Raw genomic sequence first — 72,089 nt, 5'->3', positions numbered from 1 at the left:
GTTATTGGAGAAAGCAGCATTTTGTTTGGAACAGTAAATAGTAAAGCTCTTTGAGGCCTCTCAGGAAGTGGTGCCACTTAGGGCCAGGAATTATGATTATTAATTTGCATCTTAATATTCCAGGTCTTCCCAGAAGCCCACGCTGCAGACACAGCCTTCCAACTCTGCAGAGGGCCCGCACTGTATATAAATGGGGCTCCGTGGAGGCCAGAGCGCAAGGAGCTTCCACGAAGGGCAAGGCCTTTCCTTCTCTCTTTGCAACAATGCTCTCCTCTGAGGCTGCCCACTTCCCTCTGTTTCAATCACCTCAGCTGAACTAGACCACCCTTGTCTTAGAGCCTCCGCTTCCCATCACTTAAGACACAAGACCGCTGATTCCCAGGGTCCCCGGCCCTTGTTCTCCATTTGGCTTAAGACGCTCACAATTCCACTCTCCTGACCCTATTACGGAGCACCTGTGTTCACAACCACATACGGTGTGTGCACCTGAAACTCCCATAATCTTATTTAACCAATGTCACCCCAATACATTAAATTTTAAACTAGAGGGAAACAATCTTTGCTTTCATTTTCACCCAAGAAGATGTCAGGAAGTTTAATGAATGTCTTAGACTCCAAAGGTGATTCTGAAAAAATTGGGGCACATTGTTAGAATATTGAGAGGCAAAAATATAAACCTCAACGTGTTCATGCGTCTTCTACCAAGTTAATGGGACCAGTGCTGAATCATTTCTCCCTTTGCTGAGGGAGAAGCCGGAAGCTTCTTGTGAGATGATGGAAAACCTAGTTAACCCAACCCGACCCCATACAAGGGTTTCTCTGAACTTGCCCCAGGCCTGGTGGTCCCAACTCACCCTCTTGGTCACCCTCTATTAACATATGTAAAGACTTTCAAAGTGACTTCTAAAGCTGTCCTGTTTTGTTTCAAGGCTGCTGACAGCCTCTGACTCCCTTCTCCAGACTGAATTTGTGAATTTACTACACTGCCTCCTGGGAGGACTGAGCCGAATCTAGGCCATTTCAGGCTATTCGTGCAAATGATTTTAGTGACCCGTAATTTCAGTTCTTCCCAGTACACACCCCACGCTCACACCTCACACTCACACCTACCCCAGGCCTTCACCACCACTCCGTGGCTCATTCATGTTTCTAAGGGGAACACCGATGGGCAGCTGACAAGGGTACTGTTTAATATGTATGAGCAAGAGATTAAGGAGGAGAGTAGACTGAGGTCAGCTGCCTCCATAGGAAGTCATGACAAGCGCTAATTCAACTCAGAGCACTTGCATTCTGTATGATTCCATGTACATAAAACTCTAGAATATGCAGAGTAATATAAAGTGACAGCAGATCAGCAGTTACTTGGGATGGAAGAAAAAGAGGAGTGAGAAGGGGGAATCTCAAAGGAAACTTTTGGGTCATGGATATATTCGCTATCTTGATTGTGGTGATGGTTTCATAGATATATACATATATCAACACTTATCCAATTGTAGAGTCTAAATACATACAGTTTACTGTATATCAATTATACCCTCATAAAACTGTGTCAAGATTACCAGGGAAAAGAAAGGCTCTTTGGGTTGAACTTGGAGTGGTGAGTGTGTCAACCTGAGGCTCCTGGCAGCCGTCCTGACATTGTGAGGAGAAACATGCTTGAGAATGAAGCCAACACAGAGGAAACAGAACCAAAAGCAAACCCACTGAGCACCTGGACCCAGCTGTGCCTGAAACTGTCCCGTGATTTTTTTGCTCCTTGAGACAACACGTGTGTGTGTGCGTGTGTGTGTGTGTGTGTGAGTGAGAGAGAGAGAGAGAGAGAGAGAGAGAGAGAGAGAGAGAGAGAGATTAACTCAGTCTGAATCGACTTTTCTCTGTTGCAACTGAAGAGTTCCATGGATACTGTTCATAGTCAGCCAGACAGACTGAGAGGCCCTTCTTGGCCGGCACATACCTTTTAAGGAGGGATTCCTCTGGGGGTGATGGCAGTGAGCAGCGCTGCCTGTCCCAAGGCAGGAACCAGCCCTGCTCCCCTGGGGTCCCCCAGCCAGAGGCCCACGGGAAGGCTTTAGTGCTTCATCCTTGTGTGCTGGGCTGTTGCCGGAGTGTCACGGTCAGTTGCACATCTGCTTTGGAGTATTTTTAGAGGCAAATAGAGTGGTTTGTGAAAAACAAATGCCTGGAACAAATCTTTGAAAAGGAGAGCGCCCGTGTGCGGCCCACTGCCAAACTAGGTCAGCCTCAGGCACAACTGCTTGCGACAGTTTGCTCCCGAAGGTGACCGCAGGTGCGGCTCCTGTCCCCACCAATCAGCCATCTGTGGTTTGAGACTCGCAGGCCTGGAAGAGACCTGGGATGCCCGGGCTCATGCCCCCACTTCCGTGTGGGTGTACCCCCACCCAACTCAGAACCCAGAGGGGGGAAAATACCCTGAATTCCACCAGGGAACCCTCACGGCTTCTCTGTCAGCAATCCCAGGAGGTGTCACCTTGTCCAGCAGCTACTACTGAAGGGGATAAAACAAGGTGATATGAATCCAGATGAAATACATGTGGTGTGAAGGAAGCTACACAGGACTGTAATCTAGCTCAGGCCCCAGCCCTCCTACCGCCGCCCCTGCACCCCCATCCCCAGCCCCAAAGGATAGAAAATAGCTTACCCTCCCCCTAAGGTAGTGCCAGGATGGGGATGATAGTACCAAGGGGTCTGCCTCCTGGGAATGTTGACCAAATGATAACAAGCACATGAAAGCATTTTGAAACTTACACAGCAACACGTTATGTTCTACACCTGTGCTGCCCAACGCACTAGCCATCAGCCACAGATAGCTACTTAATTCTTGAGACATGGCTAATCTACATTGAAATGTGCTCCATGGAAATGCACACTGGCTTTGGAAGGCTTTTGGTATTTTTTTAAAAATAATGCAAATACCACCTTAGTAATTTTTGTATTGATTACCCATTGAAAGGATGCTGTTTGTAATCATTGGGTTAAGTAAAATATATTACTAAAATTAATTTCACCTGTTTCTTTCCCCTGTTTGATGTGACTACTAGCACATTTTAAATTGCCTATGTGACTTGCATTTAAAGCTCGCGTTGTATTTCTATTGCACACCGCCGGTCTAAATTTGAGGGGCGGTGTGTTGGTGTGGAAGGTCCGTGAGTCTGGAGCAAACCTCCGGTCAGGCCATGGGGGTGAGGTGGGACAGCATCGGAAACCAATCTGCTTTGGTTGTTTGGTTGTTGTGTCTCTAATTCCCTGTGGACTGTTTTCCCTTTTCTCATCCTGCCTCCCACCATTCACCTCCCACCGTCCTCTGCAGAATGAAATGGACTCAGCATCCTATGTGCTGGTCACAGTGAAACCGCCAGCAATCTGGATGCAAAGTCTAATCTACTTACGTTCACTGGTTTCCTTCCCTCAGTGGAGCTCTCCTGGCTTCTCTCAGTGGAGTAATCTCCAGGACTTCTCAGGAGGGTGACATCTGTGGTCTGCTGTCCAAAGTCCATGTGCCCCTTTCTGGAAGCAACATGTTTTGTCTTTAGCCTGGTTACCACAAAAAGATCCTGAGGAAGGGATTTGGGTATAAGTGATTTTGAGGGGAAGGAACCCCCAAAAGCACTGTGAGGTAGTAGGGACTTGACACAGGGAAAGGATGAAAACCAATAAAGGGTGGATGGATAAGACCACTGTGGGAGTGAACACTCAGTTCCTTTGGGGACTTTGAGACCTGGAATGAACTGCAGGAAGCTACAGCTTGCCGATACTGTCACAAGAGTGCACCAAGGAAGGCGGAAGGCCGATGGACTTTGGGCATTAGAAGGGCTGACGCTAACCACCGATTGTTAGTGTTGAGATAAGTGGTGGCTCAAGGCAATTCCCTAACCTGATAATCCTTTTACCATTTACCAAACTTTACCTTTGATATGCCTGTATGCATTGCTAAAGGGCAAATGTGTATTCAAGTAAATAAAAGGCGGACCGCCCTAACCGGTTTGGCTCAGTGGATAGAGCGTCAGCCTGTGGACTCAAGGATCCCAGGTTCAATTCCAGTTAAGGGCATGTACCTTGTTTGCAGGCACATCCCCAATAGGGAGTGTGAAGGAGGCAGTTTCTAACTATCCCTCTCCCTTCCTCTCTGTAAAAAAATCAATAAAATATATTAAAAAAATAAAAATAAAATAAAAGGCAGACCAGGCCAGAAGTCATTGTGCTTCTTCAAGAAAGAGGTCTCCACCCGGCCCCCCAATGTATTCTAAATTCATATTTCTTGAATTTAGAGTCAGTTTGGAGGTGTTAACTCTCTGGTGTTTCCAGATTATTGAGTATACTCATAGGGACAGAGAATTCCCTCAGTAAGAAAGATGTAGGGACTCTTTATATGGAAAATGTCTACTTGTGGGCTTCAAGAAAGGCTGAGGAGGAATGGGAAAAGGACAGGCAGTGCCTGCTACACCTTAGAAGACAGAGAGGAGAGATAGGGAGAAATGGGATCCTGGGTGATGGTTCTGATCTGCTGGATCAAGCCTTACCTGAAGCCTGTACAGACTTCTTATTTATCTGTGTCTAGAAATTCCATATATTGTTTAAGCTGGTTTGAGTTGAATTTTCTGTTAATTACAACATAATAATTCCTAATTCATTTCTTTCCTAACCTTGTTCCCACTATCTAGGAGACTCTGCGGGGTTTCAAAATCAGGAAACAGGGCTTATGGGTAAATCATAATGTCCTTCCTTAAACCAGAGAGCAATGATAAGAAAATGAGGAGCTGCATAAAACGGGGGCCAAGTTCTCCTTGTGAGCCGCCAGCCACTCCAGGGAAGGGGACCTCACTGGGCCCTCACTCTACTCTCTCTGAACACTGGCAGCTCCATGTTCCAAAGCAAACTCCACGTCCAGTGCATTGATGTTAATTCCAGAATCACATCAAAAATCTTCCTATAGAAACACAAAGTTTAAAAGGTTTCTGTGATGCTCTAAGAATTCTCACAGACCAATAAATGGAAAATACCATGTTCAATACAATATAAACACATTTTTTATACAATAGAAAATAATTATTTCTACCAATAACTTATGAAACATACCTAGGGAAGAATTTAAACAGGAGAAGAAAGGAAGAAATTTCTCCTGCCATTCACATCATTTCACAAAATTTCATGGATTCAGGAGGATATCCAGGCTCCAGGAAGATTAAACAGAACACATGAGACTCCCCAAAAACCTGCCTCTCTAGTATCCAATCCCAGACCCAACAGGTTGGATCAATTGGTTTTCTCATTTTTGCTTATGGGGGTGAGTGGGGAGGTGGGAATTGATACAGTCCCATTCCTGATATGGCCACAAGAGGGAGTGCCCAATGGTTGGCTGTGCCTGGAAGGAAATTACAGTCCAGTCCATGGAAAGTGACAAAGAACACTTGATTTAAAAGGTGTCTTCTGATGGACCTCAGCATATTCTTGCTAACATGCCAAGAGCATGTCACTGAACACTTCTAGTCTGTTTAATGCATCCTCTCAAGATCTAAATAAGAAGCATTGTCCTATTAAATCGAAGCCATTCGATTTGGGGCATCGGGTTTTCTTGGGAGCTGCTCCTACATTTCACAAGAGTGAATTTTTGAGCAACAAGATTAAAGCTTCAGAAAGTGGGTAAAGTTAACACTGAGCCTGGGGCCTGCTAAATTGCCAATTGAGCCAGAATAACTATTTACAGAGGATGCTCTGATCTGCATTTCACAATTGTTTCTGAAGAATGCCACCATCACCTCCTTTCCCAGTACTTGTCTTGAATCTTTTCAGCTCATATTTGAATTGATTCTCTCTCCTCTCTCTTTCTCTATCTATTTTATTATTATTATCATTTTTGCCAGGGACTTTGGATCATTACAAGATTGCGGGTAATGACAGACTATAATTAAGCCTAAAACAGATTTTTCTTTCGGGGGAGAGAAGAAGCTGCTCTAGCTGAGATTCCAGATTGTCTGGGCTGTAATTTGCGCTGCTGTCACAAAGGGGTCCTTCTTCCACGTGGTGCACCACGATGATGAGCGAGGAGCTGGAGTTGAGGGGTGTGGGCCTCTCCCCGCACTGTCTCGGAGCCAGCAGAATGGACGCCTAAATAGCTGAGTATAGCTTGAGGCTGATTACAGGCCAGATCCTGCTATTGTGCCTCATCAGTTGTCATTGTTGAGGCTGCAATTGCATGGTATGCTTCTCTTTATCGTCTGCTCCAAGCTCGCTTCTAGGACAGGAGGGAAACTGTGTGGTGAGCCTGAGGTCCGGGGTGGGGAGAATTGTTCTTCTGGTGTGTTGCCCACGGAAGGGCTTGGCAGCTCTTTGGAAATGGAAGGTGGCCTGGCCTCCGCCATGATGCCAGTAGCCTTGGTATCGATTTGGCTCCCAGACTTAAGGATAATCTCTAACAAAGAGGATGAAGTCATGGCTCTGCCTTCAGTAGCTGTGGGAACTTATGCAAGCAGTTCAACTTCTCTGGGCTTGGTTTTCTCAACTGTACAATAGGCCTAATAATACTTACCTATTCCAATGGCAGATTTGAGCATTCAATGAAATGAAATATAAAGAGCTAAGACAAAAAAAATAAATAAAAAGCCCAGAACACACACATACAAACTATATATATATATATCCTATATAATAAAAGGCTTATATGCAAATCAATCGAACAGTGAAATGACTGGTAGCTATGATGCACACTGACCACCATGGGAAAGACGCTCAATGCAGGAGCTGTCCCTGGTGGTCAGTGAGCTACCCCAGGGGGAGCACCACTCAACCAGAAGCCGGGCTCATGGCTGGTGAGCACAGTGGCTGTGGCAGGAGCCTCTCCCACCACGGCGTCAGTCAGACATCCCCCAAGGGCTTCCAGACTGTGAGAGGATGCAGGCTGGGCTGAGGGACGACCACCCCCTCCCCCCACCCGAGTGCATGAATTTCATGCATCAGGCCTCTAGTATATATATATATTAGATAGTAGATATAGCAACTACTGATATATACAAAGTGTCTCCCAAAAATGTATACACACTTACCAGCTGATAGCCCAATTTGAAAATGAAATCTATTTTAATAAACACTGCCTTTATAATGATTCAAAGTGTGTGTATACATTTTTGGGACACCCTATATTATTATGGGCATTGTGTACACACACAATGTGTAGTTTCTTAGTAATAGGGGTCAGACTATAGAGGGTTTTACCTGCCAGGAGATGAAGTCTGGACTTGACTGCCTAGCAGTAGTAATAATGATAAGCTTGCATGAGTGTTTCCTATGAGCCAGGCACTGCTCTGAGCACTCTACATGTGCGAAGGAAGTGATTCTCAATAGCAGCACTATTGGTATTTGGGCAGGGCGTTCTTCCCCCTCTGTGGGACTGTCCTGATCTTTGTATAGTTGTCGAGGGTCTTGCAGGATGCTCAGCATCTCTACCCACTGAGCACAGCTAGCGCACCCTCAGTCATTCGACAGCCCTATTCCCCCGCACTTTTTAAAATACCCACTGAGGACCAGCTTCCTAAACCATGGGCCGTGCTGTCCAGGACCGAGGCTATGGGCACACGTGGCAACGGAGTGCTGGAAATGAGCTAGTCTGCACTGAGATGCACCGGAAATACTGCACATGAAAAAAAAGTTTCCTGTGAATATTTTTTATATTGATTACATGATGCAATGATAACACCTTGGATATATTGTGTTAAATGTCACCTGTTTCTTGATACTTTTTAAATGGGGCTACCAGGAAATGGTGAAATCCAGCCGTAGGGGGCATTGTGGTTTCTGTTACATTTCTATTGGACAGTGCTGGTATAGACAGTCGCACGTTTTAGAGAGGTTCCGAGCCAGGCCTTTTCCTTCAGAAAATAGGAATAATATTTACCTAAAAATTTACAGTGAGAATTTAATGAGAAACGTGCTTAGCCTGGGGCCTGGAAATAGTATGTTCTCAGCAAATGATAACTGCTAATTCTCTTGCAGCCTCTTCCCCAGCAGGCTAAGTTCCCAGCTCCCTTGTTAACCTCCATATATTCAGGGCCCTTGTGGGGACATACCTGCCACCCACTGCAGCATCAGGGAAGTGGGAAGCCTGAGCAGCCAAGAATTCCCACAGGTGAGACTTTGGTTCAGTTCTTTCCAAATAGAAAGCACACCAAACTTCTCCTATGACTTTGATGTTGCAGAGGGAGTCTCCTGAACAACTCTGCAATGAGAAATCTAGGCCACGTGATCAGCCAGAAATGCACAGGCTGCTGGCAGAGGCTCTGAGCTGCCTCCCTCTTCTGAACTGAGGATTGGGAATCAGACAGACTCCTCCTGACGGCTCCTTAGAGTCCTCTGGGCCTCACCTCTGAGGCCAGCTGCTTCTGCAGCGACCAGCTCTAGGCAGACCCTGACCAGCTTTACACCGGGGCTTTATGCTGTGTGAGACACGCACCTCTGTCCTGCCTTGGGAGAACATACATCCTGATGCCATCCTACAGGGCACCCCCTGAGGCTGCCCAATCAAGGGGTGGGCAACAGCGAATGTCTGTGAGGCCGACGGTGGCCAGTGGAGACGAGAGCTGAGGGAGCAATGCTTCCCTTGCATCGCCTCTACACGTAGCTCTGAAACCCATTCCCACGGCCATGCAGATGGTCCAAGTGGGATCAGGAGGCAGCCCCATGGCACCAGCCCCCTTGCTTCTTCTTCCTGCTCCTCACTCCTGCTCCAGGAACACACTCCCCAATAGCAATCCCTTACAGCAAAGCCTGTGTCCCAGGCCCAGCCTGCTGGGGACCCAGCCAAGACAATCCCCACGACTCTCCTGAAATGAAATTCATCCATAATAACCTTCATGCGCACATTTTTAAAAATCAATATCATGCCCTAACTGTATTTTAATGGAGAAATAATAGAAGTAGTCTATAAAAAAAAATACAACATCTCGCAATGTGCACAAGTTCAGGCAAAACTCTTGCAGAAGACTGTGGGAGCAGCGTGGATGTGGCACCTTTGTGTGGACGTGACCAAGTGGTCAGAACCCTTGGAAGCTCAGGGACCTGGCTCCGGGCGTCAGCTCTGCCATTAACCTCCTGTGTCATCTGAGTCCTTTACTCTGGGCCCCGTTTCCTCAAGGATAAAATGTGGCTTTGAACTGTATGCTCGCCAAGGTCTGGTTCTGCTCTATTTCTGTTTGGTTTTCTGACCTTCTCTGAACACTTTTTTAAAAAAAAATTCCGGTCTCCCTCCAGCTGTCAGAGCAGCCGTGGACAGTTAAAATAATAGCGTGCACATTGAGGACCCTCCCACTGCAGACACCGACAGAAGATTCCAATGCCTGCCGTGGTGGAATCTACATTTAGGGAGGCGGCGGGGGGTGGAGAACGGGCAACATGCAAACAGATAGATGTGAAGTGTGCCTGATAGAAAGAGTAACAGAGAAAAGTGAAATAGGTAAGGGGCCAGGAAACATGGGGCTGGGAGGCGAGGGAGGGTTGCTGGATAAATACATCCCTTATGATGTTCATCTCAGAGAGTATACGTGAACCCTCTCCTGCTGGGAATGCCTGCTATTCCAGTTACTATTGCTGCATAAACAATGGCCCCAACATGTAGCTGCTTAAAGCAATGATTGTTTCATCCGCTCGCGTTGTTTCTGTTGGGAAGTGCTCGGCCAGGTGGTTTTGGCTCGGGGGTCTCTCCTGCAGTGCAGGGGGACTGGAGCTGCCAGAGGGAGGCTGCAGCAGCTTGGGTGCGAACCTCTGTCTCTCTTCATGTCTGCTCAGGATTTCTCAGGATTCTTCCTGCATGGGGTGTTTTGAGCTTCCTCACAGCATGGAGGCCTTTACGCAGTCAGACCGCTCATTGGATGGCACAGAGCCCTAGGTAGTGTCCCAGCAAACCAGATGGAAGTTGTAACATCTGCTGTTGTGGATGGTGCCTAGAAAGACCCCATGATTCTTGCCCCCTAATGTCTGCCCCCTGTGGAATCCTCTCCCCTTGAGGTTGGCAGGAAGTGTGACCTAATTTGAACCAATAGACTATGCAGGGAATGGGCTGTCACTCTCATGATTACATTATGTAAATGGAAAAAATGTGAAGATTTTTTTCACATGCAATTAATGTTCCTAATCATTGAACTTTGAGTTCATGGTCCTGAATGGGCCCAAGCTAATCATATGAACCCTCTGAAAGAAGGTCTAGAGTAGACCTTTCCTGAAGTAAGAGGCTCCTAGAAGCAGAGACTTCTCTGTCCATTGCTTGCTGTCGTGGGCTGAACTGTGTCCCCTCTAAATTTCTGGGTTGAAGCCCTAATCCCTGGTACCTTACAATGTGACTGGAGATAGTGCCTTTAAAGAGATGATTAAGTTAAAATGAAACCACTACAGTGGCCCCTCAGCCAATCCAACCTTATAAGAATAGGAAATTAGGACTCATAGACACCAAGCATGCATGTACATAGAGAAAGGACATGTGAGGACAAGGACAGGAAGAAGGCCGCCATCTGCAAGCCAAACCTCATAAGAAACCAAACTTGAGGACACCTTGATCTCAGGCTTCCAGTTTCTAGAACGGTGAGAAAATAAATGTTAGTTGTTTAAGCCATCTGATCTGTGGTGTTTTGTTATAGCAGCTCTAGCAAACTGATACACATGTCTTGAAGAAATCAGCTGTCACGAAGTCTACAGTCATAAGGAAATAAATTCTGCCCCAAACCTGAGGAAGCTCAGAAGTGCATCCTTCCCTATTTGAGCTTCTTGCAAAGAACCCAGCTCAGTCACCACCTTCATTTCATCCTTGAGAGACCCAGCTAAGCCACACCGAACATATGACCCAAAGAAAGTGTGAGATGATAATTAATGTCATGGTTAGCCACGACGTGTGTGGTCATTTGTTATGCAATAGAGAAACCTAACCCATCTTTTATGATTCAGTCTTAGAAGTAACAGCACCACCTCTGCTGTGTTTTATTGGGTGCAAGTGAGCCATAAGCTCACCCTGATTCTAACCTTGGATGGGAGGTATTGCTGTGGCCAAATTTGGAAAATACAGCCTGTGTCACCTCAGTAACTGAATTTTCATTTGTGGCTTATATTCAAAACTACAGCATGCTTTCTGCATTTACATCATCTTCATTTATACCACATGCCCACTCCTTGGTCTTCTACTGAGGCCTGTTTGAGCCCCGGGCCTTGGCACATGTCTTTCTGTCCCTTTGAAGAGTCTCCAGCCTACACAATACCATTAGAAAACGGGCTTTTCCAAGCATGCTCTCTGTTTTTTATGACTCTTCAGTCAGGCATTTTCTCATTTAATAGGTAGAAACATTTATTTCCTTTTATAGATATGCCGTCACCCCACCTTTGCTGCTCCTGGTGGCTGGCTCAACTGGCCGAGCCTGGGGAAGTGTGAGTGTAGTGAGCCAACTGGAGGTGTGAGTCCCAGCACCTTGTGACGTGGCCCCTAAATTAGGTTCACTCCACCAGTTTTCGGGGGTGTACCTGCTCTGAGAAGCCCCCAGTCTGGACTTGCACTGCTCACGAGGGCATCCCAAAAAAGCCAGAGTCCAGAGCCCTGGCCCTAAACTGCAATCCCAGAGGTGCCCTCAGGGCTCCATTAGCCAGGCCACCCCCTCAGGTGTCCCCAGCCAGGAAGGACCTTGGGACATTCAGGCATCTGAGGCTCAGTTCCCTTCTACAACAGCCCCACCTAGTGGACCTGCCAGAGTGCTTCTCCTGGGGATAATAATAACTCCCAGCTGCCCCAGGGAAGGCAAGGGCAGGTTCTACCCAGAAGAAAGAGGCCACTCATCAGCTGGAGTCTCTAAGCTGCCTAACTTGACCTCTTTAGCAAGACAATAGTCTTGACAGCCAGGCACTGTCAAAACAAAAGAATTTTCTAAATTCCTCTAGTTTCATTGGCCAACTGGATCGTAGTTTTACCAGGAGACAGAGGAGAAAGAAACTGAGCTGAGGCAGAGGAAATTGGGAGGCCATGCCTTCTACTTTGGGGATTGTGAAAGGAAGGAGAGAGAAGCAGGGGCAAGGCCCTGGATGTGTATGTGGGTGGGGGGCGGGGGGGGGGGAGGGGGAGATGCTGCAGAGGTCAAGAAGAGGGCCAAGAATTCTACAGAGCCAGTGCCACTTGCCATGCATTTCAAGCAGAGGCTGCCAGGGTCTAGGACAGTGATGGCGAACCTTTTGAGCTCGGCGTGTCAGCATTTTGAAAAACCCTAACTTAACTCCGGTACCGTGTCACATATAGAAATTTTTTGATATTTGCAACCATCGTAAAACAAAGACTCATATTTTTGATATTTATTTTATATATTTAAATGCCATTTAACAAAGAAAAATCAACAAAAAAAATGAGTTCGCGTGTCACCTCTGACACGCGTGTCATAGGTTCACCATCACTGGTCTCGGAGAAGCCCACCAAGTGGCTCTTCCTACGTGGCACAAGGTGAGGGACAACGGCCCTGGTGGAGCAGCACTTCTGGCCCCAGGGGATCTCAACATTTCTATGCTCTGGTGAGGTGACCTGGGTCCTGAGGGCACTGGCAGAGTGGCCTGCAAGGGGCACAAAAAGGCCACTGCTAAATGCCTAGTGCTGGGGCAAATGGCCAAGATCCAGTGATGGTCCTGCCCAACAACAGCTAAACAAACATGTGACGTGTATTGAGCATTTGCCAAATGTGAGGCATTGCTCAAAGTGCTTTCCACTTACTATCTCATGTAATCTTTGAGTTCAGCCTGTGAGGTAGGTACCATTACAACCACAACTTGGCAGATGGGGAGACCTGCCCGAGGTCACTCAGTAAATTATATAGGATCAGCCAGACCCTAGGTCAGATATCAAACCAGGGCAGGGTAAAGGTCAGGGAGTATCTAGAAAATTCAACATGCATGTGAGGAACCTTCCCTACCCCTCTCCCTCTGCCACAAGGTCCCTGAAAGTTCCCCTGAAGGAGAAACCCAGAGAGTGGAAATCTGAAAAATGTGTTTGACTCACCACAGCCTGGATGATCTAAGGAGACTATTTAAATTGTTCATTAGACTGAGTTTACTGGATCGACTTACATTTCGTTTACTCATTACCCAGTGGGGTGGAGTCCATAAAATATATTAGGTTGATCAGAGGACAAATACAGAAGCTTAATTTTTTGCAGGCTTGAGTGGTGTGTGAGGCAATGCATGATTTGACTTCATTTCTTAGCCTGGCCTGTCTAAAGCATTATTTGGTCTCAACTTGAGAGTCAGACAGCTCTGGTTTGAATTCCTGCTGAGCTACTCACTTGCTACTTGACTTTGAACAGCTGGCTTAGCTCTCAAGGGCTTCCTTTTTTTCACATGTACAAAGTGTGGGTTCTGGATTAGGGTTGCCAGATTTAGCAAGTAAAAATACAGGATGTCCCAGCCGGTGTTGCTCAATGGTTGAACATTGACCCATGAACCAGAAGGTCATGGTTCCATTCCTGGTCAGGGCACATGCCTGGGTTGAGGGCTCAATTCCCAGCGTGGGGTGTGCAGGAGGCAGGCAATCAATGATTCTCTCTCATCATGGATGTTTCTATCTCTCTCTCCCTTCACCTTCCTCTCTGAAATGCATACAAATATATTTTAAAAATACAGGATACTTTATCTGTTAACACTTGAACTTTAGAAACACAAAGAATAATTTTTTGCATAAGTATATATCATGCAATATTTGGGACATTCTTATGCTTTAAATTTTTGGTTTTTATCTGAAATGCAAAGTTAACAGGCATCCTGCATACTTCCCACCCTCTTCTGGAGGTGAACTAGGTGTGTTTCTATCCCAGGTCTTATTACTCTACAAACTTGAGCAAGTGACCTAACTGCTCTGGGCCGGGGCTTCCTGGCTTTGCTGGTCTTTAGCTGTACAACACAGGGAATCCTTCAACCTCTTTGTGCCTCCATTTTCTCATCTGTGAAATGGGGATGTAAGAGTGCCTGATCCATGGAATAGTTGTGAGAATAAGTGGAGTTAAGGCATGTAACACCCTCTACCTCGTGCCCAACACTCAACAAATGCTGACCATTCATTCAATCTTATCCTTTCAGAGAATATCGATTGGGGAACCCTTTTGGGCTAGGTCAATGGTCAGCAAACTGCGGCTCGTGAGCCACATGTGGCTCTTTGGCCCCTTGAGTGTGGCTCTTCCACAAAATACCGACTTCTGCGCATGGGCCACGAAGTTTCAATTGCACTGTACGTGCGCTCCCACACATGGTATTTTGTGGAATAGCCACACTCAAGGGGCCAAAGAGCTGCATGTGGCTCGCGAGCCGCAGTTTGCCGACCACTGGCCGCTAGGTGACATGAGGGGTGCCAGGGAAACAGTGGTGACGGACACAGATACAGCCTCTGAAATGAGAATTTCTTCCTGCTGTGGCTCCTTCCACACCCACGGTTATATTGGCTATACAATTCCCATGTCAATTTCATCTTTAATTTCCTAATGGCTCAGTGAGCATTTGTTTGAATTAACTTTTTTCTTTGCAAAAGTTCACTTTCTTCTTCCTCTGAGCCATCCTGACTAGAAATCATTGTCTGTAGTTCCATACTAAGAGAGAACCGTTCTGGAACCTACTCATTGGAGGGTTTTACTGGGTATTTATTGTGACCGAAATGCAAATGCATCGGCAGTAAACCTAAGGGGGAAAAGCTAGCTCAGCAGTCCGCGCAGAACATAAATGCAGATGGAAGCGGTGGGAGAAAGTGTCATTTCTAGTAAGTGGAGCGGATACTCCACTTTGCTAAAAATATGAAATGCCAGAAAATTCTCCTGATTTTCTATGTTACTGAAAGAAATTTAAAGCTGACCTGTTTCTTCTTCAGGATCCGGAATGGCATTAGAATTCACTATATTCAAAGTGAAAAGATAAAATAGCAAATAAAAATCTAGAACGGGATTGTGAAAAAGACCAGAGCTGTACTGAATTCTATCAACTCCTGCCACCTGCCAGGGGCCCTCTCTCGGTCCTGGCAAATCTCCCTTGTCGTCTGGTCTCTTTCAGACCAAAATGATCCTTTTCAAGTGGTTAAATGCATTTCTCTGGCCTCTGTGGACAACTTGCAAATAGACGGTAAGAAATGGGAAGCTTGAGCTCCCCAGATCCACTCAAATATGGAGACACTGCCTTGTCCGGAGTTTTGATGTTTGGCGGAGGGGCGAGGGGAAGGAGGGCGGCGGGGAGAGCAGGCAGGGGGAGGGCAGGGGGCCCGGGGGGGTTTGGGGGGAAAGGCTTCCTTCCTACTCTGGATGTCTCCTTCCACATGGAGGACACCCCAAGAGCACAATACTCCCAGCGCCAACCTGCATGCTCCACTCTCCACCTGAGCCAACGGAGGTGTCCTAATGTGAGTGGTGAGTTAGCACAGAGAACCTGGACATGCTAAGCCAGTCCCCCTCTTACCTTCCCGGTTTGCATGCAGAGAACGAGGGTGTCCCCTGCTCTGCATACTGTAACTCTGCCCTGTGGTGCCCACCTTCCATTTAAACAGGGAACAAGTCACAAAGACACATGGGCATACTCAGCTGCCTGGGGTAGGCATCCCTTCAACTCTATGACTCAGGTGGCCGTATCCATATGCAAGCAGACCCGAGATCAAAGCCATAGTAGGCAGGAGCTACTTTTTATTCATAGGTTTACAGGACACAGCGAATTAAGAGGCATATCATTTGTTAACTCTATTTACCAAAAAGAGCTAAATATACGTTCGGCCTTAAAATGCATTCGTTGTAGCTTGCAAAATTCGCTTTCATATACAGATAAACTATACTTATGTTGCCCACGTTATGCATTTAAAATACATAAAAATGGTACCAAATGGCATATTGGCCTATTTTCTCACAGGTCTTATACATTCCTGATAGTCAAAGGGAGTGATGGGGAATGCATAGTTTCCTACTAGGAAAAAGGTGGATTCTGATACAAGCAATGGAATCATGTAGGGATCAGAGTGCCTCGGTTTAGATTTCTGTAGCTTTCCAGATAATTCTTATTCTCATTTGAGCTATAACTGGTTCTCTTTGTTAATAATTAGGATGCTGTTCATTCGCCTGGTTGTTCCACCGTCTACTTGCCTGGCTGAGGCAAAGGAAATCATTATGACTTGTTCTTTTCCTCCAGTTCACTTGCACGTTCCCCAAAGAGTCTCCTCCACAGCCATCTGCCCTGCTTTCCTATCCATTTCCTTTCCCTCTCCCCCAAGTCTGGGCCATCTTACTCACTGTGTCGACAGCTGGGTTATTGCATTCTATTCCAGGGTGCCGTTTAACAGAAGCTCTGGCCACTGCCTAATTAACTCTAAAGCTTTGAGCGAGGGGCTGATACTTCTGCCGAAGAATCAGGAAGCCGGCTCCAGAGATTTTCTTTAGGAGGCATGCAAATAGACTCCCCTCCCGCAGACCTTCATCTCTCTTCCATTACACCCCGGTGGAGAAATTTCCATCCTGAGTGTTCCTGGCAGCCAAACCTCCAGCATCCCACGCTGATTTCTTCCCTAAAAATACACAGCCTCTCACTCCGTGGGGAAGAAAAATGCAACCCTGCCATTCCCAGCGTGCTCCCCGAGGGCTGACTGTAGCCCGGAGCGATTCATCAGCACTCGTGCATCACGGTTTTAGTTTCCCCCCTCACGGAACCGTTCGTGTTTATCTTGTGGACATTGTGACAAGAACCAGACCCGTCTCGACCTCAGCCTCCTTCCCGTAGCTGTGTGAGGGGAAAGGCAGCCGGGCCCGTTAGAAACCCTCTTCAGAACAGAAGATTATCTGAAACTTCTGGAAGACTTTCAGGAGTGGGGCCTTGCATGTAATGGCAGTTCTGCGGCGTTTAATTGTTCAATGGACCGGCTGATTGGATGGTGTCTAGTCAGCACTCTTTTCCTTCTGGCTCTACACATTTGGTTGCATTTTTTATTTTCTCTCAAGGTGCTGCTCTCTTCCAAATCACGATTAAAACATGTTCACTTGGGGGGCCTGGCAGTGCCACAGGGAAAAAATACAAAGCCTGCTGGGCAGAGGGCAAGCTCTAGTTTTGCCACTCACGACTAAAGAATCTTGAACAGGCAGCTGACTTAGAATGTCTGTGTCTATTTCCTTCTCACTGTAAATGGAATAATATCTGCCCGCCAATAAACTGAAGAGCTATTTATGAGCAAAGAAGATGAATACAAATGTACATGGGACAATATAAAGGTTTGCTGAAATGCAAGGTGGTCTTATCATCCACTGTCCCCTTAAGGACACAGCGCCATTCAATCTGAAGACTTATTTTTAGTCTTCATAAAGGATCTATTCCTGACTCCGTGGAGTTTGGGGACAAGTCCTCGCTTTAAGGCTGTGTGTCTTGGCCGCATGTCTAGGTGGAGGGACTCAGTCTGGGAGCTGCGCCACCAAGATTGTAAAGACAAAACCAGCGGAGACGATCAAGCAGTGGGTGATGGGAAGGAACGGAGCAAAAAGCACAGCCCCCCCTAATGCTATCTCCACAGGGATGGTCCCCCAAGACTCTCTGCTTCGAATTCTTGTTGTTGCTTGGTGTTTTTCCTCTTACATTATTACGGGGAGAAATCTTCTTGCAGAAATTGTTTAAAACTTGAGGGACTCTTGGGATGGAGCAGTAAGATTAATGAAGCAAAGCTTCCATCGCCTGGCGCCAAGAACATCTCCACTCCTAAGTCGGCCAGAACAAATATGTCCTCCCTCAGGGCAGGGACTCTAGGGACGGCAGATGCGGATCTTGTCTTAAAGTTTTTTAAAGAAAAAGAAAAGAAATCCTGATTGCAACTGAGTGGCTTCCCCACCCTCTCTCCCTCCGACCCCCGCCTCCATCATAAGCTTTAAATTTTTCTTTCATCCTGTCTCACCCGGACTCAGCAAGCCCCCCGACACCCAGCCCGGCACCCTGTGCTCCCTGGTTTTCCAGATTCTGGGCAACAGTTACCAGGGTGGTGACTGCACGTGGTTAGCCCCTAGCTTCATCCTTAGCGCTGCAGCTGGGAAACTGGTACACCGCTCCGTAGAGACAACGCCATGATGTTGGCGCAGTTGCCTCCTCTACAAACGTCTGAATCAGGAACATCATTTCGATCTGGCACAGCGCTGGGCTGTCTAAACGTCTCCTACTTGACTACTTGCCAAGGGCCCGTTTTCCCACCCCGCCTTGTCGGAAGGGTTCCATGTGCCAGAAAGAATAGTCTGACCATCGTGACAGCCTGAGGAATAGCTGAGCTACCCCACGTCCAGCCTCTGATGCAGGGATCTGGGCATTTGCAGTCAATGCAAACAACCAGGAAGGGGAAAGAGCATGGGAGCAAGAGTCATTGGTGCTTAAAAAAATGAAAACACGCCACTCTTCTCCGGTTCCCTCGGTGCTTCGTAGGGACGTCCCAACGCCACCATGTGTGGATGAGCTAGTTCACGACAGTCCCTGGTGTCCGAGGCTGGGAGCCCTCAGCCCTGAGTCCCAGAATGTACCCAAGAGAGCTGCCGTGACACCAGCGCATTGTTCTCTAAGTGCTATTTATTGCCTCGATCCGCATTGCTTACAGTCTGGAAACAACACATACATTCATATTTGTGGCAAAACATCCACCTACTCATGACTTGGCAAACACAAATCATTAAAAAAGTAATACAGTACAACGATGATGCTACGTTCATGGCTACAAGTTGTGGGGTTACTCTTTGAGAGCCACTCCTGAAACAATTCACTTCCTGTTCTCTGAAGAGAACCAGCTAACCAGGCAGAACATCCCCTGGACCCTCCACAAAACCAGATCCCTGTCCCCATGAGCTTCCCGATGGTCCACACCAGAGACACACATTTTGAAACAGGCCACCTGGGCCCCTGAGCGCAGACCCGGTCTATGGGATTCTACGTGTCTGGCTCCTAAGCTGGTCCCTATTGTTCAGCGGGTCCTCCCCCATTTCTGTGTAGAGGATGAGCCCCCTGTCAGCACATGTCCCCAAGGGAGCAAAGGACAGGGAGAGGGAGGAGTGTGTTGTCCTGAGTACCCCAGCTTCTACAATTTGCTGCTACAGCACCTTTGGAAGGGCTGTGCTGGCAGCAGCAATATCAGCAAATCAACAAAGCAGACGGTTACATGAGCAGGGAGGTAGGCAGGTGGGCAGGTAGGTAGGTTGCTATTCAATTACTTGAAATATTAAGTTGCCCAGGGGGCAAAGGCATGCATCATTCCAAGGGCCATCTCTAGGTTTCAAAGTACATGGAGACGTGTGTGAAGTCCTCCTTGACACTACAAAATCTTAGTTCGGAAATTCTCATCAGATGGCAATACCTGTTCTATTGCTCTAAAGGACAGAATAGAAAGCACCATTCGGTCTTTGGCCCGTCTGCTGGCGACCCACACACTCAGAGTGGGCTCTGAGAAGCGACGCATCATGGAGAGCATCAAACAGGCATTGTTGCTCAGGCCACCACGAGGGTCAGCGCTGAACCATAAGAAAAGGAGACCTCCTTTGTCTCCCTCCTGGGCCCACAGCCCATGCTGGGCCTAGACAGGTGTCAGCGGAAGATTTTCTTTGTAGCAGAGGAAGCAATTCATCAAACATTATTTTGTTGACACGCCCATGACAAGCATTCATATGAGCCAATGCAAAAGCCAAGGTTCTGCTAGAAAGGGGGGTTGGGGGGGGGGGTCGGTCGGGAAATTAGGGTGGCTCAAAATAGCAATGCTGAGTGTTACCCGATTTTTAAACTTACCATCAGCACATCTTTTCAGCTGACTTTGGCTTTAAGAGTCCTTACCAGAAAGATAGCTAAAAAGGGGCGAGAAGGGCCCATAGTTTGTTTGGTCTTTTTAAAAATTTCATTATAAGAGCTGTCCTATCTTATCTGATTTTCTCCTTCCTCATTAAAAAAAAAAAAAAAAAAATCTCACATTACTTTCCTAGATGGTAAGAATTACTGCGGTACTCTTTTCTCAGAAATTACAGGCTTCCCTATGTCTTTTTAAGTGGGAGGATGAACATGGCATGCAGTTAGCCAGTAAATGTAATCCCTGATTACAATGTGAGTTCTAAAAGCTAGAACACGTCTAACTATTTCCCCAGTGCAGTGTTAACGTCAGACCTCTGAACTTGGCTCCCTTTTAAATATGTTTTCTCAGTTCTCTCCCGAGAGCTCGTGCTGTGTCCTTTAAATTCACCGATCACAAACTTAAGTCAACAACTATGTGTTCGAAAATCTTTGTTTTCCCTTTGAAACTGGACGCAAAAAAGAAATCCCTCCTGTCAGTGGACACGGCGGTGAAGGAACGAGGCGCCTGCACGTAGATCTCCTTGAACTTCTTGAACAGCTGCTTCTCCTTGTCCCACTGGTATATCTGGGAGAACGTGTAGTCACTCCCCAGGGCCAGGTAGTGATTCTCTTTAAAAGAAAAGGGCTGCAGGGTCATGGCCCCCCGGGATGGGAGAGCCTGGATCTCCACGAACTGCTTATTGTTCCACCTCATGACCCGGGAGTCCCCGATGAAGCGGGTGAGGGACAGGTAGAGGGAGTTCTGCATTCGGAAGCTCTTCACGGCCAGCACATCCTCCATGTTGGGGATGTCGCTGTGGGGGACGAACTTCTTGGAGCTCTTATTCCACTGCAGGATGATGGGGACCTGGGAGCGGCTGGACAGGATCAGGTGCGATTTCCCGTCTATGTCGACGAACTCGGCGTCTGTGTCCCTGAACCACTCGTGCAGGGACTGGTAGGAGTAGAATCCTTTGCTGTTCCATTTATAAACCGTTGACAGGCCGGCTTTCGAGCTGTCGGCGATGACGAAGAACGTCTCGTCCTCGATCTGAAACAGCTCAATGTCGTTGGGCTTGGAAATGCGGGAGACTTCGATGTCTTGGAATTTGACAAACTTGGTCCAGCTCTCGTCGTATCTGTAGATGTGAGAGCCGCCGAAGAGCTGGGCCACCACCACAAAGACCTGGTCGTCAATGAGGATGGCCTTGCAGCCCACAATGGACTGACCTGTGCCCCAAAAGAGAGGAGAGGGGATTAGGGCAGCCGTGGTTAAGATGCTCCTCCACAGTGACACGGAGACCCTAGGGAACTGCCGGTGGGAACTTTATAATGGGCCAGCCCCTCTGGAAACCACTGAAAAATTAAATATAGAATTACCAGATAGTACAGAATGCCACCTCTGGACCCTTAGCCAGAAGAATTCAAAACAGGGTCTTAAAGAGATACATGTCCAGCCATGTCCATAGCAGCATTATTCACAATAGCTAAGAGGTAGACACAACCCAAGTGTCCACTGATGGGTGAATGAATAAACACATGTGGTCTACCCATCCAATGGGCTTTTATTCAGCCTTAAAAAGGAAGGACATTCTACCCAGCCGGCATGGCTCAGTGGTTGAGCATTGAACTATGAACAATGATGTCATGGTTCGATTCTCGCTCAGGGCACATGCCCGGGTTGCAGGCTTAATCCCCAGTGTGGGGTGTGCAGGAAGCAGCCAATTAATGATTCTCTCTCAACGTTGATGTTTCTCTTTCTCTCTTCCTCTGAGAAATCAATAAAAAAAAAATATTTTTTAAAGGAAGGAAATTCTGATACATGATACAAATGGATAAATGTTGAGGACATTAGCCAAGTGAAATAAGCCAGCTCACAAGTAAACAGATAGTGTATGATTCCACTTTTATGAGGTACCTAGAGTAGTCAGATTCATAGAAACAGGAAGGAGAGGGTGGCTGCCTGGTCTGGGAGGAGGGAAAAGTGGGGAGTTATTTCATGGGTGGAGATTTTCAGTTTTCCAAGGCAAAAGGGGTTCTTTTGGTTGCACAATAATGTGAATGTACTTAACACAACTGAACAGTACACTTAACGTGGTTAAGATGGTACATTTTATGCTATGTCTAGTTTCCCATAATTAAAAAAAAAATCAAACCCCTTTTATAAATGGTGGCTCCATAGAAACATGTAAATGCTGGTCACCTGGGTCTCTGTGTCTTTAGAGGCAGGTGTACAAGTCAGGAAATTCACTGACACACCAAACGCATTGTCCTCATGAAGTTCGAAAAGCACTTTCCAACTCCATAGGGCAGAACTGGCCATTAACAGGCCTTCCTCCCTTGGGGGTGGGAGGCAGTCACATGGCAGGAGTGAGGGCTCATGGGCAGGAGGAAACAATTTTAATAAGGGTGCTTGAAGACATTTGGCCTCTTCTGATGGCCGGAGCCAAAGGAAACCTAGATAGTCTGGCTCCTGCCTACACTCCACCAACAAGATACCAAAAAGCTCAAAGAAGAAAACCAAAGTCATTGGTCCTGCAAATGCTGAAATGATCCTTAATATCTTGATATATTTCTTAATCATCAATCTATGCTCATATTCATATGCACTTTTTAAAAAAATATATTTTATTGATTTTTTACAAGAGGAAGGGAGAGAGATAGTCAGAAACATCGATGAGAGAGAAACATCGATCAGCCGCCTCCCGCACATCTCCTACCGGGGATGTGCCCGCAACCCAGGTACATGCCCTTGACCGGAATTGAACCCGGGACCCTTCAGTCTGCAGGCCGACGGTCTATCCACTGAGCCAAACCGGTTTCGGCTCAAATGCACTTTTTAAAAATAAATTTGAGCTTATAGTACAAATACATAGGCTTCTTATTAACCTGTGTTTTCACTTGACCCATGTTCACTTGTGAATAGTTTCCCATGTTATTTCCTCTTCTATAACTAGACTTTTAAACACTACACCGCATTCCACTGCATGAATGCCCCGTAGTTTGTTTAACTAATCTTCTACTATTGGACACTGCAGTTATTTCTAGCTTTTCATGATTGTAAGTAACATGCTTCCTCGTAGAGAAATTGTTTTTGGAAAACCATCTGGCAGTGTTCTTATGTGTTTGCTGAGTCAAACATTGTGCACATTTTTTAAGGCTTCTGGGTTTAAACTACCACACTGCTCTTCGAAAGCTGCCCGGGCTCCCGCCTGCCAACACTAACTGAGAGTGCACGCTCCTGGTCTCCCTCCTGCACCACCTGGCCCCGGAGGTGCCTGCTGCTCAGAGGCACCCAGAGGCCTGCCAGTCTCAGCCAAGGGGCATGAGAGACAGAAAGAACTGACTTCAGAAATGCTCCCTAATGCCTCTGCCCGGTGAACACTTCTAGCCCATGGAGCTGTCGGTAGCAGCAGAGATCATCGTGTGTGTGTGTGTGTGTGTGTGTGTGTGTGTGTGTTTCCAATGACACAAACCAGCACCTGGCACCTCACAGGCCCACAACCAGCATTAGCCACAAGCACTGACATTGGCTCACCCTGCACAAGAGCGAAGTATCACTCTGCTCCCACCTCCCATCATGGGGAGAAGGCAGAGGGGCCAGCTCATTCACCCCTCGCCACCTTCCAAGTCAGGAAAAAGAGAGAGGCAGAAACACGTGGGCCGAGAGTCCCTCTCTCGCCCCCCCCTTTTTCCTTTCATGTGGGCTGGGTTAGGGTCCGAAACCTCGGCTTCCCTCGGCAGGTTCACCTGTGCGGCTCGGTGCTGACTCTGCACGTGGCCGAGCGGGGCTGCTCTCAGGAATGTGAGCTCAGCACCAGGCGGCCAGATGGCCCACAGCAACGTGGCTCATCTGAATGGCCTCTCGGTGGCATCTGCATGTGCGTCTCACAGACCTTCAGGGCTGCGAGATGGGGCTCATCACGACACTCCCTGCCTCCCACATCCCTGCACCTGCTGCGAAGCCACTCAGTGCCGGTGCCAGAGAGATTCCGAGGAGCCTCCCCTCCAGAAATTCCACCTCCATCCGCTTCTCGCTGGAACAGCAAAACGCTGCTCCATCTCCAAATCAGGACCCTAAAGGAAATGCTCTCGCGGGGTAACTGTTGGGCCATTGTGATGCTGCTTATAAAGTTAGTATATTATCAGGTTGCACTTGATACACGAGAAGTCTTTACAAGATTATTTTAACTTTACCCACTTATTTAAAAACCAAGTAGACCCTCCATTTTTAGTAGCAGTAAAACACTGGGCGCCCCCGCCAGCACTGAAAGAATCATTAACTAAGTCTTGTCCCAAAGGCCCGGGTTTAGAGAGCCATGTATTCTTATTTTGTTTGCATTTATTACGAGGAAGCAGTGATCACTGGGACCTGGCAAGGGGGCAGGAAGAACAGCTAGACAGTGGAGGTGTGTTTATGTGCATGATCACACACACGTGTGTATATATGCTGGCATGTATGTGTGCACATGTGCACGTGTGTGAGAATGCATATATGCACATGTACACGTGTGTGCATGAGCACACATACTTGTGTGCATGTGTTCATTACCATATTCATTAATAATCAGCTTAACAAAAAGCAAGGACTTGTTAGCTGCTACAAAATTGGTGCAATCCAAGGTGCCATAACTGCTAAAGATCAAGGGGTTCTCGGAGTGACCTCTCACCTCTCCAGGAAAATGCCTCCCGCCATGCATAACCCATCACTCTCTCCCTTTTCAAAAGGATCCCCGACAACAAACAGGATCACCACCTGAGGCTTCCGTTCTCACCAATAATGGACCATGTCGTGAAAAATCAGAGATGAGGGTGGGCTGGGATGTGTCCCTAAAATCTAACCAGGTGAGAGACCCAAGAGGTCCCGCGGTACAGCAGAGAACGTTTCTTCTCTCGCTGAAATTAGGCCAATACATCAAAGCCACACGCACCTGTGATATTGTCATAGCTCCGGAAATTCATTTCGATGTGGTCCCACTCCAGCACCATACAGTTCTCCATGCTGGGCTGGGCGATGGCCACGTACACATCATTCTTGGAGTTGAACGTATCCACCGAAACCGACTGGTAGGGCAATGTCTGATGAACAACAAAATCTGGGAATAGGTGTTTAAAGAGAAAAGCTCCATGAGATGTCCTGGGGGAGTCATCAACCACCCCTTTTTTCCTTTCATTGGTTCCAAAAAGGGGAGGGGGGACAGGAAAGAAGCAACGCTAACATCCCAGTGTGCTTGACTCTGGGAGATTCCAGAAGGTTCTGGCATGCACAGGAATCTCCAACTGAATGCACAGCTTCTGATACAGCTTCTTTGAGATAAACAGCTCACAGGTTTGACTGAAGGATCTCAATGTTTTAAACACATTTGGTGAGACCTGGCTTTCAAAAAGGCCAGACAGAAGGGAAGCCACAGAGCCGCACTCCTGACACTACCCTGAAAATTCCTCCGTGAACCAGGGCAGCAGTGGGCAGCCTCATTTGGGGAAAGCTGTGTCTAACGCTCTCAGAAGAGCCGGGTAGTAAAGAAACCTGTTGCGGGGGTGGTTCTCAAGCTGACCTGGCAACGGGACCCTGTTATCACCTGTTAACACACTCCCAGCTCTGCATCACCCTGGTGGGGAGGCTGCCTCGGCAGGTTCACAATGAGAAGTCAGCCCCCAATGGCTCCCTGCATGCTTGGAAACCAAGCCAAGCCCTCCCATGCGGTCTCAGAGGTTTATAAAGACCCCCGCAGCCCCCCGACCCAGGAAGGAAAGACAGTTCCTGACTCCTGGGCCCAGTGCAATGAGTGACAGCTCTGCCTGGGGTCTGGACAGCTCAGCAAGCACTCACAGGAGGTCTGTTGCATTTTCAAGCAACAGAGAACCTGCCCAATCTGAGCAAGTGCTTAACTCTTACATTTAGTGGTAAATTTAAACTTCTCATCCACATGACTGCCCTGAGCTATGACAGACTCGCTGTACTATAAATCTCGGTAGGATATGTACAGTTTTACCAAGGAACAGCGTGAGGATGCCCTCGGATGCCAGGACACTTAGTGTGTGGGGTAGCTGGAGAATTGATGGGGCGGGGGGGAGGACACTAATAAAGTTTAAGTTCTTTCTTTAGCCAGAGAGCCTTCCACGTGCACTGCTTCCTGGCAGGTTGAGTGTGCCCCTGGGTAAAATGACGGTGCACGTCTGGCTGAGGAGAGTCACTCTATGAGAAAATCCTTGCCCCTCAACTCCCCACACTGTCCTTATTGGGGCTCCTCAAGTCCCACCTCCTCTGCAAAGCCTTCCCTGACCGCTCCAACCCCTGGGATTCTTCCTAATTCATTGGACACATAATCAGGCACTGCTGTTTACATCCTGTTACCCACACCAACTGACTCTTCAACACAGCATCATCAGAGTCAGATTTGGGGACATGGGAGCGATCTTAGACCTTGAGTCATTGTACAGAGCCAGAAGCCCAGAGGGTGTGCACGTCTGGCCATGGGCACACAGCATGGGGTGTCTCCTGAACACAGTGCTCCCTAAGGTCAGACCTGGGTCTTACACTTCTCACAGCCCCGTGGCATGAGCCCACAGCAGCCACTCGAGAAATACCTCTGACTGGGGAGCCTCATACAGCTGTTACACCAGAAAGGCAATAAGGGGACCAGCCACTCCATAGTGAGTCAAGAGGGACAGTGCTGAGGGAACAGGGCAGGAAAGGATGCAGAGCAGCTGAGCAAGTGTTGGAGTAGGAAGCGTAGTGACAGGAAGAGCAGGCAACAGGCAGGGACAGGAAAGAGGGGCAGGGCTGAGGGAGTGAGGGCAATGAGAGGCAGCAGGAAGAGAGCTGTGCCTGGGGTCAGACCACCTAAAACCACTGCCTGCACTGGAGACCCTGGGTGCACACTTCCCCTTACAAGGCCTCAGCTTACCTATCCACAATATGGGGGCGATGATACTTACCTCCCAAGCTCAATGGCAGAGGGACACATTGGGTAACGTTGCCAGAAATGCCTGCCTCAGGGCTAGCATATAGCAGCTGCTTAATAAACATGGAACTAAGGTCCAAGAAAGGACAGTCCACCTCCTCTGTCCTCGCCACCACCCCTGGCCTGTCCCTTAGGGGAGTGTCCATTTTAATGACATCTGAGATAAGATGCCAGAGCTGCGACTCCACCTTCCCACTGAGTGACCTCGGGGAAGTTCCTTACCCTCTCTCTGCCTCGGTTTCCTCACTGTATGTTACGATTCGTACTCAATTAGAACTGTACGTAGCACACAGTTAGTGCTCAAGGCATGCTACCTCTCAGAGGTGGCCCTCCCTGTGTACAGCAGGTGCTTAATAAAGGCTGCTGGCTTAATAAGTGTAGGAGCGCTGGCTCATTCTGAGGACTGGGGTGGGGAGAGGACGGGACTGAATGAGTGATGCTTGCAGGTGTGGGGAGAAGAGGGAGAAGCAAAGAGGAGGCTGCCTCTGTACCCCAACAGCAAGAAGTGGCCAAGGGGGTGGGGACAGGTGGCAATCATGGATGAGGTACCCTCCCCCCCACCCCAGGGAGTGGACTATCCAGAAGAGCTGGGGCTCAGGCTCCCCCCTACACTGTAGTCTGTGACCTTGGGCAAGAAAATAATGAGGATGAGTAAAATGAGGGGGATGTTTATTTCGTAGGTGGTCGTAGAGACTAAGTAAGAGTGTGCGTGTAGTGTCAGCACAGAGCCGTCTGTGGACATGCCTCAGCGGTGTCGGATATGTAACGATACAGTTCCATGTAGCTGGACAGTCGTAGTTCCAATGATAACGTTATGCTGCCTGCATGAAGATAGGGAAGAGCCCCCACCCTCCACCAAAACCCCCCAAATACCAGCGCTGATCAGCCAAAGAGGAGCAGAAAGCATCAGCCTCGGTTCTTTCCTGTTGGCACGCGCAGGACCCGCGTAGAAGCCAGAAAGCGCTGGCCGAGGCCACAGGCTCCGGGGCTCTGTGCTCACAGGTCGCGAGATGGGAAATGGTAGCCGGCCTTGTCCGCTTCCTTTCCCGGAGTTAGCAAAGGACTCTGGGGACACAGGTGCCCTCTCCCTCTCTTCATTACAACCCGGAGGCCTGTAAACCACTCCTCTACCCGGGGGCATTCGTCTAACCCCGGTCTGCAGAAGCTTCTGAACACGCGAGCGGTGCCTGTAGCGGCTTGTTCTAGTCAGGCTCCCGACCGCACGCTGGCTTCCCAGAAACATGAGCATCTGCTTAAAAACGCAGGTCACTGAAAGTGCAGGCCCCAAAGTCAGCTTTTATTAACGATTCCCAGAATGAGAACAGAGCTGCCAGACTGGAGAGCATTTTACAAATCTGGCCTTCAATGGTCTGATTGTCATTTATTTTCCCAAAACATCGGTTTCATCATATTTTGTAAAAACTGAGTATCTTGCACAACACAGACTGTTAACTCATTTGAATTAGAAATCGAATTGCTAATAGGAGACCCCTTTCTCCCTCCAGAAACCCTCCTCATAAAAAAGGAGGAGAGAGCCCGGCCGGCGTGGCTCAATGGTTGAGCATCGACCTATGAACCAGGAGGTCACGGTTCCATTCCCAGTCAGGGCACATGCCCAGGTTGTGGGGTCAATCCCCAGTGTGAGGCGTGCAGGAGGCAGCCGATCAATGATTCCCTCTCACCATTGATGTTTCTGTCTCTCTCCCTCTCCCTTCCTTTCTGAAATCAATAACAAAAATAATAATAAATAAAAAAGGAGGAGGGAGAGAAGGAAAAGAGAAAGAAACAGGTGGAATAGAATGATCAATACATGTGAGCTTGTGTGCATGGGGGGGAAGGGACTCAAATTTAAATATTCATCCATCCTCGTCTTAATTTATCTTTCACAACCAGAAAGCGCACAGCCACGTGGAAAGCTCTGGGAGAATGCGCACATGGATGTGACACCAATTTACTAGCGTTTAAGTATTAGTGGGATCTCTGCGAAAGCCTGCCACTTCCATTCACACTGGATTAAGTTCATGATGTCAGTGGGACTCTTCCAATTCGGGCACGGCTCCCCCTGGAATCAACAGATTTTTACCTCGCTATTTATAGCACTTGCAGAAAATAAATTATACATGATGCCTATCCTACTGGGAGAGAAACTGCACATTAATGCATTATTTCTCTTTGCATTTTCATCAGCCCTGAAACAGGGCAGCTAACAGGACCATTAGGATGCAAAATTCCCTCCCTCTAAGGAATTTAGTGAATTATCCACCTCACACGGGGAATCATGAGCAGGTAACAGGGATTTCTGAGTGGATAAAAATAGACTTGAGGCGGAGGGTTCGGGAAGGACTGTGATTAACCTAGAGAGCTGAACACAGTCCAGGGTGCTTCGAGGTGCTAACTACACCCCTGTGCTGGGAACAGGGTAGTAACAGTACCCTCCTCTCCCTGGGAAGAACAGTGTCTCCCTCCCCTCCTCCACCTCAAGAACTTACTGTTTTCCTGAAAATCTGAGCCACGAAGGAAATAATACACTAAGAAGATGTGCTCCTTGCTGAGGGTGCGGTCATTCCCATGACCTAGGAATGGGCTTTTCCTCTTCCTCGCACATTTCCTCTCTGCCTCTAATAAAGCCGCAGACGATGAGGCTTTATCTGAGCAGGAGATAGGAGCCCAAAACTCACAATCTATTGACCTATGTTCTTACGAGGCAGGGACTCTACTTGGGGACAGGTTATAACCCGGCTGTGCCTTTTTTCATGATGGAAGACCCTGGGAGCAAGAGCCCATTTGTCCATGATTCTTTTCTGGTGTTTTTGTTAATCCTCACCCAGAGATATTCTTTCCATTGATTTTTTAGAGCGTGGAAGGAGGAAGGGAAGTGGGGGGGGGAGAGAAACATTGATTGGTTGCCTCCCACAACCTCCCAAACCCTGCCAGGCATTGAACCTGCAACCCAGGTACATGCCCTTGACCAGGAATCAAACCCGTGACTCTTTGGTGCATGGAGCCGATGCTCTAACCACTGAGAAGCACCAGCCAGAGCCATTTGTCCAAGATTCTTAAAGGGATAAAACAATAACAAAGATAGAATCCTCATCTTCCTGTTACCAGGGAGGTGTGATGACTTCCTTGATTTTAATAGGAAGCTGTTTAGCGAAGATATATATGAGAGAGAATGCCCTAAAATGTGTTAGGGACTCACACTGATTCTGGGTTTATGACAGATTTCAGGACCTGGCCACCTTGGTTCCAAGTCTCCTCCGTTCCCATGACAATTCTCAGAGCTTGGGTGGTTTTCATAACCATCCACGGAACTCTAAGCTCAGAAGTAAGGTTGTCTCGTGTAAATTATGCCCAAGTCTCCCGGTCCCTCTATGGCCCGTGTCATTTCTCTCAGAGCTTGGCAAACTTTTCTTACACTATGGCCAGGTGTGGCTAGAACAATGGAAAAGCTGCTAACTTCACCTGGGGGTTAGAGAACTCTCCAGAAAAGCTGGGAAAGAGGTAGAAACAGCCCCAACGAGCTTTGGTTTAGCATTTCATACCCAATGGCCTTGAATGCCACCTTTCGGTGCAAATGTTATTGACTCGACCTCTGATTTTTTGCGCTGCTCCACAATACAGCGAATAACCTGCGTGCAGCCTCGCTGGCTAAAGGGCACCTGCCAATTACACAGCTGAATAAGCCCCTGTTTGGTGATGAAAGACAAGGTCATTTCCATAAGAGTCCGGTTTCCTCTCAGAAAAGAACAGGACTCGTAGGGGCCCTTATGTACAAAGACATCTGGAAATAATTTTTACTTTGTGAGTGTTTGTTTATTTGGAGGACTGGCCTACATGGAATATTTTGTTCTGCAAGTTCTTTTGTCTTATGAGTTTCTGTAACTATAGTCTGAGTTCTCATTCCTGCTGCTCCTACTGACATGCCTTGAAGCCCTGTAGATACCAAATCTCAGCCTGTTTACGTTTCTAAGTCTGATAAAGCAGGTTTCCTACTGTGGATTGATCTCCTCTCCTTTAAAATCTGGTATTAGCCCTGGCTGATGCCGCTAAGTGGTTAGAGCCTCAGCCCACGCACCTAGGGGTTCAGGGTTCAATTTCCAATCAAGGATATGTACCTGGGTTGTGGGTTAGCTCCCTGCACCCTGGTTGGTGTGCATCTGGGAGGCAACCAGTTGATGTGTCTCTGTCACCTCTCTCTCCCTCTCTCTCTCTCTCTCTCCCTCTCTTTCTCTCTCCCCCTCCCACTGCCTTCCTCCACTCTCTCTGAAAAACTATGGAAAAAGTATCCCCTGGTGAGGATTAAAAACAAAATCTGGTGCCAGGAGCTGTGGCAACTCCATCTAAGCCTTTCACATGGAGACACTCGCCGGCTCTCTACAAGATGTGCAGAGTTGAGGCAGTTAGTATTTTAATTTTATGTTTACAGCCTAAAAATGTATCAACTGGAACCTGAGGGGGGTCCTGGAAAACAAAATCAAACTTTACATTTTCCTCTCAATGTGAGTTTCTCCTTTTGACAATTAACTCTTAACTTATATTTCTACTTTGCCATTGGTTATAATTTACCTAGTTATCTCTTTTTAGATGGGACTATGAATGCAATTTATAGATTTTAAAGTCTCACATTTGCTACTTAAATTTTCAATAAAATTCATGTAATTCAATCAAGAGAACAGACGTTTAGGCCTCTCTGCACTGGCTCTCTAAGGAAACCCAAACTGACCTGAAAATGTTCTTATGCCAAACTCACCAGTTTATATTTGACTTTAAAAAGAAAAATCTTTAGAGAAATTTAAATTTTGTAAAGAATCAAAATTAAAGCCAGTGCAGTTAACAAAAATCTAAACTGTTGAGATATTTTCCTTACCACATCAATGCATACCTTTTGGACCTTAAATTTCGCCTAAAATAACTTAGAAAGTTTTTGCTACCACTTTTCTCCAGTCCCTGTTGACAAGCTAAAGGGAGAACACAGGGATTGTTCTAATTAACCTTAGCCTTGGTGACAGGGGTGCTGCATACCTGTAGTTGTGCATTCGTAGTCAAAGCTGGTCACATCATTTAGCTTCTTCTCCTGATATTCCGGGGGACCGATACACAGCACGTCCGAAACGGTGGAGTTTGTCATCTTCAACCACAGATACAGCCACTTGGCTTTGCAGTCGCATTCAAATTTATTGCCCCTTAAATCTCTAAAAAGTAAAACAAAGCACAGGCACAGAGAAACAGACATGCCTCAAGTGTTTGGGCACTGATATGAGACTCCAGAATTATTACTATCTTGATATATTTAATACCCCAAAAATGCAATTTAAAATTTTTCTTATATTTAATACATCCTATTTCTTGTTCTTATCACTGACTTTATTTAATAGTCTTCAATGCCTATGGTTTTAACTGGTTGGCCTACAGCGAACTTTCAGAGCTAACATACCACCGTTTCTCCAAACTCTCTTGAAACTGTCGCCATGCCATGCTGGACACGGGAGCGATGACACAGGTTCACACCAACACAAACAGGACATTCCAGGAAACCAGTTTTCACAAACACAATTGAAACACTAAGATCGTGTTAAAGTATGTCCAGTGAAAAGTGACAAACACTAGAAGGTAAATCGGATGGATACGCTATCTCAGGGAAGGAGCCTAATGCTACTGAGGATATTCTAAAATGGCACAATCCAACCCCACACAGACTCCACACTGTTTCCCAGTGGGCACGGCTGTCATAGGTTTTTGAGCGACAACGTAAGAGAAATGCAGCAAAGGGGTGAGAGAACTAAATGGCATGATTCACTGGGGCACAAGCACAAGTGGACACAAACTTGATTTTCATTACTTACAGTTCAATCAGAGAGTCTAAATCACTGAAGACATCTCTTGGGAGTGCTTTTATGTGGTTATTGGCCAAAGAGCTAGAACCAGAAAGTAACATTTTAATGTGGTTATTATCTTCATGCCCTGTTACTCTGCAGTTCCTTAAATAAAGTCATGATTTCAAACAGAGCTCTAATCCTCTTCAGCACAACATGGTTCCAATTTTTGGCTTTGGTCATCAATGCTGAGATAAAGAACTGAGTTTAGTTACACAAAAATAATGTAAGTGCTGGGGTACAATATAAGTCTTTTGTTTTTAAAACCAGCATTTATTAAGCTCTTGATATACATTGGCTAGACCTCAGGTAGCACTCATGCTTTCAGAATAAAAGCCACAGTCCCTTTGATGTCATGCAAGACCCTCCATTGTCTAGTTTACCTCCATTCCCACCTACTGGTGGGACATCTTAACCACCAAGACCCAGCTGCACTGGGCTCTTTGTTATTTCTCAAACAGGAGAAACACAGCCCCAGCTCAAGGCCTGAACTTGCTGTCCATCTGCCTAGAATGCTCTTTCCCCAGATACCCCACAGCTCACTCCATCACCTTCTTACATCTGTCCGCAGCTATCACCACCTTCCCTGACCTCTCCACATCTCCCTCCCCTGCTATGTTCCTCATTGCACGACTGTTACTTGACATACTCTACATTTTATTTATCTACTTGTTTATTGACCGTGTATTCATCCTAGACGTAAGCAACATGAGGAAAGATTTGTTTGTCCACATCTGTATCCTCCGCTCATAGAACACTTCCTGGCATATAGTAGGCACCAGTAAAACTTTGTTGAATGAATTATGCACTAAAATGACAACGATTTTTTTTAAAAGGATGTACATTCATGTACCAAGAAATTCCCTAGGGTCCATTTAAGTGAATTCTATCACTTGTCACTCTAAGAAAGGACTCAGTAAATATGCTTTTACTTAAAGACCCTCAGCTCTAACCCTGACAATAATATTAATCTCAACAAACCCCATTTAGGGAATGAATGATGGTGATCGATTTTGTTTTCTCATTAACAAAGGTTGACCAGAAGACATTCTGCATTTTTGCTGTTAGTTTTTAAGAACTTTCTAAAACATCTTAGCGCCCCCCTCCCCTCTTCCAAAAAAAGATTCTGAATGAGCACCATCAACTCTTTCTCAGATGATTCAGGATTCTGCAGTGCCCTGTCACCATCCTGCTAAAGATGAATGTCATGGGGCTGGGCTGCTGACGTTGAAAGATGCTAGGTGTTGAAACGATGTACATCAAGTCTGTGATTTCCCTCAGGCATTGTGTTCTAATATGACTCAGCCAAGAAACTGATGGCTACATTTTTTTCTTTACATGAGTACAAATAGCAAAACTATAAATGAGAAACATGTAGGCAATTCATCACCAAATATATATGTGTATATGTTTATATATGAAATATGTATATGAAACATATATGAAATTAGTCTACTGTAGCATCATAATGACCCATCCCAGAAAAAGGAATTAAAAAAATGAGTGCTCGTCCTTAGACTCAACTGTAATTGAAAGTTTTGAGTCCATTTTTTAAAATGTTCCACATTTTCTTTTTCTTTTTTAAAAAATATATTTTTATTTATTTCAGAGCAGAAGGGAGAGGGAGAGATAGAAACATCAATGATGAGAAAGAATCATTGATCGGCTGCCTCCTGCATGCCCCCCACTGGGGATTGAGCCCGCAACCCAGGCATATGCCCTTGACTGGAATCGAACCCAGGACCCTTCAGTCTGCAGGCTGTCACTCTATCCACTGAGCCAAACTGGCTAGGGCCTTTGAGCCCATTTTTAACCAACCATTCCAGCTTCAAGATACTAACAGAATATGGGGAGACCCCTTTCCATCTAGGTAACCACAAAAAATTAAAATATTATTTCTTGTATTTGTTTAACCTTTATTTTCTAAATGATTTATCTGTACATTTTTAAAGATATTGGAAAATAGACTGAATATGTAATCAGACTGAACAGCTTTTTTGAAATTAGAAAAGAACATGTTTATTTTGATTTTTTTTCTGGTTAATGGTCCCTTTACCTGAAAAGTAAAGTAAAAACTTTTTTAGCTAATTAAAGGGGAATTTTTCAGCTAAATTTCTTTTTTGCTACTTGAACTGTATCGTATTAAAGTGATAAGAATATATGGGATATTCGAGGCCAAAAAAGCAGACTGTTCAGCAACCGTTCCAAGGGTTCAATTTGGATTTCAGAAGCTGAATTATTTAGATGGACCATCCACCCCACTCACACTCAGTGCATAACATCTCACTTTCCACTTCATTTTATCTACAAATTCATGGCACTTACTTCATTTCTAAAACTACTTAACAGCAACCTGTCCCTTGGGCTTTACGGACTGTTGGAAACAACTGTCCTAGATTTTACTTACAGATTGGCACTGCTCCGTCAGGGCCCTGAAACCTGACCCGTGTTTCTTTACATGAAATTGTGACCCTGCAGGTGTTGGAAAAGTTCATAAAGGATAAAAATCAGACACTTAAACAAGCAAATTCCAGGCAATAATTTCCTTCATCATGGGAGTGAACTTTAGAGAGCTGATATGTGGTCTTGGCTCAGAGTTTAAAAAAAAAAAAAAAAAGTGGGGAAATGGAAGGACCAGTTCATTCTTAAACAATGTACTAAATCAGTGATGGCGAACCTTTTGAGCTCGGCGTGTCAGCATTTTGAAAAACCCTAACTTAACTCTGGTGCTGTGTCACATATAGAAATTTTTTGATATTTGCAACCATAGTAAAACAAAGACTTGTATTTTTGATATTTATTTTATATATTTAAATGCCATTTAACAAAGAAAAATCAACCAAAAAAATGAGTTCGCATGTCACCTCTGACACGCATGTCATAGGTTCACCATCACTGTACTAAATGCTTTAATGACTACATGCATCTCCAGCCCAGAGGAGTCCACCTGACTTGCCCAGGAGTAGGGTACTCATGGAAAATCCAGCTCAGTAAGGAATGCACAGGTCAACCAGTGAATCTGAAAGGATGTCCTGCTGGCTTAGCCCTGTGCTAGATGCTGGACGAAGAACACAGCTAATGCAAGATCCTCACGGGCCCTCCCCTCAGGGAGCTCTCACTGCTGCTGGGGAGATAAAACTAACACCATGAAATTGCACCAACCAGTGTGGCCCGAGTCTACGGTAAGGTGCTGGGTGTGTGGAGCCAATAGGGAGGCTACAGGAGGAGTGAAGGGAAGACTCACATGGCTCCACGTGGGAGATAGAACTTAATCTAGACTTTGAAGAACAAGCAGATCCCAGGAGATCGTGGACAGAAGAAAGAGCACCCAGGGCCAGAGAAAAGATGTGAAGGAAAGCCAGGAATGGGATGAGTTGGGTATGCATGGGAGCCCCCTGAGAGCCCACTGTTCTGAGGACATTTAGGGAAATGAGGTTGAAGAGCTGGGGATAGAGGGTGCCTGGTTGGCTTGACTGTCGGGTGGCAATACATGCCAGAATGGGTGTATTAGTGCATCCGATGCACTCTGGACCCAAGCAGGGGAATCATTTGTTCTCTCTGCATTTCACACAGAGAAGGAGGTGCCTCGTACACATATGTACATCTGATATACACATATGGTCGTGTGTGCAGATGCACAAGCATGCACACACAAACGCAGTTATGTAGACACATGTAGAGAAGTCCATACACCCATGGGCACATGTGTAAAAGCTATGCAAATATACATGTACAGTACCTGCACGTTCTCACCTGTTTCCAGACCAAGAACCATAGACAACAGGTCAAATGAAAGTTGACATCGGGGCTAACTCAGTCTCATGGGCTTTGCTTTAGGTTCACAATCTGCCCAGAGTTTTTGCTCAAAACAAAGCCCCTCATTCCTGACTTCTGGGCACTGGCTTATCTGGCCACAGCTGTTCCTCTCCAGATGCCCACAGCTGTCTACTTAGCAGACTCTGTCTGGCCACCCAAACTGCCAAGGCTGCTCAGCATTCCAGGGAGAAAACTGAGACTTCTTAACGATTGGAGGAAGGGAACGAGGTTGTTGGTGATGGTGATGATGATGATGATGATGATGATGACAATGATATCAATGCTGATCATACCTGGAGCATTTACCTGGGTGATTGGCTGATGCTTTGCAAGCAAGCATTAACCACCATGTGCGACAGTCCTCTGGGCTCAGTATCATCATCCCCAGATTAAGGATGAGGAAGCAGGCTCAAAAAGGCTAAACACCAATAACAAATGATGGCCTTGAGATTGAACCCAAGTCTATGTGACTCTAAGCCCATTGTCTTAGCCTCTACAGGAATGTAGGGATTGGGCATGTAGGTTGAATTTGCTGGGGAAAGAAATCAAAACGTTTACAGGAAGAAAAGTAAGCCTGGAGCAATTATGCCAACAGGAGTCGGACGCTCTGCAGGATGACTCTGCTGATCCGGATGTTTGGACCTCCCACTCTGCTCCCTCATCTCCTGACTTCGTTAGCTTGAACTCAGGCAGAGCTTCTGCTTGGTAGGATTCCAGAACCAAGTGCTCCCTGAGCCCGGGGACAGACACTTTTGCCCACATGAGGGTTTGATGTAAACTCTTTAGATGCTGTATCAGGCAGGGTGATACACGCCGAGGATACCACCCCTCCTGCCCAACACCCCAGCCAAAGCCTCCCATTTTCTCACTTCTCTCTGTACCACACATGAGCTGACTTTGGGGACGAGACATGGTATCTTACCCAAACACAAAATATCCATCACACAAACGGGTCCCGGTTCCTGGCTCATAAATGGCTCCTACCAAGACAATGGCTATCTTTACAATTTCATAAACGCAGTCCCTATTTTTTCCACTTTTCTACATTTGTTAAGTGTGTGCACTTGCTTCATTCTGATATGTCAATTCAAATCAATTTGTTTAATTTTTTTCCTCCAGAAAGCTATTAAAAATCCCAGAGAGCTTAGCTTAAGCTGCCGATTAATCCAACATAAAAGAAAAAGCTATTTGCATTCAAATTTGAGGAACCGCAAAAAAATGTCTCTATTCCACTTTGTCCTAATTCTGACCCTGCATTCACCCTTCTTCTATGAGTCTGTAAGTGTCAGTTCCTAAATCTATAAAATGGGGACTCACAGATTATCTTGAAAAATAAAGAGAAGAAGGCTCACTAAGCACACAGCCCTGTGCGTGGCACAGAGTAGGTGCACAATACACATCAGTTTCCTCCCCATCTCCTCCGTCACTCACATACGTAGCCCCTGGAAGCAGAGTGCTCCCTATTTGACATGCAGTCATGTGGTCCATGATGACAATCCAGAATGATCGAAAAGATAATCAAGACAAGTGTGTCTTTAATATCGTGGGCTGATGATCGGTCCATAATATAGAAACCTCTAGGGCAACCTGGAAATTAGTTTCATTCAGACGATGTTACAATATGGACAAAACAGTCAAGAAAAAGAGAGGCACCAGGAAGTGAATCTTACTTTGCACCTTAAAAGATTGACAACACTTTTCACAGGACTTACAGGTGAGTCAGGTCACGGAGGCCACGGAAGGCATTTCTTGAAATCGTTTCTATTTTGTTCCCTTCGATGAACCTAGAAGAACAGCAGTATAAGCAAACGGAACTTTCCCAGCTTAACAGCTCTAGGAAATGATATTGGCATGCGTTTGAAATAAAATCTAAAACATGGACACAAGTGTTTGCTCTCCAGAGCAGCATGAACGTCTTCAAATTCAGAGTTGGCAACATGCATAGAAACATGTTTGGGGGAAAAAGGAGAAAGCACTCGACCAAGGCAAGAATGTTCAAATCTCTGCAGGCCTGGAATGTTCCCATCATCAACCCTTCTTACATTTCACGGCCTGGCTACTCATACGTTTGTTAACATCTTTGTCCCTTGAGGGAAGCCCGTTGTTTCACATCTCCTTATTAAAGTTCTTGCTGAGGGAAAGTTCCATTAAACTTGGCTTCTGGCAAACTCTTGAGTTCATCGTGTCCTACACGGTCTAATCTCAGAACAAATTGGTGACGAGGCAGGGTCCTCTCAAGATCTCGAAGGCACAGGGAAATGGGAAGTATAATGACATTGAATGTGGGCCAAACTTCTTTCTCTGCGCTGAAACGTCCCAGGGCTTGAGCTAAAATCCTGCATTAATAATAACTCTGGCCATGCTATAAAGTCTTGGTGAGAAATATATGCACTACAACTATGCCCTCAGGCCAGAGAGACCTACAGCTTAGTTTAAAGCAGGGGTGGGGAGCGTCATATAAGGCCCTCAAAATTATGTGGTCTGGTCCTGCCAAGGCATTAGGGATGAGTTAATTCAATGTTTGACCAAATCTAACAGGCTAATTTCTAAGTTGATAATTTTGTGAGAACCTTGAATAATGTTATTAAGTTCCAAACATCCCTTGGCAGAAAAAAAAGGTTTCCCACTCCTGGTTTAAGGCATCACATTTCATCAAATGGAAGAGGGTCTTTGATGAGATGGTCCAAGGGAGAGGCTTTGCACACGATGCCAGTAGTTAATGAAATAGTTCTTGCACTGAGAACTTCCCCATGCCTGCTTTTTAAAGATCAGGGGTCTATTCCATGACAGACTTCAGTATAAACTAAGCTGACCTCCTCCTCAATCACCTTGACACTAAGATGAACTGCTCATAAGAAAAAACTGGTAGCTTCACAATCACTCCCTGCATGGCCTATTCACATGCTCTGTCTGAGAGAACCCAGCTGGACTCAGCGCTGCAGTCCTACCTGTCTTTCCATGTTAAGCATGCTAGCACAATGCCCTGAGAACACACATAGTATGTGCATCTGGAGAAACAACTCCAGAAACATCCTTCCTGAGGCCATACCATCAGCAGAGAGCTTCCTTGGACCTAGGATGTGTTCGGAATTCAAACATCTACCTGCTCACCTCAGATAAGAAAGCAGAGACAAGGCTTTAAAAACCCCTCTGAATGCCAAGTAAGGAAATCCCATCTGATAACGGGATTAATGTTATTACAAAGTTACACAAGACAAGGATGAAAGAATTTAAGTGGAAAAAAAGACATTAGAGTGGGGGAAAGGCAGAAATCAGAGAGAGGGCAAAGCTCATTGCTGGGGGGGGGGGAGACTGCACCTCTGAAAAGGGGAAAATAATCGTTCTTGAAAGCAGAAAAAAGAAAATTAGACCCTTGTCAGCAGCTCCCAGGGGATACTGCAAACAGGACATAGGCCAGCTGAATTAAAAACATGACATTGTATCCCCATACAGGGAGACTTTATTTAAAACTAAGTAACCCTCAGAATCCTTTCTGGCTGATCAGCAAATCCATGCCTCGTTATGAGAGGTAAAAATATCCAACACAATTTCCAATTGTGCTTGCTACGTGGCAAATTAAATGTCAGCCGAGAATGAATGGATATCTTTCCTTCTTTGTTTCCTTTCCCCCTCTTTGCCCCCAGCCTCCTCCTGTCCCGGCATGTTTATACACAAGTGAACTGTAAAAGGTCAGCGCTGGAAAGGGAGTGGGGTTTTCTCCACCCCCAAGTTCTGTAAGAGATGCTGTTCGGCTTGGAAAGCGATACAGCAATTGTACTGATGGACCAAATGCTCAGCAAACAGACAAGCACAGCACTTACAGGTATTCTAGATGAAAGAGTCCAGCAAAAGCATCATCGCGGATGACGGTAAATGAGTTAGAATTCAGCAATCTGAAAAGAAAGGACAGGTTTCAATGCAGAGATGTAAACCCGGAGTCCCATAGTGAAGCATTTGTTTCTTTCCTATGTCCTGACCCATGAGCAAATATGGGTTCTTCTCAACCTAAGACTGGCCCATTAGATGCACAACCCAACTCGCAGATGCTGATAGAAAACAGCAAGTGAGTTCTCTTTGGCCAGATTTTCTGGTCACCCCCATTACTCTACCCTTTCTCCCCTGTGGATCTCAGGGGAGACCCTGAGAGCTATTATTTCAAAGCATTCTAAAGCCAGCGCAACTAAATAGCCAATGAATCCTCAATTATACACTAGCAATCATGGAAGTAGAGATCTAAAAGGAGCTGATCCAACTCCATTTTTAGAGAAATCTGAGCCCAGAGAAGTTAAGAGACTTCACCAACGTAACACAGCTGAGACCTAAATAAATAAAAATAAATAAATAATAAATAAATAGAAACCTTTCTACTATATTATACATTCCCATGAGAAATAATAATAAAAAAAAAGTGTAGGAAATCTTCAGAATACTCTTTAGCACCAATAGTTTTTTTATGAGTCACACCTATGTCTCCTTGGTAAAAGTTTATATGGAATAGATAGTTACCACTTAAGTCTATTGGGTAAAGTACCTAAAACTGTTTTTCTATATATGGAAAGTATATTTTAATAGAACTAGAGTTATTAAGAAATTTCAGAATTTAATGTTATAAGTAGGTACATAACATTTCAAGAACAAAAAGATCAACAATCAGTCTACTTAGGATGAGTAGTGATCCATATTCCATTTCTTTATGTTTTTCTGTAGTATATTGCTTTTGATTCATCTCAAATTTATGAACCCAATACATACACAGAGAGTGTGCTATGTACTCATGACTTTGCCTGTCAATAATTTGCTTTTGAAAGTTGCTTTCTGGACATTTCATTAGCAAACATGAACTGACGTGGGCAACAGGGCAGGACATAGGCACTCGCCAAGAGGGGCTGGGATGTAGAACAGTTATGAGTGTGTGTTAGAATCCTGACTGTGATTTTGAGCAAGTTACTTAACTTCTCTGGGCCTCAATTTTCTCATCTGTCAAATGGGGAAATAAAGATTCCCTCCTTGTCAGGATAACAGGATGATTAAATAAAATTTTGCATATAAATGCATAGTATGCTTCCCAACAGTTTATGTACTCAGTCAACTAGAAACACTGCTATTTCCAGAATAACGTTAAGTGTTTAAACTGTAGGTTTTCTCTTAAAGTGAGAGAAACAGTTCATTTAGGTGAAGCTCTAGTCAAAATTCCATGGACTCACATTCCTAGTTGCCAGATGTGGGGTCTGGGATCTACAATCAAATCCTTGTGCCAGAAGGAAAGGGCACAAGCTAAGAGCCTTCAGCCCCAGCTTGGTGGGAACACCACAGCCCATGTTACCACTAAGAACCAGCCATGATCTACTCATGAGCTTGAGCATCTTAGGAAGAACTGATATCAAAGACACAGAGATCGCTCCTCCCAGGACCACACCTCAGGGGACTCCCATTTTCAGGGAGAACTTGCCATACTCACAGCAGCTGCAAGGAAGGCAGGTGGGAAAACATGCGGTCCTTGATCTCAGAGAACGTCCCATTTACCAGGCTCCTGCAGGCAAGCGAGGAACAAAACAAGGCCTGGGTGGTTTGAGAAGTTCTGGGCAGAATGGGCAGTCAGCCTTACCCTCCACCTGCACTGCAAATGCCTCCGCTCAGGAATGAGTCTTAAAACAGCTGGCCCGGGGCTTCTCGGGGGAGGAAGAAGGCAGTCAAGTTTATGTCCCAAGGAACTGGATCAATATGAAAACCAGTCTGAACAACAGAAACCTTTACCATCAGGCTAGCTCCTTCCACAGACGTTATCTCAGCCAGGGTAAATCAATCCCCCTGCTTCCTTTTTCTCTACTACAGGAGGCCCTGGCTGCAAATGGATAATTACTTCACCTCTGCCCATGATTCTGTTTGTGTAGACACAGCGTTAATGTTGGCCCACGAAGCTCCAGAGTAGCATTAAGCATTCCCTTTGGGAGCCCAGCTCTGAAAGACACTCGGAGCACTTCTGATTAAATGCACCATGAAAGCCTTGGCGGGGAAACTCTGAGACACCTGAACTTGGATGTGCAGTAGGAGGCAATGCCATCTGCCAGATTTAACAGTCTATGGGGGGACAAGAGGCTTGGCTCTATTATTGCCACCAGCACACCCCACCCCACCCCATCCTTTCTGGCCACAGCAGGACCTCAACACATGATTTCAGAATGACTTCAGTTGGCATGCAGAGAGAGTAAGCAGCTGCTGGTGTAAAGGATTTAACAAGGGGAATTCTAATTTCTGGGATCCTCCATGTCACCCGATTTAGCAAGATGAGGAACCAAAAAGGCCCTCTTTGCCTGCCAGCCAGGCTCCTAACTTTCTAAAAATGCCAACAGGAAGCCCTTCACTCCCAGGTCCAGGACTCTGTGCCTTACCCAGGGCAGTGTAGTGCAAGAGGAAGTGCCCTGAGCATAGCAGCTCCACCCGGGAATTCCCTGCCTCTGCGTGGAGTGGGCATCCCCAGCACCTTGGCCTGAGCAGGGAGTCATGTCAGCAGGAAACATTTCCCAGCAGGAAAGATAGAGCCGGGAGCCCCTTCACAGCCATTAGGAGAGCTGGGCGTGGGGCTGGAGAGGCCATGTGCCGGCAGGTTGAAAGCATCTCTTAGGAGGTGGGTAAATGAGGTGGAGCCTTTTCCCATCAGCTCCTCCATCATTGAAAAAGCAGCCAGTGTAATATGTGGTGCGGAGAGGGGGCGAGAAGCCGGTGTGGACTCGGGGCAGGAAGTCAGGCTGACTTCCAGCACCTGACCACGAGGCTGGGTGCCCCACCTGCCCCCAGGCTCTCCCAGCTCTGTGTCCCCTCTTCCAGGCTCCATGGGGGCATCCCCCTCCCCCTTCCGGAGGCTGTATGACTTGACTCAGTTCTTCCCATCCTGAGCTGTGCAGAGGTGCCGGGATGAGGCCGCGGTGTAAACCGCAGCCCAGACTTGAGGTGGGACAGTGAGGCCTCACCCTTCCTGGGTACACTCACTCCAGTCACGCTCACTGCATATGCATGCCCACACCCCACACTGCCCCCGCCCCCCAACGCACACATCCTCTCAAACTTTAGTGCATCTCTGAATCCCCTGGGGACGCCACATGCAGACCCTCGGGCCCCACTCCAGAGCCCCTGCTGCAATCCACGCGGGCCCCAGAATCTGCACTGGCACAAGCTCCCCGCTGGGGCGGGGGGGGGGGGGAGTCCCATGCAGGGGGCCCGCGGGCCACACTCGGAGAAGCACTTCTACAGGGACTTGTCCGGGTTCCCAGACTCTGCGTCTCGGTCCCCTCCATCCTCCCCAGGGCCCGAGACTCCACCCACAGCGCGCCCCCACCCAAACACCGAGAAGCCCGCTAAGGAGTGGGGTCAGGGCTGGAGGGGTCCCACTGACTCACAGGGAGCTGATGTCGCCCGGCACGACCCTGGGCACCCAGGAAGAGCCCACGCAGATGATGGACTCCTTGGTGCAGCTGCAAGTGGCGGGGCAGCGCGCCAGCCGCCTCACCTGCGCGCTCGGCGGGACCAGGCACGCGGCGCTGAGCAGCAGCAGCAGCAGCTGCAGCCCGGGCGCCCCGCCGCCGCCCCTCCGCAGCGCCATGCCGGGTCCCCGGTCCCCGCCCCGGCCCCGGTCCCCGCCGCCGCGCCGCGCGCTCGGACCCGGCGCCTCTGCAGACCCGGGCGCCGCTCGCTGCTCCGCCGCCGCCGCCGCTGCTGGCGAGGACGAGGGCGCCGCGGGTGTGGGAGGCCGAGCCGCAGCCGAGCAGCATGCTGGCCGCCACCCCCACTCGGCGCCCCCCCACCCGAGCCCGGGCTGCTGGGCGGCCGCCGCTGCGCCCGCCGCACTCGCGCCCCGCCTGACATCAGCACTCGCGCCCGCAGCCCGCTCTGGCCAATGAAGACTGCGGGGCGGGCGCCCGCCCCAAGAGAGAGGGGCCGCGCCCCGCCCCCCGGGCCACCACCCCCCCGGACCCTCCCGCACCCTCCCCGGGAGCTGCGGGAAGAGGAAAAAGTTGGGTAACCTTAGGGGAGGGGCCGGACTTGGACGGAGACTCCCCTGGGGCCCGCGGAGGGGTGAACCGGGTGCCCGCAGTCCCTTATCAACTCTTTTTGCTTTTTGCCGGGCCAAGCCTGACCAGGTGGGCGGGGGGTGGGGGGGAGGGGGGGAGGAGTAGGACCCAGGAACTGGCTTGAAGACGGGGGAGGGAGATTTCGTCCTAGGTGCTTTGAAGAGTGCAGAATGTTGAGCAGCTTTTAAAAAGAAGAAATGAAACGAATGCTGCCATAGAGCTGGGCGGGATGGCATCGCTTGTCGTTTGCGGGGAGGGGGGGGGGGCAGTGGGGTCTGGCTGCCATTCCCAGGACACCCGTGGGGTCGCTGAAGCCAGCCACCTTCCCTGCGGAAGGGATGGCGAAAAGAAAGCCTGCCACAGCAGTGTGCGCCCCTGCTCCCTGGGCCTGCCTGCTGCTTGCTGCAGAGCTAAAAAGGCAGGGAAAGTTTCCCCTCACTCCATGCTCTCTGGCACCCCACCCACCCCAATTAAAGGACTGGGGTGCTTGTTAACAGAGAGTTCGTGCATGATGCATTCTAGGCGCTGTTCATTTCATCTTTCCTATTAATATTCTTGATTTACTGGTGAGGAAACTGAGGCACAGAAAGCACCAGTAACTGGTTGGCTGGGCAGAGGTGGGGATTGGAGCCTGGGATGGGAATAGGTAACCAGGCCCTACTGAGCTTCACCCTCCTGCATTCTGCATGTTGGCTCCACTGAGCTTGCATCTTATTACCGCAAGTTACTGTCCCCTGGGGAAATCAAAGAAAATGGCCAAAGCACAGCCAGAATGATGGTTAATAGCCCAAACGGCTCAGAGTGGGGAATCCCAGGGCACCGTCATCAGGCTACTCACCAAGGCAAACGGTTCTTACATTAAGACACACCCAGAGAAGGCAGCACCTGCTGCAAAAGGCTATTCCTGTAGGAATCATCATTACCATCCCTTCTTCAGCAGTCATTCTGAGTGTGTCTCGGGCTGGCCATTGTGGGATGGGGCGAAGGGACAGGCCCTCCCCTCAGGGGAGTCTAACTGGGCAGATGGCCCTAAAGAAGTAACTGCACACAGTACAAGGGGACACAGACTGGCCAAAGGGGTTCGGGAATTGAAAGTGAGTCTGTCGCAGGTAACAATGGAGGCAGTTGGACCTTCATTGCAGGAAGCCTTTATCCAGCACCTAGCATTGGTGTGAACCAGTCTACATTTACCATCATTTAATGCTCGCATCTTCCCTGAGAAGTGGGTCTTCCCATTTTATGGATGGGAAAATGGAGCTCAGAGATGTTTCCCGCTTGCCCATAGTCCCCCGGACAGAGCCAGGAGGCTCCATCTCCAGAACTGCCTCACTGCTCTGCTGGCTTGCATTCCACAGCTGGGGAAATCAAATGCTTCACTCAGCAAGGCCCAATGCTGGGGCGGAGGACCCAGGCCACGGCCTGGATAGGGCCATTGGCGACAGGCACTTGGACCACAATCATGGATGTGTGTCCTTCGCGCCTGAAATATGCCTGCTTTTGGAGGGATGGGCTCCTGGGAAGGAGAGGACAAGGCTTCTCTAATGCGGTGCCTTCCTGCTGAGCCAAGAAAGAAAACCTGGTTCTCACTGTGTTGGAGTGGAGCGAGGAGGCAGGGCAGGGAAGGGAAGCTCTCTGCCCCCAGGACTGGACAGGTTTGAGTTAGCATCCCAGCATGCCACTCACTAACTATGAAATCACAGGCAAGCTGTGACATGTTTAAGCCTCAGTCTCCTCACCTGTAAAACGGAGATCGTTGTGCCCACTTTGGGGGGCTAAATGTGACCAAGAATGTAAAGCACCTGGTGCCACACAGGAGGTACTCAGTATCTGCTCAGAATTCTCAGTGATAGGGTGGAAAGGGCAATTCTCAGCTAACATCTGTGATTGGAGGGAACCGGCAGGGGTTGGGGGAGGGGCTATGAAAGGAGATGAGTTTTCTTGACCCGTGTACCTTCTTTATAATCAAGGACAGGACACAGTCTAGCATGGCGGCTCTCCATCAGGGGTGACACTTGGCAATGTCTGGAGATATTTTGGGTTGTCCCGGTGAGATAGGTGCTACTGGCATCTAGGGTAGAGGCCAGGGATGCTGCGAAACATCCTGCAATGCAAACAAAGAATGATGCAGCCCAAAATGTCACTAGTGCCCAGGTGGAGAGAGCCTGCCCTGGTGTCCTGGGAAGACCCTTGGCCTGAGGAGTTCCAGAGATACACACGCTAAGCCTGGCTCCTGCGCTCACTGGCAAACTTTCTTGGTCATGTCACTCCCATCTCAGCTTCTATTTCCTCGTCTATAAAGTGGGAGTCATGAGACAATAAGACCTTCCTCTCTCTTCCCTATATAAATGTAACATGTCATTATTACTGTCCTTACCCTCCCCAAGCCAGGCTGGCTCCAGCCCATCCTCTCCAGCCTGAAAACTAGAAAGTTCTGAAAGGAAAGGTGCAGAGAGAAGACTTGGCAGGGTTGGTATTTGTTTCGGCTCCGTTAGTGACACTAAGTGAGTGCGTGTAAATTACAAGGTGCCGTTTATAAATTAAGATATAAAAATGGAAATGCAGATTACTTTGGTTGGGTTCCAAAATCTTCAGCAGGCTAAAAAAATAAACTTAATAGACAATCAGAGAAACACAATCTGTTTCCAAGAAATAGCAGGAGTTTTTGAAAATGTAAAAATCTGTGTTCAGTTGTACCCTTACTCAAGCTGTCTCCATGACATGAGCACACATCCATGCCTCTAGGGGCTGAGATGGTGCCGCTGGAGTGGCAGCTCAAAGCGTTGTTCATTCATTCTCCAGCTCATTTAACCACCTGTCCGTCTGGTCAATATTGATTGAGAGTCTACTAGGCGCTGGCTTAGATTTAGCTTTGAAGTCAAATGAAACTTTGAGAATGCCTCCACGGTTTTAGCTTGAGCCAGTGTGTGGATAGAGGCACTATTTTTGGAGATGAGAAAGCCTAGAAGAGGAGAGGGTTTGGTGGGGTGAAGGGTATCAAAAATTCGGTGTTGGAGATGTTGGCTCTGAAATGTCTAGGAGGCATCCATGAGCAGCTGGTTGGCAGCTAGACGGCCAATGGGAATGGTAAGGAAGCAGTGGGAGGGAGTAGATGTGAAATCTTCCTACTCTAGATGAAACATTGATTCTCCCTCAGGAAGCCCTCAGTGTAATGTTGGTTGATTGAATGAATGAGAGAAAAATGAATGAATGAATGAATGAATGAATGAATGACATTTTGGACATACAAACATGAAAGAGAAAATATTCTCAGGTACAATCCGCATAACAGAAATCTCACAGACGAGGGTGAATCTAGGAACAACACGATGGTTTGGGAAAATCTACTTTTAGACCAAAAATAATCTTTAAGTACTAAACCAAACTGTAAATCTCCTAAGAATCACAGAGACCTCATCATGCTCTAATCCCCTCCCCTAGTTTCCAGCCACTCCCACCCCGTAGCTGGTCTCCTCACCAGAACTACAGGCTTTGGAAAGCTTTCACTAATGTCTGGCACTTCTGGCTCTGATGCTCACTGTAACAACAGAAGAAAAACTATTCATCCAAACCTCAAAGGCACTCACTTTGAAAGGCCACAAATTGGATTCCCTGGGGTAAAAATATAAATAAATATAAAACAAAACCATCTTGTTCATTTTTTTGATCAGAGAATTTGCCAATCCTTCTTTGACCACATCACCCAACATGCCACTCTTGTGGTTGGCTGATGGTCAAATGTAGATGCCGTTTCTGGCTTCCTGTCATTTCCTTTCTTCATAAACTCAGTGGGTGTCACAAGGCGGGAGCTCGCTCTGAATCAACCTGAGTGGCCTCTTGATTTTCAATCATGCTCTTGAAGGGCCTCCTGTGGATATCTCATGCGGTTTCCTAAATCAGCTGAAGGGCCCTCAAGACCCTGGCCAAGGTTTCTGGTGATCTTGGCCACCCTCTCCCCACCACCAGTGTAATGGACACCTGTGAGATATTTGCCACCCAGCCTCAGCTGCCCCCTCTCATGACAACAGGACACGACTGTGCTTGGGAGGGAATGACTCCTTCTCCACATTAATCCATGTGACTCCTTTGATAAATACTTCCATCTCCCATTGCACGTGCCATCTGGACTAAAGCGTTCCAGAACATCCCATTCTCCCACAGTAACTAGCTTAGTGATGAACGCATCACCCAACTGGAGCAACCCTAGGAAGGGTGAATTGCCTTTCTGCTTGAGCTAGGACATCTGTCTTCTCCTGTCCTCAGACATCAGTGCTCATGTTTCTCAGGCTTTTGGATTCAAACCAGGACTTGCACCATCACACTGCACCCTACCTGCCCACCTCCTTCCCCATTTTGGGGCCTTTGGACTAAGCTGATTATACTACCAGTTTTCCTGGGTCTCCAGTTTACAGACGTCAGGTTATGGGACTTCTCAGCATCCACAACTGTGTTGGCTAATTCCTATAATAATTCTTCATGTATGTGTTTCTCTGGAGAACCCTGACTAATACATCACTTTATATTTATAGGGCAGAATGCCTTTAGCAATGTTCCTAGTTCTAGGAACCTAATCTTCTAGTTGGGTTGACTTGATTGGAAATAGATCTGTGAGTCACAGACAGGGGGTCTGAGTAAAGTCAGTCCCCTAAGATAAGGTCCGTTTTCTAAATAACAAGTTAATATATTAACTTATTAAAATATATTAACTTATTAAAATACATTAACTTCCTCTCATGGTCTCACATCCACAAGTCAACATAATTTTGTGTGAAATCTCTTTGCTCTTCTTAGCAAACAGAAATTCTACTTTAGGAGAACAAGTTACACAAGGAGTATAGATTTAACTTAAATTTATAATAATGGGCCTATACATATCCTCTAAGCTCTTCCCTTATTCATAAACAATGGTTAATGTTTATGAATACTTTGCATTCTCAGAAGTCGTATATCCTCTCAAGATTCCTGCTACTGAAGCCTGTGGCCTCTGGTCTCAATTTAGCTTTAATCAAGACTAAATTAAATGGATGGACCTGGAGAACATTATGCTAAGTGAAATAAGCCAGTCAGAGAAAGACAAGTACCATATGACTTCACTCATATGTGGAATCTACTGAACAAACTGAACTAACAAGCAAAATAGAGACAGAATCATAGAGAGCAAGCAGACAGCTCTGGTGTGGTGGGGTGTTGAGGGTGGGGGTGGAGGAATTGAGAGAAAAAGAGAGAGAAAACTCATAGGTACAGACAACAGTGTGATAATTGTGGGAGGTAGGAAGGTGGGTGGAGGTGGAGGAGGAGATAGGGTGGATGAATGGTGACAGAAAGAAAATAAAGAAAAAAGGAGACTAAATAAAAGATATTTGAGGCTTATAATTTTCCATTCTAAAGCATCAGAGTTATTCTGTGCTCTTATGCCCTCTGCTCAACCCGCCCCAGCCCACATCAAAAAGTATTCTGAGGGAAGTGTCAGAAATGCATCCACATTTGATCCCAACAGCTGTTTATTCATTGGACTGCTCTTCCCAGGGACATTTGTGTTTGAGCATCACTCTCAGAAGTTAACTAAACACCTGGAGGGATTTTAGAGAATCCCCGAAATCAAAAAATGGACTAAGGCTTCCACTGCTACCTACAGGCCGGCTAAGGGTCTCCCCTCTTCACCCCACCTATGTCTTATAGGAAATATTGCTCTGAAAAGAAGTATCCAGAACTTATCTTCAGAGACCCCCACCCCCACTCCTGCCCATGTCTCCCTTCCTTGAGCTCTTCAGAATCTAGGACTTACAGTGGTGTCATGAGGGGATCCTGTGATATGCTAGGGGAGGGCCTGATTTGAACCCCGGTTTCACCATTGACCACCTTGGCAAGCCTTATATTCTAGGGGCCTTGATTTTCTCCTCTGCAAATGGGAGACAACAATGCATATCACCCTGGCTTGCTTGAAGGATGCAAGCAGTTGAAGATCTTTATAAGCAGTAAAGTTAGTTAAGTGGTTAGCTAGTGGGTCTCTACCTGTTCACCTGAGAGCTACAAATCACTGTAGATACAGATATGGATATGGGAATGGACAGATATAAATATAGATAATAGACATGGATATGGGTATATGTAGATAGAGAATTGGATACAGAGAGATATAAATCTGGGTATAAATATTGATAGGCATAAATATAGACATAGATATAGGTATGGATATGGACACAGATCAATATAGACATGGCTATAGATCTAGATAGATATATAGTTAGAAATATTCTCCTCAAGAAGCTTAAAATGTACCCAAAGAAATAAGACTTTTCTATGTTACAATAGCCTGCCAGTATATCAGAAGTGTCTTAGTTCTTCCACAACCCAAGAGATAGAATCTGTGCATTCATCTGAAAGCTGGAAAGATAAGTTTAACTAACTTAATTGTTAAACAATTATTATTGAGTGGCCCCACAGAGCTAGGCACTATGCTAGACTCTGGGAATACAATGGTAGACAAGGCAGATGTGATCCAGCTGTGGATTCCTGCTGCCCTCATCCTGCCCTGCTTCTCATGCACCAAATCCAGGCGGGCATCCTGTACCCATGGATCAGCATCCCCCAGGTAACTGGGCAGAAGCTCAGGAGCCCAGCCAGGGGGCAAGACATTGGCGACACCAGCACACACCCACCCACCTCCCCTTATACCAGGACAAGATCAGACCCACCATTGCGCTGAGATAAATTTTCAACCCTTAAATAAACCTCATCACTCCTTGTTCTCAATCGGTAGAATGACATTGGAGCTTAGAATTTATGTGGCTCCTGAAGACTGCTGATCCGGTAGAAGAGCAGGTGATTCGTCACTTAAGGAAGGATAAGGGGATGTGTCTGCTGGTCTGACCACTGACCCGCAGGAGCAGTTGTTTTAGGAAGAGGCAGTTGTAAATCCCAAGTTTGTCCTCAGCAGGCATCTTAGCTCATGTCAGACAAAGGTTTGCCCTCTGTTTTTAAAAAGTCCTGGAGTGCTTCTATCAAGGATATTGCCTTCCTACTGTGGCTGAAGTAAAGTGGCTCCTAAGGGCACCATGAGAAAACCTGACATTTACGGCAGGTTCACAGTTAACAGGGCTCTTCACCCCATTATCTCAGGTGTAGCCTCACCATCACCCTGGCACAGAAGGAAGACGCTGATGTGTGGACAAGTTAAGTGCCCTCCCAAGATCAGGCAGCCAACGTCAAAGTGCCAAAGGCCGCCATAGACAAGAGTTGTCATCAGGCTGGAGGGCATGGAGGCGAGGATTAGGGATGCATTGGAAAAAGAGCATATCAGTGCCTTCCACAAGATTCTAGAAAACAGGAGCCTTGTCATTTCTTCCTCCATCTTGCCCCAAGGTATTTTAAAACACATCTTTCTCTTTTCCCCTTGTGCACTGTTAGTGGGAATGTGAATTGGTGCAGCCACTGTGGGAAACAGTATGGATGTTTCTCAACAAAATTAAAAATAGAACTACCGTAGGATCCAGCAGTCCCACTACTGGGTATACATCCAACGGAAATCAAATCAGGACTGCACCCCATGTTCTCTGCAGCATTATGCACAATAGCCAAGATATGGAAACCATCCCAGTGTCTGTAGATGAAGGCATGTCTCTCTGATGGTGGACTACTGTCTAAAAGCAACATTAAATATTCTGTAAGCTCTCAGGGATGGGTCTTGATGATTTCCAGGCCACACGTGACCTACAAGACAAAACTGTCCAGCCTGGCCGGTGTAGCTCAGCAGTTGAGCGTCAACCCTGGAACCAAGAGGCCACCAATTCGATTTCTGGTCAGGGCATGTGCCCAGATTGCAGGCTTGATCCCCAGTAGGGGGCATGCAGGAGGCAGCTGATTGATGATGTTTCTCTCTCATCATTGATGTTTCTATCTCTCTATCTCTCTATCCCTCTTCCTTCTTCTCTCTCTATAAAATCAATATAAAATCCCTAACCAGTTTGGCTCAGTGGATAGAGCGTCAGCCTGCAGACTGAAGGGTCCCAAGTTCTATTTCGTTCAAGGGCATGTACCTTGGTTGTGGGCACATCACCAGTAGGGGGTGTGCAGGAGGCAGCTGATCAATGTTTCTCTCTCATCAATGTTTCTAACTCTCTATCCCTCTCCCCTCCTCTCTGTAAAAAATCAATAAAATATATATATTTTTAAATCAATATAAAAATATTTTTTAAAAAGACAGAACTGTCCAAATATCCCAGGAAGCACCAGCTGAGTGCAAAAGGGTGAATGGCAGAACGAAGGTCCTTCACAAATTTCCCTTCGATGCACATGATGCCTGGCTTGAGGCAGTAATCCCCAGGAGCCTGAGAGACTTGCTGAAGGGTGACAAGGGCAAGGAGAGGGAAAGACATAGTCACACTTGGAGATCACATACTCCAGGAAACCTCCAGACCAAGAAGGGCCAGCTGGAAGAACTGCCCCCAGCCACCCTCCACCCCTCCTCCCCATTCCAGGACGAGCTGCGACCCGTCCTCTGGGTGTACAATCCAAGACAGCACTATTTATTTTTATCTTTATCCTCTGAAAGGAATAATAGGATTCATCAATAATGTCTTGTTTTTAGACTCATTTGGGAAATCAGGAAATTTGCCACCCAAAGAGCATCCCCTCTGATCGATTTTCCTATAATATTTTGGGCAATGTAATTATAGCTGAATTTCCCCATTAAAAACCAAAGGACCCTTCGCGTCCTTCCTGAGATACAGGCAGGCCCCTGGATAAGGCGTTCAGTGGCCAGAGCATGGCCAAACTGGTGCTGTCAGATCAGCTGAGATTCTGTATTGCTTCACCTGCCGTGATGTGCACAGCTCCTGGAAAATGAGGTCAGCCTTCCTTCTGACTCCTCTAGGCTCTCTTGGGACACTGGTCTGCAGTGGTGTGCTGTTTAGGATCTTTGGGATGCAGAGGCTTGGCTGGAATTGAAAGTACAAAAGGCTTCACAGGGAATAACACCTATAACAGAACAAGGGGAGCAGTAGGTCAGGGCAGGGGAGCCATCAGCCTGTGATGCAGACCCCACACAGTTCAGCCAGCACCCAGGAGCCTCTGAAGCAGCCCCACATGGGCAGACACAGCCGGCCCTGCACCACCAACTTGCTCAGTCAGAGTCCAGGGCTCCCGAGAGAAGAGTGCCTTCAGCTTACAAGCCAAGGAGGATCCAGAGGAGCTAACAGCTGGAACTGAGCCCTGGGCGCTGGGCATTCAGGCCTTTCAGGAAGAGACAGAGCTGTGATCGCCCAGGTCTGCTAAAAATGGTGAAAACACATTTGGGCTTTGCCAGTTAACATGAACGGAGAAGAATGTGGTAAAAGCTGTTATAGAAGATCCCCAGGCATTTCTGGGCCCAAGAGAATAATAGCAGTGACTTCTATCTTGAAGTTCACTGATTTACAGGAGCTGATAACTGCTGCCTATTGAATTTCCTTTCTCATAGCTCATTGGTTGATTCAATAAACATCTACTGAGCATTTTATGTTTTACTTTTATTTATTTTTATTAAAGTATAGTTGACATCAATATTATATTAGCTTCAGGTATCCAACATAGTGATTTAACATTTTATATCTTATGATGTGATCACCACAGTAAGTCTAGTAACCATCTGTCACCATACAAAGTTATTACAATACTAGAGGCTCAGTGTACGAATTCATGCACAGGTGGGGTCCAGCCAACCCACCTGATCGGGGGGAGGGGACGCAGGAGGTTGGCCAGCTGGCCCCAGCCCCAATCAGGCTGGGGGGACAAATTAGGGGTGGAGCCAGCCAGTGGGGAGGGGCCTCTGGCTTGGCGGGCCAGCCCCACCCCCTGGTCAAACTCTAGTCAAACTCTTGGTTGAGGGGACAATTTGCATATTACCCTTTTATTATATAGGATTATTTCCTATATTGCTTGTGCTGTACACCTCATTCTCATGACTTGTTTAGTTTATAACTGGACATTTGTATCTCTTATTCTCTTCACCTTTTTCACCCTCTCCCCCTTCCCCTCTGGCAACCATCAGCTACTGAGCACTTTCAATACATACATACACATATCTATTGAGTTCCTTGAATATGTCAAACCCTGGGTGAAGGACTGAGGCTACAAAGATTCTTGGCACTTAAGCCCTGTCCTCAAAGAGCCAGATAAATAACTAAAGAAATGCAAGAAATTATATGACAATTGCTATTAAAAAGAAAGACTTTGGGGAACTCAGTAAAAGTTGTTAAAGAAGATCTTCAGGCCTTTCTGGACCCAAGAGACTATTAGCAATGATTTCTTCTTATAAATTCAGTGCTTCCCAGGAGTTAATAGCCCAGAGAGCCATAAATGCAGGGACCAAGGGACCAGGGTGCGGGGGGGGGGGGGGGGGGGAGGAGTGCAAGGCTTCCCAGGGCCACTGGAGCTGGGCCATGGCAAACAGGTAGGATCCAAACAGACAGATATGAGGAAATGGAATGAGCAAAGCCCACCTATTAATAATGACGATAAGAATAATAGCTAACGTTTTTTCTAATACCTACTCGTGCCAGGCCCTTTGTGTAAGTTTATCTCACTTAAGATGGAAATCTCTCTGCCAAGCAGGTGTTAATATCCCCACATGCAGGGGAAGAGTCTGAGGCTCAAGGAGCTTAAGTAATCTGCCTTGGGTTCCACAGGCAGTGCCAGATTCAGAATTCAAAACTGTGGGTTTTTTAATCTGAAAGCTCTTCCCCAACCCTATGCTGTCCCCTAACCCTCCTGTAGGTGAATTTGAGACCAATGACACTGTTGCCTGGGGAGAGCACACAGCTGGGTGAGGAGGAGCAGGAGGAAGGATTCTGGGGAGGAAGAACAGTGAGTCCAGAGCTGGGTTGTCTGTGGAGATTTGCATGTGAAAGGTAGGCAGGAGACTGGGATTAGAAAGGGGTGTGGTAGAGATCATTGCTGTGTTAGAAAGTGGAGACCTGTTTATATACCAAGGAGAGCAATAGGTTGGCTTAGAAAAATACTATGAGCATGAGACTCCAAAGGTTGGCTAAATGCCCTGTAGGAGAAGAAGAACACAATCTGTTTTCCCAGGAGTGAGAGTGGGATAGAAAATACAAAGAGAGAAGGAAGGACAGAGACAGAGAGATGAGAAAGGTTCTGCTAGCTATATGATCCCTCCTCGTGATTCTCCAATCTTTGGAAAAACTAACAAAAGCACACATGCTCAAGATGAGTGGGGTGTGGGGTGTATGTGTGTGTGTGTGTGTGTGTGTGTGTGTGTGTGTGTCTGTGTGTAAATCATGTCAGGCCCACAACAGATGAAACAGAGACTCTGTGCTCAGAGCAGGGCCCACGGCCAATGGACCCTGACAACCACGCCCTGGGAATTTGCAGAAATCACGGGCAGAGTTCTGGCCTTTCACAGGCTGGAGAGTCAAGTCTAATCTATCAAGTTCTCCTTGGAACAGAGAGCCCCTGGCTAAGGGAGAGCAGGCTGCCGATAGAACTTTTGCCACCACTTCTGATGCTCCAAGGAGACCAAATCCAGTGAAGGAGAAAGCAAATAGCAGAATAGAGAGAAGATGGAGGGGACCTTGAGCAGAGGAAAGAGCCTGGGATCTGGCTCGGCTCTGAACCAACTGTTGGGCATTAGATAAATTAACCACATGCCTCTGGGTCTCCTGTTTCCGAACCGGAGAACCAAACCCTATAACCCTGGAGTTTTTTTAATGCATGAAGCTCTGGGCTTTGGAGACTAATAGGCAGGAAGGTAGGAGCATCAGGAAGCCCTACATGTTCTGGATGCAAAGCGGGGAGACACAGGAGGCAACTTCCTGAGACTGAGAAGGTCGTGGACATGGAGTTGTCCACTGGGTTTGGAGAGGGGCAGTGCCTTCTGGGAGAGTAGCAGGACCACATTGCTGGTCTCCTGTTTAGGACATTGTGTCCACAATTTCTTTTGTAATAAGGTGCCAGGCATGGGTGTGTTCAGGTGGGAAAGTGTCTCAGTACCAAAGCTGAGTGGCCAGTCCTGACGTGTATGCCAGGGCGGCACATTCTGTCCTGGCTGATGACCCATTTCTCAACGCCAGGTGGCAGGAACCCTGCTGTTGAAATGCATGGCTCCAGGGATAATTAGGTTCTGATCAAGCAGTTCTGGGAAATGATGCTCCCCTCTCCTAAACGGATGAAGAATTCCTGGGAGGCAGGAGGGATGTGATGTCATGTGGCGAGTCCCCTTTCTGTCACTCTGACTTTGACTATTCCAGCTGGCTCTCTACAGTCCCCCAACTGCACTATCTCCAGCTGAAGAGGACACTGGGCAACTTCAGACATAACTTCATGAGCCCAGGAGGGCAGACTGAGGGGCCCTGGGAAGACCCCCACCTCACTGATAAACCTCTCCGCCACCCAGATGCCATAGGGACTCAGATGACATACATTCCTTCTGTTAGGACTATAGGGCAATACAATCCTTAATGGCCATTTGTAAGCTTCCCACCATAGAACAAAAGACCAAGAAAGATTTGTTGGACACCAGGAGTGAGACCATGTAAGGCATTGAAACTGTCCTAAAGACACCTAATTGCACACCGCATTCCGTCCACATTCCGAGCCCACCTCAGCCACCCCGACCCACTGATGACAAGAGCTTCCCAGCAGGGACTGCCTATAAGGATGAAACTCCAGCTCCTGGGCACTGCCATCATCAGTGCTGTGCAGCCCTGCCCTTTGGATATCCCATCCCTCACCCCCTTTCCTTAAATAAATTCCATTTTCTTTCATCACCATCTGAGATGGCTATTTAGCCTGCCAGAGTGCACCATCCACTTTAACTTTTCATTCTTTGTCAATTATTTCCTCAGAGGGAACAATAACTAACCCATGACTAATCTCCACTCAGCAATGGCTCACCTTTCGCATCACTGAGATCTTTCCTCAGATGTCTTGTCTTCAGCAAGGCCTTCCCTGCCCAGCCTGTCTAAAATGGAACCTCCATCACCCTCTGTCATTCAAGCAGCTTTTTCTTTGCAAGCAGTTCCCACTACTTGACATGGTATATATTGCATTGTCTTCCTCATTAGAATGTGACCTCCATGGAGGCAGAAATCTTGCCTGTCTTGTTCTCTGCTATCTCACAATGGTCTAGAAATGCTTCTGGCACTGAACTAATAAATACTGGATAAACATCAATCAATAAATATTGGAGAATGAGTGGATAAGTGAATGAGTGGATGGCATCGAGATAGTCCATGTCCTGAGGAGGCCAAGGGCAGAGGCTATGATGTTTGGCTATTATTTTAGTCCCATTGCCTCGTACAATCCCTGACACATCATAGACTCTCAAATATCATTGAATAAATAAATAAAAGAAGGAAGGAAGAAAGAACCAATGTCCATTCCAGCATACCCACACTCCCAGAGAGCATTGGGATTTGGAGCACCTGGAATGAGCACCAGTGAAGCAGAAAAACTGAAGAGACATCAGGGAGAACCAAAGTTGCTCGAGGCACCTGGAGTCATTTGAACCTCTGGTCTAAGATGAGAAGGTCCCTGTAATACAGCTTTAAGGTTGGGTTCTGAAATTCTGCTTTCGCCATAGGGAGTGATGCTTCAGCCAAAAAGGATAGACTGTCACTAATGGTTCTATGACCTTAATTGCTTAACCTCTCCAGGCTCTATAAATGGTTATATGAATGAATGAATGAATGAATGAATGAATGAATGAATGATAACACTGATGTGGGAACTTTCAGTGGTTCAAACTTTCAATGGAGCATTGAGGTAGAGGGGAATTAGATTTCATGCAAAATTAGATTGCCTCAAGGACATTCTTCGAGGAAATCTTGCCATTTGTGATAAGATGGGTAGATCTGTAGGATTTTATGCACTGAGGAAAATAAGTCAGAAGGAGAAAGAAAAATACCACATGGTTCCACTTGAATGTGGAATCTAAAAATGAAACAAACTAGCTAAAACAAGAACAAACTCACAGATACATAAAAAAGACCTGTGGTTACCAGAGGGGAAGTGCAGTTGAGAGAGGGCGAAATGGGTGAAGGAGATCAATTGTACGGTGATGGCTGGGAACTAGACTTACAGTGGTAAACACTATGCAATGCATGCAAATATCTATAATAATAAGAGCGTAGTATGCAAATCAACCGAACGACAGAACAGCAGAACGACCATCTGGATGACCTTCCGGACAACCACGCTATGACATGCACTGGCACCAGGCCAGCCAAGGTGGGTGTGATGCGATTGGTCGGGGGGGCCCCACCATCACCCCATGATAACCCCAAAGAGGGAGGCCCAGGCCACCAGCCAGCGGGGTGACCGATGGGGGGTAGGGACTCTGCGATCGCCCCAAAGAGAGAAGCTCATGCCACCCTCTGTGCAGAGATCGATTGTGGAGCCCCAGCTGGGTGGGCAGGGCCTCCCTCTGCTGGGTGATCAACCCTGGAGCCCATGATCCATCACCTTGCAGAGGGAGGCCTAGGCTACCAGCCTGGAAGTGCTGTGGCAGGTGGGTGGGGCCTCCCTCTGCGGGCCAATCGATCTGAGGGCCTCGTGATCGATTGCCCCACAGAGGGAAGCACAGGCCAGCCAAGCAATCGCACCCCATACCTGTTGCCTGCAGAGGGAGGTGACCGGTGGCAGGGGAGAGGGGGCAGTGCCACACAGTGGCAGCGATGGGGGTGGGGCCAGCTGCTGGCAGCCAGGGGACGGAAAGCCCCGACAGGCCCTGATCACTGGCCAGGTCTAGGGACCCTACCTAAGGGGTCCCGGATTGCAAAAGGGCACAGGTTGGGCTGAGGGACACACACCCCCAATGCTCGAATTTCATGCACCAGGCCTCTAGTTGAATTATAATCTTGTATGTCAATTTTACCACATTTTTTAAAAATTAGAAGCAAACCAAAAAAACATTCTAGTGCTAATCATCTAAATTTCCATTTTTCAAAGTACAGATGAAATTCCTTCACAAGTTAAGAAATCAGATATATTTAAAGGCAGCGGGGCTCAGCTTAGAAATAACTATATGAATCTAATTCTCTCTCCCTGTCTTTTCATTCTGTCCCCTTTTCTCATAAAGTTCTCAGCTTAGAATGACCTGTGATAAGATGGAGGAAGATTGCTCTTCTGGGCAGAGATTTGAATCTGGTGGGTCTTGCTGGGTTTCTACTCAATAAATCCTTATGGGGTTGTTGGGGTTATCTCTGTTAACCCAATAAAAACTGGTCCTATTGCTTGTCTTGAAATGGATACCTGAAACTCCGAGGCACCACTAACTCATGGTGCTATCCTAAAGTGTTTCAGTAATTTGAAATCATTAAATTTGGTAAGAGGCTCATCTCATCTTCCAAGCATGCCCGAATTGCTTACAAATGTGTTTATTAGATTATTCACTCTAAGCTTTCATTTACATGCAATGTTTCCCATAAACTGTTCACTGGCTTTTGACTCTTGTTTACTATTCCATGTCCATCGTTTTGTACTATGGCACCCCACAGCAGCCAGGGGTGGGATTGCAGTAATTGACCCTATAGGATTTGAATGACTTCGTCTCAGAGGAATGTTTCATTTGGACAACCTTTGGTGTGCTGTTACTGCCAGTCCAAGAACAGTGCTTTTTTCTACCTGAGTGTTTGCTCAAACTATTCTCTCTGCCTGGAGCTCTCTGCCTTTCCACATCCCACTCGTCCATGACCTCACTTAATAAGCCCTTACGATTGTCTAGTTCAGCCAATAAGAGGGACTGAAAGGGGTGGGAGGGCAGAGGGAGGAGAAGCTGGGGTGTTTCTTTCTTCCACCTCCACATCCACCTCAGGTGGCATCTCCTGCCACGTCAGCCCACCACGGTTCCAACTCCTTGTGGATGTCCTGACCTCAGATCACCATCTCCTCCCATGGGCAGTCACAGCTTTCTGTGGCTGCTCACCTCCGAGCTTCCTCTTTGTCTCCTTCCTCTTTATCTTGCTCTATCAGTGCTGTAACAAATTCCTTTAATAAATTCCCTTTCTGTAAATACCCAAAGTGGTTCCCTTTTCCTTCATTGGACCTGCTTAAAACAGGTGGAGAGACATTACCTTAAGTAAACTTTGAAAGAAAACAGACACTTATTTCAATGATACTGTCACTGCTCAAATTAGTTCTAAAATTCCTTTTTCTTTGGAAATTGTCTTAAAACCAAGTTTTTAAGCCAAAGAAGGAACACCAGCATATTAACTTTCTGGAGCTGCTGCAACAAATTACCACAAATGTGGCTTCAAAAGGAGTTCATTCTCTTGGTTCTGTAAGACAGAAATGTGAAATCTGGGTATCGGCAGGCTATGCACCCTCCAAAGGCAGCAAGAGAGAATGTTCTGTTGCTTGCTCCAACCCTGCTGGCTTCGGGTGTTCCCTGACTGCACCTCTCCAATCTCTGCCTTCTTCAGAAGGCCTTCTCTTCACTGCCTCAACTCTCCCTTTGCCTCCATTTTATACTTGTCATTGGATTCAAGGCCCACTTGGATAATCCAGGATAATCTCACTTGAGATCCTCTGAAATACCCTTTTTAATCTCTCTCTCTCTCTCTCTCTCTCTCTCTCTCTCTCTCTCTCTCTCGCTCTCTCTCTCACACACACACACACATACATTCATTAGTCCACTTGATCACCAACTTTATTTGCCCAACTTTGCTCTCAGTGTATTTTTCTATTTCCAAGACTTAATCAACTCTTAAAAGATGAGGAAATGTGTTCTACGGCAAATAATGGAAAACCTCATCCTAGCAGCATAAATAGAGAGGAAAAAATGATTTACCAACATCCACAAAAGTTGATCAATGGAAAAGGTATGCTCTGAGCTCTGTCTTTCACTGTGCTGGCTCATCCAATCAGCAGAAGAGGGATTTGGGTTTCTTTACTTGAAAAGTATGCGCAGTCCATTTTCTACTCCTCCTCTGCCCAACTCAGCAGTTGCTTTTTCTGTTTTTAATCCAAATCTATGTTTTCTCAATTATTCTTAGTACACATGCGTCTGCCAAGTTAAATATGGTTAAGACAGCTATTTTTTGATCTTGTGATATTTTTAAGGGCAATGTCAGGGCCTTCACAAAGGCATAATTTTTCACAGCATCATCTAAAGGCTTAATTTATATGATTTCTCCTGTCCTGGCTCAAGTTGATGAACAACGGTGACGTCAGTGAAGACTGCAGATGAGTTTCCCGAGATTATACTCCAGTTATTGGTTTGGAGCAAATAGAATCCTTACTGAAATATAACTGCGCTGATGAATGCTCACCAAGAATAAACTGGAAAGAGCAATGGATGTAGAAATAGAACAAGTAATTGCCCTGACTTTTAAAAAGATGTGCTTCAGCGATGAGTCAAATCCCATACAATTTTTAATGGAAGGTAGAAGCAAGGTCCTGTGTAGATTATTTGTAGTCTTTAGAAAGTGGGGGAAAGGGAAAAAAACTGAGCTTTAAGAGCACACCCTAGTGACCAGTTAGCACCTCTCCCCGGGGCTATGGGTGGGGAAGGTTTGCCTCACAAAGCAGAGATACTGGGAAGAGGTTTTATGCAGCATTAATTAAAATGTAAAGAAGAAAGAGCCCCTACCATCTTCTCTCTCGTTTCCTTTTTAAAATTGTGAGTAGCCAAATGTGTGACTGACCATGCGAGGATATGGATTATTCTAGCAAAACACTAATCTGACACATATTTTATGAAACCCATAATAGACTTGCTGTTGATGAATTAGAGCCACCAGTCACTGTACTGAGGCCATTATATTCATCTCCAATATTTATGACAACCCTGCCCTTTTATAGATAAGGAAATTAGGACTCAGAAAGCAAAGACTTTACCCAAGGCCACAAATAGAATTACCTCAATTCCAAAATGCCATTGACTGTGGGACTCACCATTGATTTCATAAGTGTTTTACAGGGACCAACAAAAAACACACTTCATTAAGTGTACAGCTCTGTTGTAAGATTGATTGTGCTTTCAAAAACATTAAAATTTGAACGAAAAAAAGAGCATCTGAAACACACAGAAATATGGCAGAGCATCGGCCCTGAGGAAAGACTTCCTCTCAAGGTCTTTCTGCTCCAAGACCCGGGTTCTCTCCGCAGCAGCCTGCCCACTCCCTGCTCTGTGCATCCCGGCCAACGAGGGCAGGTCACACCAAGAACTGAAACCAACACAACAAAACCACAGTATTAGTCCTCTCACCTCTGGTTAGCTTTTCTTTTTTCTTTCTTTTTTTAATCCTCACCCGAGGATATTTTTCCATTGATTTTTAGAGAGAGTGGAAGAGAGATGGAAAGACATAGAGAAACATCGATGTGAGAGAAACACATCAATTGGTTGCCTCCTGCACACACCCTGACCAGGGCCCAGGGAGGGGAGGAGCCTGCAACCAAGATACATGCCCTTGACTGGAATCGAACCCGGGACCCTTTTGTCCACAGGTCGACACTCTATGCACTGAGCCAAACCGGCTAAGGCCGGTTAGCTTTTCTGTAATCCTCATCAGTAAGTACCCTGATATCAGACACCATTGATTCACCAACATCCTCTTCATCCATTTCCATTCTGCAAATATTGTGAGCCAGACCCCATGCTGAGCCCTGGAGGGACAGCGGAGAGCAGAACTCTGTCCTCATGAAGCTGGCAACTGGGTTGGAGGATGTGGGACAGGGGAGGCAGGGGCGTTATCAACTAATCACCCAAACCAAGGAGAGGTAGAGCTGGGGTGTGTGATGTGCAGAAGTTCGCAGTGCCCTGGAGGCCTCTCTAGGGGGATTTGATCCACAGGGGAGATCATGGATGGCATTCTTGAATTGAGGTCTAGGAAGAGTTACCTTAACTAAGACAGAAAGGAAGAGTGTGGCCCTGGCTGGTGTTCTCAATGGTTAGAGCGTCTGCCTGTGTGCTGGAGGGTCATGAGTTAGATTCCCAGTCAAGGGCACATGACCTGGGTTGAAGGTTCAATCCCTGCCCCTGATTTGGAATGCATGCATGAGGCAAGCAATCTATGTGTCTCTCTCACATCAATGTTTCTCTCTCACTCTCTCTCTCTCTTTCCTCTTCCAGTCTCTCTAAAAATAGCCTCACTCTTTGGGTGAGGATTTTTTTAAAAAAGAAAAGAAAGGAAAAGTGTGCTCAGCAGATCAGAGTGTGTGCAAAGGCCCTGTGGTGAATGACAGCAGCAGAGATACAAGGAAGTAGAACCAGGGAGTGAGAAGATTGGTAACGTGGCTGAGCCATCATAGAGAAATTCAAAGGCCACTTGGCCACTGTCCAGAGCAGCAGGTAAGAGGGGAGACTCTGGAACCTCTCTTCTTGGGTTCGAGTCCCCACTCTATGACTTACTTTATCTCTGTTTGCTCATGTGAAATATGGGGATGTTAATGGAGGGATTAAATTAATTAATACTGGTGTATATCAAACTTTTTACAGCAGTGCTTGACACACGTCAGTGCCATATGCACATTTGTTATTATTCTAAGAGCAACGGGAACACAGCATAGCTTAGTAGCAAGAAGTTAACATTGTCAGGTTTGGGTTTCAAAATAGTCACTCTAACCCATAGAAAAAATGGATTGTAGGAAGGCAAGAAGCTGTGGTTTGGCCAATTAGAATGTTTGAAAAAGGATAGTGGAGAGAAGAGGACAGAATGAAGAGATAGGATACAAAATCAACAAGACTTGGAGAGAGAGGGGAGGCCACATCTCAGATACTGTCACCATTCTTCCCCTTCGTGGCTAACACACACACACACACACACACACACACACACACACACACACACACATGGAAACTTAAAAGCAAAAGCAAGAAATCTATTTTCTAAGGATTGCAAGGAAGTCAGAAAATTAAAAAAAAAAAACAAACCACACGACAGGTATTTTTTTTTTAACCTGCAAAACTATCAACGTTGCCAGCTTTCTATTTGTCTGTTCATGGTGGAATAAGAGCAATTTTCAGACGTGATTCTTTATCTCCACATCTGTAGAAATCAACATTGCACAAGTCAGGGATAAAGGCATTTTGCTAGGTAATCAGCAGCTGTCAGGAAATGCCAAGGACTCATTTATTTTGGGTATGAGAACTAGACAGGGTGATCCTGTTCTTTAGTTGTTTTCTTTTGTTGTTATTTTATCTCAGGATCCAAAGTGTTTTTATATATTTGCCACCCATGGATATGTGCCAAGTGTCAGGTTTGCTTCTACACATCTTGTCCCTCACCTCCTTCTGCCACCTGCAGTGATGAGGGCCTTCTGCTCTTTTCGGGGTCCTCCTGCCATTTGAGAGGCCCTCAAGAAGCTCCCTGAGCTCTGCTCTGGTGCTACGTTTCCTACATGCAAGGGGTTTAAAACAGCAGAAATCCAGGAACATGTGGGGAACGTGGTTGTTTGTGAGTCAGAGTCCTAGTCAGACAATATAGTGAGTTGGATAGTGTCTCCAAACTCCATATCCACCTGGAACCTCAGAATATGACCTTATTTGGAAACAGGGTCTTTGCGGGTACAATTAATTAAGGATCTTAAGAAGAAATCATCCTGGATTTAGTGTAGACCCTACATCCAATGACTGGCATCCTTACAAGCAGAGGGGAGGACATAGAGAAACACAAAGAAGATGATGTGAAGATGAAGGCAGAGATTCGAATGATGGGTCTACAAAGCCAAGAAAGGCCAGGAGCTAGGCCAGGAGTCTCCCGTAGGACTTTGGAGGGAGTTGGGCCCTGCTGGCAACTTGATTTTGGACTTCTGGCCTCCAGAACTATGAGAGAATAAACTTCTGTTGTTTAAGTCACTAAGCTTGTGGTCATTTGTTATGGCAGTCCTACGAAACTAATACAGACAGAGTGTTGGTGCAGGAGATGGAGAGAAACTAGGAAGAATAGCAAAGGGATGGATGGTGTCGAGGAGAGAAAGATAGGATACAAACAGAAACCCCTGACACTCCCATCCTAATGACTTTGAGGACCACCCTCAGCCAAAGTCTGGTTTCAGAATCAGAGAGAAGACGGTGGGACAGTTAAATAAAACATAAGTGGTATGGTGACAACCAACCAATGCCTTTTCTCCCCTCCCTCCTCTTAGTGAAGTGATAGAACTCTTCCTGCCAAGCGTTAGCTGAACACATGGCCACCCAGCCAGAGACTACCTTCCCCACTCTCCTTTGCAACTGGATGTGTCCATGTGACTGGATTCTTACCAACATTAAGTCAAGGAAAATGACATATGTGACTTTGGAGTCTTGACTCTGCAAAAATTGGACACGCATTCCCCTTCCCTCCCATCCTGTGAGCTGGAATGCAAAAGTAGTGCCAATGAGCCAGCTTTAACCAGGGGACAAGAGCAGTTCTCCAGGGCTGCACCTAAAGAAAAGCCATAACACACTTGAGATGTGGCTTGTCCAAACAGATCTCTGTAAGTATGTAATGCACACTGGGTATCAAAGGCTCAGTACCAGAGAAAGAATGTAAAATAGCTCACTAATACTTATTTATTTTGATTGCATGCTGAAATGATACAATTTTAGATAGGAGTTAAATACAATGAACATGAATTTACCTGCTTCATTGTGCTTTTTTAAATGAGGCTACTGGAAAGTTAAAAATTATACATGTGGCTCACATTATATTTCCACTGGACTGCATTGCTCCAGGTCTGTTTGAGGAAAACTACCACCCACAGGCTAAATCCTGCTCACCACTTGTTTTTGTCAATAAAGTTTTATTGGCACACAACCATGTCCCTTTGTTTATGCATAGTCTCTAGCTGCTTTAATCCTGCAATGACAAAATTGAGTAGTCACAACAGAGGCCATTTGGATCACAAAGCTGGAAATATTAGCTGTCTGGGTCTGCACAGAAAATATTTGCTGATTCAGGGAGAAGCCACCTGGGTCCCGAAGACCAGGGCTCAACAGACCAGAGTTGCCTGCCCAGCCTGTGCCATTTTCCAAAAACTAAAGTGCTATGTGAGAGAGAAGTAAATTGAAATCTTGTATAAGGATCTGTTTGTTTGTTTGTTTGTTTGTTTATTTGTTTTATATCGTTGCAATAGTTTAACATTTACCCTAAAATATTATGGGGTCCCCACAAAATGATGCTGCAGTGAGACGTCCCCAAAGATGGGTATTTAGGGTGAGACAGTGGAGCACACGTTAGAAAAAGACATTTCTCAAGCTTTGCCCAGAAACTTGGGCCCAGAATGTTAATTGTCACCATAAACCATGAGCCTGTAATGCAGGGTCAAAACTTCATCTGGGGTTGGCATCTAATTCTGAGAAAACCAGTGGATAATAGGTGTCATGGAGGTTAATTGCCAGCTTTTACTCAACGGTCACACTCTTGGCATTTTAATCCCCTTTGTCACCAGGCTACCACTCATTTAAAGCCCTCAGTAATAGTGACAGTGCTGTTTGGAGACAGTCTCCAAAATGTGCAACCGTCTCTCTTTCCCAGGCTGAAAATCTGAATTCTCCAAGGGACCATGACAGTGTCCCCAAATGGGAAATGTCCAAACACATAAGCTGGGGGAGGGGGGGTGTTCCTCTCCCTGTCTCCTAGGCCTTGAGCTTCCCTTTGCATTCCCCACCTGCCAACTGCCAACTTTCAACAGAAGAAGCGTGTCCCCTTCACAGGGCATTTGCAGTGCAGTTACTTACCTATATTCCCAGTGACAGCAGTGCCTTGGTTAATAAATTCTCCTCTCTCGGACATGCTTGAGAAGGCAGCCTCTGTAAGGATATTTTTGGCAGAATTAACCTATAAACTGAGGACCTTATTATCGAGCACAGCTTGCAGCCCTACAATCCAACCCCAACCTTTCCTTTTATTATATAACTAGAGGCCCAGTGTACGAAATTCGTGCACTGGGGGGGGGGGGCCCTTAGCCTGGCCTGTGCCCTCTCGCAGTCTGGGAGCCTGCAGGGATGTCTGACTGACAGCTTAGGGGCAGTCGGACATCCTTAGCGCTGCTGCGGAGGCAGGAGAGGCTCCCGCTACCGCTGCTGCACTCGCAAGCCGTGAGCCTGGCTCAGGGCTTCTGGCTGAGTGCCACTCCCCCTGTGGGAGCGCACTGAGCACCAACGGGCAGCTTCTGCATTGAGCGTCTGTCCCCTGGTGGTCAGTACGCATCATGACAACCTGTTGTTCTGTGGTTTGGTTGATTTGCATATTAGCCTTTCATTACATAGGATGTCACAGTAAGATGAGACTGTTTTCATGGGCATTAGTAAGCTTTACAAATGGTCAGTCACTAAAGGAAGGTAAAAATATATGCAGATGGGTAGGATAGTGTTCTGTGTGTGTATGCATGCATGCACATGTGTATGCATGTGTACAGACATGTGTGTGTGCGCACACATGTGTGGGTACGCACATGCACAACCAATTCCCAGTGTCCAAAATTATCCATCCATTTCAGGAAGAGTTACTGTGGATGTTCACAGAAATCCATATATTTTTTAAATCTATTATTATTAATTTCAGAGAGGAAGGGAGAGGGAGAGAAATAGAAACATCAATGATGAGAGAGAATCATTGATCAGCTGTCTCTTGCATGCCCCACACTGGGGATCAAGCCCAAAACTTGGGCATGTGCCCAGTCCAGGAATCGAACTGTGACTTCCTTGTTCATAGGTTGACACTCAACCACTGAGCCACGCTGACTGGGCCAGAAATCCATATTTTGAGTTTGTCCACCAATTGTCATATTTGAAGCAAATTCAAAGGTGGTATTTTATGAACTTTCATTTCTTCCACTTTCACTCTGAAGGAAAACTGGTAGAGGAAATGCTGGAACGTGGTAGATGCTAGAAGCATGTGGACATCTGCCTGTCCATTTAAGATCCTGGGTATGGACCATGTTTCCTGGACACATTTCAGAGAGGACAAGAGGTTTTACTTTCTTGGTATAAGGCTGACACCAGGTGTGAAGGTATTCTTCTGGAATTCCTGTTTCTTAAGGCAATAATTCCACAAAGTTCTATTTCTATTGCCTTCCTCATTGTAACCCTCGCATCCTTTATAAAAAAATTTTTTTCAATTACCATTTATATTCCATATTATTTTATATTTGTTTCAGGTGCTCAGCACAGTGGTTAGACTATCATATACTTTCTCAGTTGTTCCTCTTGATAGTTCCAGTACACACCTGGCACCATACATAGTTATTACAATACTAGAGAACTGGTACACGGATTCATGTACTGGTAGGATTCCTCAGCCTGGCCTGTGTCCTCTCACAATCCGGGACCCCTTGGGTGATGTTGGACTGCTGGTTTTGGCCCAATTCCCACAGGCCAGGCCGAGGGACTCCACCGGTACATGAATCTGTGCACTGGACCTCTAGTATGTATATAAGATCTTTGCCTAATCTCTTCCCGCCCTCCCCCTTTCCCCCCTTCTCTCTGAGACTCATCAGTCTGTTCCATGTTTCCATGCCTGTGAGTTGCGCATCTGCCTCCTGTTGGTCAGTGCATGCCATAGCTACCAGTCAACGGTCAAACTGTCGAAAGGTCACTTAAGTTTTTATATATATAATCGACCATAATTCCTCTGCTGTACTTTACATCCCTGTGACAATTTTATAACCACCAATGTGCACTTCTTAATCTCTTCACCTCTTCACCCATCCCCTGAACCTCCTCCCCTCTGACAGCCATCAGTCCGTTCTCTGTATTTATGAGTCTGTTTCTGTTTTGTTTGTTTATACTGTTCTTTTGATCCCACATATAAGTGAAATCATATAGTGTTTGTCTTTTTCTGACTGACTTATTTCACTTAGCATAATGCCCTGTAGGTCCATCCATGCTGTTGGCCAGGTAACATTCCATTGTTTATATGTACCACAGCTTTTTATCCACTCGTCTATTGATGGGCACTTGGGTTGCTTCCATATCTTGACTATTGTAAATAATGAATAGATACTTCCAAAAAAAAGACATACAGGTGGCCAATAGACATATGAAAAGATGTTCAACATCACTAATCATCACAGATGCAACTTAAAACTATAATGAGACATTACCTCACACCTGTCATATTGGCTATCAATCATCAATAAATCAATAAACAAGTGTTGGTGAGGATGTGGTGAAAAGGGAACCCTCGTGCACTGTTGATGGGAATGCGGACTGGTGCAGCCACTGTGGAAAGCAGTACAGAGTTTCCTCAAAATATTAAAAATGGACCTGCATTATGACCCAGCAATCCCACTTCTAGATATATATCTGAAGAAACCCAAAACACTGATTTGAAAGAATATATGCACCCCACTCATTCTCATTTGCAATTGTATTCTAATAATTTGTTCCATTTTGTCTCAAAAAAAAAATCACAAATCCAGGAATGAAATCTTTGTTTATCTTCACCCTCTTTTTCGTACCTCTCTAATCCTTCTCCACCTTTGCCTTGGGGCAAACCTCAGCAAACCTCAGCTGGCCTCTCTCCAGAGCCTCCTAACTGTCCCTCTGCCTCTAGGAGGCCTCATGACCTTCCTGAAACTGAACAACCTTCCACAATTCTGCTTGCAAATCCAAACTGACTATCCATTGTCTAATTCTCAGGACGGCACCAAAACCCTCAGACCCCAATTGACTTCTCCCCCTTCACCTTCCCTCTCTCCCCCAACACGCACAATCAAAGCTCTTGCCACATCAAATTCCTCACTGTTCCCTAAATGTGCTCTTTCAAGCCACCCCCACATTTATACATCTTTCTGCCTGGACCCTCCTTTGCTCTACCTAGTAAACGCCTATTTACCCTTCAGAATCCGATTTAAGGATCACCTTTTCTTTAGGACTTCCCTGGCTCCTCCAACAGAGAGGTCCTTTCTGGTCTGGATTCTTGTTTTTATTTGCCCTTACCTTTGTTATGAAACACATTTATTGCATTGTATTGTAATTGTGGCAGTTGAGATGCTACACAGCAAAGCTGCCTAAGACAGGCTATTTTCAAATTTTCACTATAAGTAAATAAGCAGAGATGCTTTTTCACTTGGGATAGATTCCTAAAATTGGCATTAGAGATGTGAACAAAAGTCATAAAGCAGATATAAAGCAGCAACAATATTAAGAAGAAAAATGCCAGAAAACTTTCCACATTCTGAACGAAACAGAGCTTTTCACTCGACCATTGAAATAGAATATGTTGGCTCCCTTACAGAACAGAGCGAGAGAGGGAATGGATTCAAGAACCACAGAGCCAACACACTTCTTTTTATTTTTATTTTTTTTAGCTTGACAATATTATTTCTTTCTAAATGGAGAAACTAAGGAAATGAGATAAGTTAAGTCAACAAGTGAAAAGGCGACCCACAATGGAAGACAAATTAACAGACTCCAGCGAGTCCTCCTAATGGGCTCCCTCCCATCTCCAGCAGCGAGGAATCGATAGGGATGCTAAGTGCTTGGGGAGCCAGGGGTGGACAGCCGTGAAGGCATCACAAGTCAAGCATCGCTGCAATTTCATTAAAGACCCGGGGGTGACATCGGCCATTGATTTTGTTTTTCCCAGAACTTTTCTCTGATTTGGTGCTTTGTGAAGATGGATGGCTGGAATGCTGGGCAGTGAGAGGGCAGAGAGGAAGTCCATGGATCAGAGTCCACACTCGAGCTGCTGGGCCTCAGACATAGCCACGGTAAAGAGAAAACGGCAGACACAGCGAACGATGGCTCCAGAAGGCTGCTCTTGGCTTCAGTGCTCCAAATGAACACTCAGAGAAAGTACGGAAGAGGCTTTAAGAGTTTCTGCTTTGCCAGCAGAAAAGCCAGGCTAAGTTCTGCGCCCAGAAGCTATCTAACTGTAAATCTGGACAAATTACCCAACCTCCCTATGGCTCAGTTTCCTCATTTGGAGAATGGGAACATGAAGACCACCTGTCTCCAAGAACCACTGTGAGGTTCAGTGAGATCATTCATGGGAAGTGCTTTACCTTACGGCGAGCATTCAGGAAATGCTGGCTGCTACTGTGTTGGGTGGTATGGTTTTATTATTGTGTGGGTCTTATCGAGCTGATCCATGCTTTTGCATGTGCTATATGTCCCACCCGAAACATCTTTCTCCTTTGCCTCATCCCCCTCTTTAACACCCATTCTCCTTCAAGACCTAAGTCAAAGGCTACCTACTCCAGGGAGCCTTCCCTCACCCCTACAGGTCTGAATTGACTGACCCTCCTCAGTGTCCCCATGGCACCCTGTTCTGCACTTACAGCACCTGACACATTGTGCACCTTCCTCTGCCCACTTTGCCTAGTGCACCACGAGCAACTGCAAGACTGGAACTGAGTCTTATCATCTACCTCTCCAGTCCCTAATATAGGGACCAGGACACAACAGGTGCTCAACGAACACCTGTCAAATGAAAGAATGATCCTATATAATAAAAGGCTAATATGCAAATTGACCGAATGGTGAAAGGACCGGTCACTATGACGGGCACTGACTACCAGGGGGCAGACGCTCAATGCAGGGGCTTCCCCATGGTGGTCAGTGCACTCCCACAGGGGAGCGCCACTCAGCCAGAAGCCCTGAGCCGGGCTCATGGCTGGCAAGTGCAGCGGTGGCAGCTGTCAGATAT

The 72,089-nt window shown here is 46.5% G+C and overlaps 1 protein-coding gene across 1 annotated transcript; it reads right to left on the bottom strand.

The window, feature by feature from the left end:
* Positions 1–18,543: 18,543 nt before the first annotated feature.
* Positions 18,544–44,066, bottom strand: LGI2 (leucine rich repeat LGI family member 2). Its single transcript, XM_081102201.1, has 8 exons — positions 43,849–44,066; positions 41,913–41,984; positions 40,276–40,347; positions 38,167–38,238; positions 32,609–32,680; positions 31,788–31,957; positions 24,732–24,896; positions 18,544–21,030 (listed from the first exon to the last, which is right to left on the bottom strand). Exons 1-8 carry the CDS (start codon positions 44,049–44,051, stop codon positions 20,213–20,215), a joined length of 1,644 nt encoding a protein of 547 aa, XP_080958327.1. The 5' UTR covers positions 44,052–44,066; the 3' UTR covers positions 18,544–20,212.
* Positions 44,067–72,089: the final 28,023 nt, after the last annotated feature.

Source organism: Myotis nattereri (assembly GCF_964212035.1).
Source record: "Myotis nattereri genome assembly, chromosome: 1".
Taxonomy (NCBI): Eukaryota; Metazoa; Chordata; class Mammalia; order Chiroptera; family Vespertilionidae; genus Myotis; species Myotis nattereri.
This window is presented reverse-complemented; position numbering and strand designations above follow the sequence as displayed.

What these genes read in the sequence shown, in the direction of transcription:
- LGI2 (XM_081102201.1), bottom strand. Translation starts at nt 44,051, where the DNA reads ATGGCGCTGCGGAGGGGCGGCGGCGGGGCGCCCGGGCTGCAGCTGCTG. An exon ending in CCGGGCGACATCAGCTCCCT is followed by an intron (nt 41,985 to 43,848) that starts GTGAGTCAGTGG and finishes GCTTGCCTGCAG; the next exon opens with GAGCCTGGTAAATGGGACGT. An exon ending in CTACGAATGCACAACTACAG is followed by an intron (nt 24,897 to 31,787) that starts GTATGCAGCACC and finishes ACCTATTCCCAG; the next exon opens with ATTTTGTTGTTCATCAGACA.